Source organism: Propithecus coquereli, unplaced genomic scaffold (genome assembly GCF_000956105.1).
Source record: "Propithecus coquereli isolate 6110/MARCELLA unplaced genomic scaffold, Pcoq_1.0 Scaffold646, whole genome shotgun sequence".
In the NCBI taxonomy this organism is placed as follows: Eukaryota; Metazoa; Chordata; class Mammalia; order Primates; family Indriidae; genus Propithecus; species Propithecus coquereli.
Genome location: NW_012152463.1, coordinates 1 through 54,234, shown reverse-complemented (window position 1 = coordinate 54,234; position 54,234 = coordinate 1). Strand labels below are relative to the sequence as shown.

Below are 54,234 nucleotides of genomic sequence, written 5' to 3'. Positions count from 1 at the left end.
CCCACCAAGCTCTGCCCAAATCGCAGATTTACGAGCAAAATAAATGGGTGTTATTTTAAGCAAATATCTTTTAATGTGGTTTGTTATGCTGCAACCGACAACTGGAACGTAAGTGTTATTATCCTCCCAAATCACTTTAGGGCCTATCATGTACTGGATGCATTCATAAGATTATTTGATTTTAACAACTGTATAACAATTCTGTGAGGCAGGCATTATTATCTACACTTTCCCCGTGAGACACTAAGGCTCAGAAAGTTAAAACATCTTGTTTGAGGCCAGCCAGCTAGGAAGGATGACATAGGAATACTGACGCTCATGTTCATTGCTCCACGACGACCATCATCATCCTCATCGCTGCTGACACCGAGTGCTCAATCCTTCCAGAGTCCCGTCAGCCAGCCTCTCTGCAAGGCCCAGCCCCACCCCAAACACCACCAACCTCTGGATGTCTCCACACTCGTAGTTGTTGCCTTGAACCTGTTTTCCATTCTTGGTTTCCTATTAAATGGGTCTTCTCTCCCTACAGTGAGCACTTTACCCAGAAGAGTGCAACACGACAGTAACAACAAGAATGCTCACAGCTGACATTTGGGGGCATCGCAAGGCTTTCGAGGGAAGCTTTACCTGCATGGTCTTGTAACCACCCTAGGAAGGAAGCTCTACTGTTATGCCCATTTCACAGAGGAGAAACTGAGGCTTAAAAAGAGGTGATTTGCCCCAGGTAATGGTGCTAAAACAGGGAAAAGCTGGGATTTGGACACAGGCCATCTGGTCCTGGAGCTGGGCTCCCAAGTGAAAATACTCCAGTCCGTGCAGTGTGCGGCATCTATGGCCCAGCCCTACTTCCATGTTAAGTTCAGGAATTCTCTTCCCTCCCTCTGTCTTCTGGAAGCCTACCCATGTGTGTGCGGTGGGGGCGAGGGCAGGGGGAGTGAAGCAGAACACAACCACATCATCTCAGATCTGCAGTTTCAAACCATTCTCACATCTTTTTCCTCCTCACACCCCTCCGTGAGGTGACCACGGCTAATATTCCTTAACTCCCTTTTACAGAGGCCCAGACACAGCAAGCGACCTGACCAATGCCACACAGCGTCCGGCTCCAAGGCAGGGCTCTCTCCTCTGCCTACTGCTAAATCTGCTGTCTGTGCCTTCTCGCCACCGCCGCCGCAGTCACTGCTCTGCAGCCGGAGGACTCCCGGCCGCTGCTGCCTCTGTTGGACCATCTGATTGCCAGAGTGGGGGGCCCAGCAACCAGCGACCCCCCCTCCCTTGGTGGCGGGGGGCCGCCTGGGTCTCAGTGCCCCTGGGCGAGACGAGCTGGCTGTCCTTCGCGAAGAGGGGCCGCGCAGATGCGAGGGGAGGAAAGGAAAGGCCCAAACGGCATCTTTGGGGCGCCCCGGGCTCTGGGAAATGAAGGGTTAGCTGTCTTACACTTTTCTGGGGTGGGAGTAATTACCAGGTGGCCACGGAGCCAGCCCAGGGGGTGGCTGCTAAACCAAGCGGCGACCACAGGCGGAGAAACCCTAGCCGGGAGAGGGACTGGGACGCGCCGGCGCTCGCGGACAGACACCCGGCGGTCCTGGCGGCTGCGGCGACCGCCCGCCCGCGCCACACCCCGGCCGCCTGTGCCCCGCGCGCGCTCCCGCTCCCCCGCGCGCTCCCGCACTTGCCGCTCGCCCCGCGCGCACACGCGGCGGCCGCGTGCCCGGCCCCAGGTCGCGCGCTCGCGAGCAGGCTGCCAGAGCCCAGGACCCGGGGCGGCCCGCACGCGGCTTCCCCGGCCTGGCGCGTCTGCGACCCACGACCGCGGCGAGAGGAAGGGGCTTGGGCCCCCTCCTGCTGCCTGCGCGCGCGCGGCTGGCGGGGGTGGCCTGGGGACGCCCGCGGGTCCCTTCCTTCTCGGGAATCAGGGCCACGTTGGTCCCCGATTCCCCCCGCCCCACCACCCCCCGTCGGGCACACCCAGCCCTGCCTGTTCATGCCCAGCCTTTCCCTGACCACAGGCGCCTGCCAGGAAGGGCTGCGGTGGCTAAGCGGGTGCACGTGCTTGTCCTGGAGGTACAGCACCCTCCCCCGCCACCCCCGCAAACACCCCCACCATCCTGTCCTGGGGACAGGCTCTGGAGCACTGTGTGGGGCTCATGGTGGGCCTAGCTGTAAAAAGACAAGGGTCCTTCTCCGGCCACATCCACTCCCAGGGGCCCTGGCTGTCAGCAGCTCTCCCCACAACCTCAAGTTGAGAAGGAGGGGAAGAGTCCATGGAGTGGCCTTTCTGTCCCTTTCACTGCGGTGTCCCCAGCACGGGCACATCAGGAGCCCGGCAGTAAATGCAGTGTGGTGTTGCCACTCTGGGCCCCTCTCCACCTGCCCGGACCCCAGCCGGGCCAGCCCAGCCTGTGTGTGCACTTAGTTTTGCCACCTCCCGGGGCCCTGCCCTGCTGCGCCCCAGAGCCTGAGCTTGTCTGCAGCGGGAGTGGCCAGGGACAGCACAGAAGACCCACTGATTTTGTTGAGAATTCAAGGGGGCCTTGGTGCCCTCTGCCCCACGTGCTCACAACTAATCGTAGTAACAGTAGGTACCGCCTGCATTCATTGAGCACCACTGGGCCACACTGTTCTAAACACCTAACTCATTAACTCCTCTGATCCTCGGGCCCTACGAGGTAGGTGCTATTATTATTCCCATTTTATACGTAGGGGAATGGGGCGCAGAGAGGTCAAATAACTTGCCACGTAGGTAGTAAATAGAGACCTTGGGATTCAAATCCAGGCAGCTGGGTCCAGAGCCCTCATCGCCACCTGCATCCTGTCCCAAGTGGCCCTTAGCTGTTCCCTTGGCTCCTTCAGCTCTTTCACACCTGCATAGCTGGGCTCTTGCAGTCTCTCCACTCAGAAGACCTCCTGTCCCCCATCTCTTTCTTAAAGCCCCAGGTTTAAGAAAGAAAAGCCGCTTCCCCTACGGAGCCTTCTTGGTTGCCCCACGCAATGTGTGCTGAGCCCCCTCTGTGCTCCCTGGGCCCCCTTGCCAGCGTTCTTTGCCTACCGGGCTTGTTGGCACACAGCTGTCTCTCCGCATGGCTACTGCTCTCGGCCCAGTGCCCTATTCAGAGCAGGGCGCCCCCATTCCTGTTCGTGAGATGAATGTCTGGAACCGTCACTGCAGGAGTCTGCAGAAGCTTGGGCAGTGGGTTGTGAGGACAGATGGCTGGTGGTTAGGGATGGAGGACAGTTGGAATCGCAGGCAGGGGAGGTAGAGAGAGAGAGACCAACCATCTCACCTTCTGCTAGCCCCTCTGGGTGACCTGGCGTCTCAGCGAGTCTCTGGAAGGAAGTGGACGGTGGGTGAGAGGACAGAAGGTACCCTGGCGGGGATTTTGCTTTTCCTGCTGGACGCCAGCCCGGCAACCTCCCGACGGGCTCTTTCAGTGGCTGGATCAGCCTCCTCTGCTGGTCCTCGTTTTGAAATCCCTCCTTCAGGCAGAGTCTTGACAAATGAAGTATTCTGGATTAACTATTCATGCCATAAAAATGCACATCTGTTTCTAAAAGTTGCCAAACTGAATGTAGTTATTAAGAGTTCGGCTTTGAAAGCCAGAATGTTGGAGTTTGAATCCCAGCTCCACCACCTACGAGCAGGGTTGCCTTGGACAAGTTTGTTAGCCTCTCTGTGCCCACTTACTCATCTGTGAAATGGGGACACAACATCAAAAGGGGGCTAAGATGATTCCATTAGTTAAATCAAATAAAGCCCTTAGCTCAATGCCCAGCACATATTAGGGTTCAATAGATGTTTGCTGTATTATCATTGTTGTATTAATACATTCCAAATAGCCTGGAATATACAGCTCTCATCTTTTGAATGCTTACTGTGTCTTCGGTGTGTATGCATGATCTCCTTTCATCCCAACAACAAGTAGTTTTATTCTCCCCATTTCACAGATCAAGAAACTGAAGTTCTGTAAATTGCCCAAGGCCCCTCAATTCCCAGGTGACTGAGCCAGCACTTGATGGAGTTCTGACTCTGAAGCTGCTTCCTCCAACGAGCATGTCCTCTCCCTCTGGGAAAGAAGTGGGATGTTTTAAAGCTCATTATCAGTCGCTAGATCCAGGATTCGGACTCTCAGGAATACAGAGCATGCCTTGTGAGGTTTATCCCAGAGCGAACCCTGCCAGGACCACCACACTGCACAATTCTGGGGGTGGGGGGCACACATGCCGTGACCTGTCAGTTGGTGTCCCCTGGAGTTGGTGCAGAGTGGCAGCACTTGCCGGCCCTGTCTCCCGCCTTTCTTTTTCTATCCCACAGTCTCTGTTTACAGGTGCCCAGACATATCTACTACCTTTCACAGACTAAATACTGTTAAATTAAAACAAGCTCCCTGTTGACTCATGCCTAACTTTTTAGAGACAGACAGCAGGGCTCTTATTCCAGTGACTTAAAGATCTGGGACCGGTTGGTGGAATACAGATTTGGCATTTCTGGCCATGTTCTCCCTAAGAAAATGTTAGATTTAGAGAAGCATAGAAATTCATCACACTGCCCGCAAAGGCATCTTTTGGCTGGATTTGGCTGTGTTTCTTGGTGTCAAGATGTCCAGTCCTTGGCAGGGACAGCAGAATTTGTTGTTTTGTAAACAAAACCTGGCCTTATGAACAACAAGCAGCTCACTAAACTAAAATGAAGCATACGTTGTCTTCTCTCTTCGTAGAGAATGGGAAATTATGGCCCACGTTCTTGGAACGCTGATTTCAAATGCTGCACTAATCACTGTCTTTCTTGCCCACAGACATTAGCTCCCACATTGGGCTGGGTTCCAGAGACAGGGTCAGAAATTCTCTCCTCCCGGTGCAAGGGACGTCTGCATTCATTTCTTCCTTTCCAGTCTCTTGCGGGTTGGCTTGGCATCTTGTCTAAAGGCAGAGTCTTTATGCAGAGCATCAGGACGAGTCATTGGATTCTCCCAGTGTCAAACCCAGGGCGGCACACTGCAGGTGTCCGGAAAATAGCGGCCAAAGGAATGTGTGAAAGGGGTTACTGCGCCAGAAGCGTGCCGTGCACTTTTTATTTGCCCATCCACATCCAGTCCCTGCGCCCCTATTCTGAGGCTTCTTGCCCTGCGGCTTCTGCTGGGCGTGGCCAATGGGGGAGCACTAATCAGAGAGCAGAGGATAGGAGGAGAGTGGGGACCAGGCGGTATGTATCTCCTCTGCCCCAGTCACTGCAGGGTGTCTGCCTCCCTCGGCTGAAGGCGTCAACTCCCGTCAGAGCCCCTCCCCTGCACGGCTCTCCCTTTCCTCCTGCAGGCTTAGGGACAGTAACGGCTCCCAGGCGTGCCAGTCCCAGGGTGCTGCACCATCCTGTCAGTTCCTGTCCACACCTTTGTATCCATTACAAGCCTGAAAGCGCCATCTGCTTCCCGCTGAGACTCTGACATAGAAGCACGCGGCAGAGGCGCTGCGCGGCAAGCTCACACTGATGGGGCGATGTGTGCATATTTAGGGATGTGCACAGATGATCTACTTCAAAAACTTTCTGTTTTCGCAGTTCATCCTTCCAATGAGCACAGCTGGCCAGCCTCAGAGGCAATCTCTCTTTATCCCCCAAACTACAGAACGCGTCCCCACTTCCTCCCTCGGTTCCAGTGCCAGCTCCTCTCTGTCCCTGTGCAGCCCCAAGCCTCCTGCTGCCCATTCCCCCTGCCCTGTGTGTTGTCACCGTCACTGTGAGCTTCCTGGGGCAGAGCACCCAGCTCTGGTTCAGGTGGACAACTTTCCCTCTGAGAAACACGCGCCATCGCTGAGTCAAGTGCCTCTCAGGCAGAAAGGCTGGCTTTTCCGAGAATGATTGTTTCCGGCAACCACCACACTCCGGCAGGCTCAGGCCCGAGCTGGTCGGTCGGAGTTGCTCCTGCTCCCGCTCAGATAATCCGAGGGCTCTCAGACAAACCGTGACTAATGGGGACACCTGAAGGCAGGAAATCCTGAGGCCGGTGGGGAGTCAGCTCAAGCCCAGGTGACATGTGAGCACACGCTGGAGGGCCGCAAAGCCCGGTCACATCCCTGGCTGGACTTTGGACCCTGAGAGGAAGCCTTCAGGCTGGGCTTGCTCAGGCCCAGGCAGTTTGGCAGAGGGAGGAGTGTGGGGGACTTTGGCATCAGGACGCTGGGTTTGAATCCCAAACCTGTCGCTTTCTGGCTGTGAGGGCTCTGGCAAGTTAGGCAGCCTCCCTGAACCTCAGTTTCCTCTTCTTTAAAATGAGGTTAATAATGAAGATTGGTACAAGAATCACATATAAAGGTGCGCTCAAGAACTCTGGTTGACGCAGAGACCGGGAGCCCAGCCTGGCAGGTGTAAAAAGAACAGGTTATGCTGGGAAGGCACAAAAGGGGCTTTGCTGACTGGGGCTGTTCAGCCAGCCTTGGCCAGCCTCTGCCGTGGGTCTCTACTTATGGGGAATAGATCAAGCCTGGCTCCTCCACCTATTGGCTGTGTGACCTCAAGCAAGTTACATGACCTCTCTGTTCCTCAGTTTCCTTATCTGTAAAATGGGGATAACAGTACCTCCCAGGGTGGTTGTATTCAAGAGTTAATAAGTATAAAACTCCTAGATCTACACCTGGCCCTAGTGAGTGCTCAATAAATGTTAAGCCATCCCCTCTTCTCCCACTGCGTATGGAAGGCTTGTGTGTTCCACTCCAGTTTAAGTGTGCAGACCTCGTTGTGAGAGGGAGCTGGGTAAACGGTGACTGATTTGCTTTGCTTTGCCTCCCATGGGACTCATATTACTTGGGTGTATGGATGCCGGGGAGAATAGATAGGGATCTGAGTGGTATTGGCGCACAGGGACTTTTCCAGATTTAACTGCCTGGAGCCCCTAAAAAGAACCATTGGAAGCTCCCCTCCCGCCTTTCTGGGTAATGGCTCAGGTGCCTATAACGGGGTGTGGGTGCTAGGATGGTGAGAAAGGGCTAAAATGAGAGAGGATTGGCAAAGAATTTGTAACCTACATGGGGGCCTAACCTAGAACGTTCTCCCCGTGAGCTGGTCTTTGGACCTTGCTTGGCCTGCTCCCAGGCTGTCGGCACCTGTCTTGGGAGCAGTAATGGTGCCCAAGAAACAGTGTAGCCTACAGGTCAGGAAGGTACGACCTGGAGCCAGACTGCCTGGGTTCAAATCCCAGCTCTGCCACTTGCCAAGTTATTTCACCTCTCGGTTCTTCATCTGAAAATGAAAATTATAGCAATAGCGTCTACCTCAGAGTGTCGCACAATGTGCTTGGAACAGTAAATGTCAGCTATTATTAGCATACAAGGGACAGCTATTGTGGTAGGCGGAACGGTGGATTTTGAGATGTCATCACAAGGATGGAGGAGGGAGGCAGGAGGAGGAGAATTTCGAGTGATGCAGCGGCCCTTGTCGGCTTGGAAGGGGGAGGGGGCCGCGAGCCAGGAAATGCAGGCAGCCTCGGAAGCTGTCTCCCCAGAGCCTCTGCAGAGGACCTCGGCCCTGGTGACACCTTGATTCCAGCCCCAGGAGACCCATTTCTGGCCTTTGGCATTCTAAAACCACGTATCTGTGCTGTTCTGGATGCTAAGTGTGCGGTAATTTGCTCCACGGCAACAGGAAACTAGCTGCTGAGACTCAGCACAGCTGCAGCCTTGCAGGATGGACCGCGCTGAGTCACCCACAGCGCCTCTCGAGCACCTGTGGTTTTCGTGTCACCCACAGTCCTTGCCCTCTGGAGGTGCGGGGGACACAGCAGACCGTAGAACCGAATGTGCCCCAAACACGGGCATTGCCAGCGGTGGAACATCCAGAGGCCAGAGAGCTCAGCGTGGGTCACTGGGTTAAAATAGGCCTCCCGGAGAAGCGGGTCCCCGGGGACCCTCTGCAGGGCCGTGAAGGATGGAGGCGTGGGTTTGCGTGAGCGGGGAGGAGGGCAGGGAGAAGGAAAGGAGCGTTACTGGAAGGGGCCGGCAGGACCAAAGTCAAGGAAGCTCACTGTTATTCACTCATCACTCCTTCATCCGCTCACTCAACACCTGTGCTCCGGGCCCTGCTGCGGGTGAGGGTGCCTGGGGAGTGAGGTAAGCAAGACCTGGTGGTTGTTCTCATGAAGTTTATACTCTGGCGTGGAAGACAATACGCCAATACAATAAAACATGACAGATGTTACAGCAGAAGTACAGCTTTTTAAAGGGGCATAGCACAGTGGGCTTCCTGGAGGAAGTGACCCTTCAGTTGATACAGGATAAAGCATAGGTTTGTTTTATATCACTCCAGGCTCTATGCGGCGCTTTGCACTTGGCAGGTGCCGACTGGAGGAGTTCAGTGATCATTTTTTTATTCCCTGTCCAATTCCTTCCTAACTGGTCTTATTACACTAAGGAGAAAGCCTCAGTGGGTGCTAGCACGTCTTTAAGGCCACTCTAATTCCTGCTCATCTCCCTTTGTAACCTGAAGCACCGGCCTCAGGTGTGTTCTGCAGGCAACAGGTGCTGGTTAAAGTTCAATAGCACTGCTAGGCCTTCCTTGTTTTTATTTGCTTAACTACTTTCCTTCTGTGGCAGGGGGTACCGGTTTTCCATTTCTGGGAGTGGAATACAATTTACTTTTAAAAATATGGTCCGGTGCAGTGGCTGATGCCTGTAATCCTGACACTTCGGGAGGCCAAGGTGGGAGGATCACTTGAAGCCAGGAGTTGGAGACCAGCCTGAGCAAGAGCGAGACCCCGTCTCTATAAAAAGTAGAAAAATTGTCCGGGCGTGGTGGTGCGCGCCTGTAGTCCCAGCTACTCGGGAGACTGAGGCTGGAGGATGGCTTGAGCCCGGGAGTTTGAGGCTGCAGTGAGCTGTGATTGCACCACTGCATTCTACCTGGGGCAACAGAGTGGAACCCTGTCTCAATCAATCAATCAAAATAATGTATTTGTGCAATGGAACCAAGAACGGGGTTTTTCCTGTTGCCCTGGAATTGACCACTGGGTCTGGGTGAAGATAAAGAGGCACTAGGCCCTCCTCAGTGGTGGGGCGTGACCTGTCCTTCAGGACCTCACCAACACCAGCCGCCTCCCGCCCCATCCCCTCCCCACAGGCAGTACCGGGGAGGGGTGTGGGGACCGGGGCAGGCAAGAGCAGTTAAAAAACCATGGGAGTCTCTGGGAGCGGGAGTGGGGCTGCTGTCTTTCCAGGTGGTTCCCATCCTCTGTCCTCAGCCCGGAGCCCCAAGGGTCCATCTGAGGTAACAGAATTGTACCCCAGGGGCCTAGAACATGCTGAACTCTGACCAGGAAGTCCTTGAGGAGCACAGGAGGGAATCTGAAAATAGTGATGGTAGGACGTAAGTTTCAAGTCTCCATTCCCTGAACAGTGGTTCCTCAATAATCCAGTTTCCAAAGTAAAATGTTCAAAGAAAAACAATATGTTTGTAATAGAAATGGAACTTGAGTGCTGAGGTTTTTGAAGGGAAACCCAGGATAAACAGAGCAATGATAGCAGCTATGGTTGGAGGATAATGGGCAGGGAGGGGCAGTCAGGGAAGCCTTCCTGGAAGAGGTGATTCTAAACTGAAGCGCACAAGGAGACTAGGAGGTGTCCTGGGACTGCTCCCAGTGACTGGTGTGTATGGTGCTGTGCATACAGAAGGGGCCCTTTGATTGCTGATGGTGGGGGCTTAGGGATTCTCATCAGTCCAGGGGCGTATTGCTGGGCGCCAGGTGCCCCTTGGTTTCATTCTGATCACCCTGGGCAGGAAGGAGAAGCAGCGCAGACCTCCCACTGGTTACTCCTCTGAATTGCAGTCTGTCTCCTGTCCAGAGTGTAAGTTCTGTGGGCAGGGACCAGCTCTCCCCTGCTCAGGCCAAAGCCCAACAGAGGGCCCTTTTGCTGAATGAATGGATGGATGGACGGATGATGGAATGCGTGGAGGGATAAACTGAGACAGCTAAGCAAAATAACGCATGAGCAGTACCTGGTACCAGGCTGGCACTCCGTAAACACTAGGTTGCCCCTCCCTCCTCTGCCTGGGCCAGGGATGCCACTGAGCCCACGACCTCCAGCCTGGGACAGGGTCCTTGGCTCCTTCCCCGGTGCTCTGCCCTGTGCCAGAGCTGCAGCTATGACGGGTCAAGGCACGTCCCCAGGGCACCTGGACAGTGTTGGACTTTGGAGATCTACCCCCAACCCCCGCCAGGAACCCTCTGGCCTTCCGTCCCCCAAACGCCACTCTGGCAGACTCTCTGGGTGGCAGGTCCTGGGCCCCCAAAGCCTGACCAATTTGTATCCTAGAACGACAGGGACCTACCTCCTAACCCTTCTCCACTTCTCCCAAAGGCCTTTATTCCAGAGACTGGATTTTGAATTTTCCGCCCTAGAAGCTGTCCTGGAGCCGGAGCCCGGAGCCGGCCTTGCTGAAGGTCAGCGGTCCCGGCTGCACCCCGGCCGCCGGCACACTCACCTCTCGGGTCCTGGGCGCACGAAGCCGGGCTGAGGCTCTGCTGGGTCCGGGCCGGCGGGGAGGGAGCGGCCGCGGGGCGGGGCGGCGGCGCCGGTGGCCAGGGAGGCGGCGGAGGCTGGGGGCCACCGCGCGCGCGGATCGCGGGACATGGCGGCGGAGGGCGCAGGCTGGCTCTCCCCGACTCCGAAGGACCTGGGGAGGGTGCGGCTTCCAGAACGGCTCTTCAGGGCCCTTGCCCTCCACTGGGGAGGGGGGGAAGCTCGGAGGGGCCCAGAGGTTTCCTGCCCTGTCCCCTGCTGGCAGGGCTGGCTGAATCCCCTCCCCCATTTGTCTGCCCTCTCTTTGGGGGAGGGGAGAGGGGAAGCAGGTGACTGGTTTTGCCGCTGCCAGCTCTCAGACAGATGTGACACCATCCACTTAACCTCGGGGGGCTGGGCCCCAAAGCCGGATCTTGGAAAGGGGACGTTTCTGAGCCCTGCCGCCCTGCCAGGTGGAAACCACAGCCCCACCTCATGGGCTTGCCCCCTGGCCCTGGGGTCCGTCAGATTCCCCTGGCTGGCTCTGCTCTACTCCCTGGAGAAGGGCAAGGAGAGAGGGTGGGAGGAGAGAGACAAGCCTGGGATAGTTTTCCAACCTCCAGGCACACCTGTGTGCCCTGGTGGGCAAACCATGGCTCTCAAATCAGGCTCTCAGGAGGCTGAGTTTGGGGCCACCTGCTGGGCCTCCCTCACCACACTTTAGAATGAGGTCCCCTTGTCCAGCTCTCCCACCCTGGTGCCCCTCTCTTAGGCCACTCCTGGGGCTGGGAGGGCAGGAAACCACGAAGGAAACCGCCAGCGCTCACACGTCTGCACCTACCAAGGTCAATTAGGATGGTCAGCGCTACGAAGCTCCCAACTTCTCTCCCCGGTCCTCCTTCTTTGGCCACGTCTTCTCAACTGTTCTGTCCCCTCCTCTTTGGCCCAGCCCAAGCAGCTGTGCTCCCAGTGGTGTCCTGGAGCCTGACCTGTGCCGGCTTGTGAGAGCAGATCGATGAGTTTCCAGGAATTTTGCAAGCCAGTTGTTAAGCACTGGTATCATGAAAACTTAACTTACGTAAACCTACAACTAAATAATTTACATTAAAAACAAGGCCATAGGTACTCAAAACTCACCATTTCCTCATTATCGTACTATCGCCTATGCTCTCAGGTCATCTGCACCTGTGTATCCGCAGCGGTGACACTGTGTCATGGTGCCACTGCGCATCTCTCCCAGCTCCGTGCGTAGTGACGTGCTCGGTGCTGGCAGCTTGAAATTGGCCGCAGTGAGAGTAGTTCCACCTTATAAATTGGCAAATGTTACATATCAGGGCTTGGTTTATGTTTTCTTCATTGTCTAGAATCTCTAGACTTAATTGAGAGGGATAGAGAAAATGTCTTGGGTGAATATTACGGTATATACATTATATCTCATTTTTTAAAAAAAATGTGTCATGTCCGTAGCCATTACAATGAGAACAGCACGAAAAACTGAGGAAATATTCGGCCAGCACTCAGAAACTGCTACTTGATTAAGCAAAGTCACGTCGTTGGTGAACGAAGTGGAGGCTTGTTTCCCTTTCGTCTCACATGTTATCATAAAAGGAAACATGAGCCAGCATTTGTGTTGGAGCTACACTCACTGGTCAGGTGTATGCATAGGTTGGCTACAAATACACAAGTTTGGTAAAAAAAAAAAATCAGTGAAAGCTTTCTGTGAGAATCAATTGGCATTATGAATTCCACAACAAAAAGGGTATCATTTGTAAATCGTTATACATCCTTTATGTCTGTAAAATTTAGACACACACACTTCTCTCCTCCCCCTCCAGAGGTCGGTTGATAAACATTGGCTGGAGGCTCCCCGAGGGGCTGTCCTCTGCTCTGATTTTCTTAGTGTTCTCCTCAGGGTGAGCCCTCTTGTCCCACAGATGAGCCCAGATCTTTCTCTTGGCACGAGTATCCAGCTGCCACTGGGGTGTGTCCCAGACACCAGGTCGCACACCACATGGGAACAGAGGGTGGGGCCCTGGAACGGTCCACCACAGGACCCTTGGGACTGCCCAGGGGGGACTGTGGCTTGGGGCTGGCTGTGGCTGTGACACGTGGTCTCAGAGCTGAAACCCGCTGGTGGAGTAACAGGGCGTGGGGGAAGAGCAAGGGGAATGCCCAACATCCTCCGGATGCGGGACGGGCGTGGTGAGACGGGGCACAGGCAGGCCCAGCCTTGCCGGGGGAAGGGTGGGGGGTGAAAGCTGGGCAGTTTGAGGTGCCTTTGGGACATCCACCTTGGAAACTCAGACCTGGAGTGTGGAGGAGAGGCTGGGGCTAGAGATACAAATTGGGAGCCTTCTGGGGACAGGTTGTGACTAAAGTTCTGGATGTGTCCCCACTTGTCTAGGGCATAACGTGGTCAGATTGAGGAGAGCCCTGGAGAGAGGACCGAGTTGGCAAAGGGCTGGGTGTGGCTAGTACAGGACTCAGGGAGGGGAGGGTTCCCAAAAGGAAGGTCACTTGAGGTGAGTGCACCTACCAGAGAGGTGACAATGAGGCCTGAGAAGTGACCTTTGGATTACTGACATGGGCCATTGGTGACCTTGGCAGGAGCTCTCCTGCTGGACCAGCGCGACCAAAGGCCAGCTGGAGCCTAACTGGCCGAGGGTTGACCTAGGATAAGAAGTCCCTGGCAGAGAGAGGGAGCCAGATTCCAGCACATTCTCATGCTCAGGAGATGGCCTATGAAACACGGACATGGTGAGGAGGGGTCAAGCCCGAAGCTCAGGCTCCTATGACTGGGACAGACGGTCCCAAGCAGCAGGGGAGATGTGCTGGGGCTGTCAGGTGGGGTGGCTGTAGGCCTGACCCTCAGGAGGCTGGGCTAGAGGTCACGTCTAAGTGGGGTCAGTGTGCAGGGAGAGACAGAGGTCGGGGTCGGGCCCCAAAGGGTTTATGGAGGGAAAAGCAATGGCCGAGGTGGAACCCAGGCTGAGCACGCAGGCGGCTGTCCATGGGGAGGAACGAGTGAGGCACTGTCCAGTGCTGAGAGCCGTCCCCCAGGAAGAGTCACGGGACAGAGGCTGAGAGTTCCAGGGAGTGACTGGCCAGGTGTCAAGTTCTGCAAAGGCCACACAGTATGAAGACTGCAGGTGGCCGCCACTCGGTCCAGCCCAAAGCAGTGAGGATGGCAGTTCCCGCTGAGTGTCCAGATACAAGGACAGATTGCAGAGCCTCAGGAAGGAGGCAACAAGGCAAGAGTCTTAAAATAAGTTTGGTGGGGAAGGAAGGAGACATCGGGGCAGCAGCTGGACAGAACCACCACCAAAGACTTTGGTCCCATGTGGATATTTATTTGCCTGCCCTCTTTCCTCTCTTTCTCCTTCCATCCGTCGGATCTAAGCACCCCGCGTTTACTCGCCCAGTAGCCGGGGGCAAATCAGAAGGAACCCTCGAGCTGAGCCGCTGTCATGACATGAGGCGAATCGCTATCCAGACGGGATTCAGTCCTTGCTAACTTAAAATAAATGCAGGCCAGGCTTGGTGGCTCGCACCTGTAATCCCAACACTCTGGGAGGCTCTGGGAGGCCGAGCGGGGAGGATCGCTTGAGGTCAGGAGTTTGAGACCAGCCTGAACAAAAGCTAGACCCCGTCTCTAAAAAAAAATATAGAAAAATTGGCCAGGCGAGGTGGCATGTGCATATAGTCCCAGATACTCAGGAGGCTGAGGCAGGAGGCTGGCTGGAGCCCAGAAGTTTGAGGTTGCCGTGAGCTACGATGATGCGACTACACTCTAGCTGGGGTGACAGAGCAAGACTCTATCTCAAAAAAAGAGTAACTCTGAGGTGCAGAGCTGTTGTGTAGTAAGCAGGAAATCTCTGCACTCCCCATCTGTCCCAGGTCAGCTGTGTAACAGCTTCACAGACCTAGCCGCAAAGCAAGCGGTGGATTCCAATGGCTGAGGAAGAGCCTGGGGGTGGGGGTGGGGTGGCAGGGAGCCTCGAGTCCCCAGCAGCCCACCTAAGGCCACTATCAATGTGCGGTGAGGAAAACCAGGACTCGCTTCTCTTCCACTCCATTTTATTACAGTCCTGTCCTTGTGTGCCGGAACGGCTAATACACAACCCAAAACACCCCAAAAATGGATCTTGTTAACATTCAAAAGTCTCCCATTTCTTTCTCAGTACGTTAAATCCAAAGGAAAAAAAAAAATCTTAAAAAAAAAAATCAACAGGTTTAGTTCACCCCAGGAAAAGCACCTTTACAAGAATGTCAGGAATCTGACCGAACACAAAGCAGCAGGCGAGACTCCCGATGGAAAAGAACGACTCCCCACGGAACATAAATAGATCCCCCGAGTATACATATTTCACAAGAGTGTACACATATGTGTAATATATTAAAAGAAATTTGGTTTCTACCCCCAAAGTTATTCAGAAATAATAAATCAGCATCCCATCTGAGACGGGGGACGTCGGGGCCGCAGCCGGGCGCCCCCTCTGTGCACTATGCACGCTTACCGGGAGGAGGGTGGGCAGGGGCTTCTCTCTGCCCTGTCCCCCGGCCGGCCGGCGGGTCCAGTGTTTGTGGAATAGTGAGCCAGTGAATCTGGGAAGAAGGTGCCTGTGTGGCCCCCGGGCCCTCCGTGCAGAGCCCAGGAGCCAGCTGGAGGAGGGAGGCGGATGCCCAGGGCCAGCCTTGGCCCTGGGGTACAGGGAAGTGCTTGGGACCCCAGGAATGGAACAGCCACATTCCTGGCTTTTAACAGCAGGCCCGACCCTGGGGTCTGCCCACGGCCCTTAAGCTTTGTAGTTTGGCCGGTCTGGGCTTAACTAGGATCAAATGGCTTTTGGGAGGAGAGGGAGTGGGGTCTTCAGACCCACCGGGGCTTAGCCTTGTGAGCCTGTGTATGTGTGTGTGTGTGTGCGCGCATATGCTTTAATGGAGGTCAACAAGTTGCAAACGAGTGTTTCTGCTGGGGCACACTCGACTAGTGTCTGCGTTTGGGTAAGTCAGTTTTGTCATTGCATTCTAAGTGGTCCCCACGCCAAAGTGGATTTGTTCAACACACCAGCTGCTGGAAGCTGCGGATACAGAAGACACGTTACACACCTGGGAGTGTGATCATCTTAGGGCTTGGCACAGTGTTTTCATTAACAAAACAAAAAGGGAAATGCGTGGGAACCCCTTCCTCATTCCGAACCCTTTCCTGGCACCGCAGGCGCATGCAGAAGAGGCGGCGGAATCAGAGGGCGTGTCAGTAGTGTGAGGACTCGGGAGCTGCCGGTCCACAAGATGAGTCACACGCAGCCATACTCGTACCACACCGTCTGCTGGTCCCCACCCGGCTCCGGGGACGCCGGTGTGCTCTTTGAGCTGCTGCCCCGACTGCAGTCCTCGGGGCCCCGGCTGGCGTGGGGAGCCGAGTCGGGGGACCTTCCTGGGCTCTTGGCCGGGAGCCCCTCTATGTAGCTCTGTGCTGGGCCCCCGTCTCCCTCTGCGAGGCTGAGCCCTGCCCGGACAGGGGCGATGGTGGCCATCTCCCCAGAGTGTGGGGGCGTTTTGGACTTGGTCCTGGCAGCCGGGGCTGCAGCAGGTGAGAAGTGCTGGGAGCTGCTGCCACCGCCGCTGCTGACAGTAGCAATGGCGGGGACAGTGGCGGACTGCTGCAGGGGGACCAGCCTCTCCTCCTTCGGCGGAGCCAGCGAGAAGCGCCTCGTGTCCAGTGGCCGGCTGCGGGGGCCTGGCCCTTGCGAGGAGCTGCCAGCCTTTCCCACCAGTGGGGTCCGCTCCCGGGCCAGGCTATGGGAGCCGGGGGGCGTGGAGCTTTGCAGGGTGTGGCTGCTTATCTCTCTGCCCCCCGAGACCTCAGGAACCCCCGGCTTCTGAGGCAACTCCTGTTTGCAGGCCTCTGGCCCGCTGGCCCGGAGGAGGTCAGCCGAGGCCAGGCTGAAGGCCCGGCTCAGGGAAGCACTCCGGCCAGGGGGCGTGTGGGAAGCTGGGGACATGGTGGCTTGCCGGGGTCTGCCCAGAGACAGGCTCTGGGGAGGCTGGGCCTGTCTCGGGGGCACAGTGGGTGGGGTTTCGGCCTCAGCCGGTCTGAAGTTTGGCTTCACACACTGCCCTGGCTTCAGCAGCCTCCCCTCGGGGGTGCTGACGGCCATCTTGATGGGGGCCACGAGGCTGGTGGGCATCTTGGCCCCGTCTTTCCTGCTCGGTGGTCCTGGCTGGCCTCCGATGGCCGGGGGGTCACTGGCCTTTCGGAAGTAGTCACTGAGCAGGTCGTCCCGGCAGCTCGGAGTGTCCTATGGAGAAGAAGGGAAGAAGGGAGAGGAGGGAATGCGGGGGGCTGGGAGGTGGTCCTCGGAACTTCCTCTGACCCCAGACGTCCCTGTGTAGCCCACACGGCCAGGACTGGACTTTCTGTTCCCGCCTGGCCTAAGGTACACACGTCGCCCGCACTGCGCACACCAGCTCCAGTCAGGACGTGAGGGTGGCCAGGGCAGTACGTGAACCACCAGGAAAGATCCCGAGATGCCCCAAGGCAGCCCCCTAACCTCACGAACAAGGAAACAGATCCAAGAGGGAAGTGACTTCCCACCGAGCTGACAACTTCACAGGGAGGTCGGCTCTGGAAGCCCGACCACAACTGCCCGCTTCAATCTGCCTCTCTTTCCACCAAGCAGAGCAGGGGCTAGCAATCTGGCTGCCGGGAACCGGGCCTTCCTTCCCCCGTCACGCCAACGTGCTCAGAACATCCCAAGGACATCCCCTCGGGCCGCCGAGAGAAAGGGAAACGAGAGCAGCTCCTGAAAAGCCAGAACCCGCGCTGTGCCCAAACCTGTCTCCTGGTCCAAGAAAGGGAAGAGAGGCGGAATGGGCTGGGGGAGCTGGAGAGGTAGAGGGCCCAAGGTGGGGACGGCGGAAGGGAAGGGAAGCACACCGCACGGTCCAGCCCACCACCTGTCCCCATCAAGCTGCCACCTGATGAGCCCGCCCTGCCCAGGCAGCAGGCAGAGCCATGGAGGCAAACGTCTATGAGGCTGCTTGGGTAGCTGCGGCCTCCTGCAGGCCGGGGTTTCTCCCGAGGCTGATGGACACAGAAAGAGGAGGAAGGGAAGTGAGTTCACGTGGGACACGAGGGTCGAGGGTCCGTCTGGAGCTCAGCAGCCACCTGCACCTGCCAATAGCTCCTGCCCCGTGAAAACATGGAGGTGCTGCAACTCAGCGGGGATGCGACCCGCTGCTGTGTGCTAGTCTGACGCTCCAGATCTCGGTGGGCAAGAGCCTCGTGGGGTGCTGGCCACAACCTCTGCCAGCTCACTTCCCAGGCTTGGAGGAAAGCAGCCTCTGAGGTCTGGGGGCTAAGCAGCCAGCTGGTGGTGACCACCAGGGAGTTTTTTTTTTTTTTTTTTTTTTTTTTTTTGAGACAGAGTCTCACTCTTTTGCCCTGGCTAGAGTGAGTGCCGTGGTGTCAGCCTAGCTCACAGCAACCTCAAACTCCTGGGCTCAAGCGATCCTCCTGCCTCAGCCTCCTGGTAGCTGGGACTACAGGCATGCGCCACCATGCCTGGCTAATTTTTTCTATATATTTCTAGTTGTCCAATTAATTTCTTTCTAATTTTAGTAGAGACGGGGGTCTCGTTCTTGTTCAGGCTGGTTTTGAACTCCCGAGCTCAAGCAATCCGCCCGCCTCGGCCTCCCAGAGTGCTAGGATTACAGGCGTGAGCCACCGCGCCCGGCCCAGCGAGTGTTCTTGTTACCCTCCCACGTCCAAGCCAGCCTTGCACCTAGGCCCCTCCTCCCCTGCCCCATCCCTTTCCAGGACTCCCGTCCCAAGCCAGGGGGAGACTGACGGGCAGAGAGGGGAGACCCGCATCCACGCCTGGGCCACTCACGTGGGTGGGGGAGCTCCGGTTGCTCTCCTCTAGGAACTCCTCCAAGGTGACCATCTCACTGCTGGGGGAGGCAGAGCAGGGTCGCACCCCCGCCTGGGAAGGGGCTGCACCCCTCTTCTGGGCACCCTCCTGGGGGAGAGGCCCATTCCGGGGCGGGGGGTACTCATGGCGGCCAAGGGTGCTGCGTCCTGGGGTGCTGGTGTCCCGGGGCACAGTGGCCGGGTCCCTGCTGGGGATCAGGTCTTCGCTGCTGAAGCTCTCGGACCGTCCGTGGAGCTGGTCAGAGGAACCTGGGGTCAGGGCAGGTGACACAGAGGAGCACGTGTCAGTCTCAGCCGCACTCTCGCTGGCTTCCCTGGTGGGCTACCTCGGGCTCATGTACAACAGAGAGAAAACCCTGCCCCAAACCCTGGGCTCAGTTCTCTAACCACAGCGGAATGGAACTGCTGTTACTATCCCCACTCACAGATGAAGTGACTGAGACTCGGGGGACCTGCCCTCAGAGCCGGTCAGTGGGGAGAAGGGATTTGGACCCCCATCTATTGTAACTCCCAGGCCTGTGCTCAAAACCACACCGTGTGGCTTACGAACTCATCATAATGCATTTTAAAGTCTTATTAATTTAGGCATTTTTAAAATTATAAGAATACTCTGAGCCCAGAGCCAAACACCCAAATACATTTTTAAAAGTCCAGAGGAGAAGACTTGCCTTTCAGGTTAAGAGGTGAGCTGTTGCTGGATGTGTTTCTACTGCTCTCCAAACTGCTCGGCCGGGACACTGAAAGGAAACGGCGACATTTAACGCGCAGGACCACCCGCCAGGTGTAGCCCGGATTAAACCACCCAATCTGAGCAGAACCGTGTGCCAAAGCAATTCTGCACCAAGGCCACGGCCAACGCCCCTAGGAGGGAAGAACTCTGGGATTCTCCACATACTGTGATGAGAAGTTTAGCTTCACTAACAGAGTGCCAGGCACAGTATACCGCAGGCTACCAAGAAACAACTCTGGTTACCTATTTTTATTAGGTCTAGGGTTTTGCTGTTCAAAACGATCTTGCTAACAAAGGCAATCTCACCCAGAATTTCAGTATAAAGAACGGACCAAACAAAGGGGCTGTTCTGGGTAAACCAGAGGTTGGGGTGGGGAGGGGGCCCACTCCTACTACTGCCCAGAGCTTTCTGGAACACGTGAGACCAGCCCCTGCCGAGGCCACAGGAGCAGAGATGAGGGGCTGTTCGACCAGCTCGTGCACACGTGTATGTGTATGCAAGCATGTGCCTGCGCACGGGGAGGCGTCATGTGAGGGGATCCACGGGGCGTGGGTGCTGGGGACCCTGGGAGGAAGGGAGCACTCGCTTCTCCCGGCTCTTTGCTGTTCCTCAGCTCCTTCGCGTCACTTGCCTCAAAGGGAAAAATCAAGGTTTACGGTGCCAAGTGCCAGGGAACCCAGCCCTCCTGGCCACTGTGGGTGCTTGCCTGAGTGTGTGCCACGCTGCCTTGCTGCAGACTCATGGGAAGGCTGGCGCCACCCCTGCGAAGCGCAGGCCATCCCTTCCGGGGCCCGCAGGCCTCTCCTGGACGATCCTCCCAGCAGCCTGCCCCATAACAGTGTGTCTCCTGCTGGACTATGGATCCCCGGGGACAGGGACGGTGTTTCAGCCATCTCTGCGTCTCCCTAGCGCACAGCAGGTGCTGAGCTGAACAGCAGCCCTGAGAGCCTGCAGGTACACCAGGAGGTCCTCTGCCTGCCGTGACCCCCAGGAAAGCTTGCTTGGGTTTCCTGGGTCTGCAGGGTGCCTGGTTCCCACGTGCTGGGGAGCTCTGCAAACAGCAGGCATCTGGAAATGCTCGTTAGCACAGTGTCTGGGGATGAGCCAAAACGCACTTGGTGTTCATGAAAAGTGTGAAAACTGAGAGAAGGGAAAATTTGCAATAAACAAATGCACATCGCTCTTTAAAAAGGAAGTAAGTTTCAGTAGGAGGAAACGGTGACAGCAAACAGTGGGCTGCGAGAGCACCTTTGTTTATTCAAGTTCGGCGTCACAAACCGCTTTCCCTTCTCTCCTTGATAAGACAAACTCAGGAATCCGAACATTTGTGAAGAAAACCCCTTGGTCAGCAGACCGATCACAGCCGTAGCTACTCGGTGAGACCGTCTCGAGCAGAGGGGGCACATTCTTGCTGTTGTGTCATCCTGTGCTCTGCACGATGCACAGAGCTATGTGGGGCCCCCGTGTCCAACTGTCCGTATGAACTGTAGACGTCTACGTCTGTGTAAATGAGTGTCCACATCATGGAACATTTTAGACAATGGACAGAAGACAACGCCGGCTCCTGCACTTACCGCTTGAGAAGCAAGCAGGATTCAATGTAAACTTTGAGAGGTTTTTTTTTTTTCAGGATGATTTGCCCACCCTTCCAGGGTTGCTTTTCAAAAATTAAAACAAACCAAAGCAGGTTTTAATTTTTGAGAAGTCTGGTATCATTGACTGTTTCCATCTGCAGAAATGTACAATATGCTTAAATCAAATGACAAGCGCTTATAACAGCTTCTAAGACTAATCATAACTTACTACGGGCAACTGCAGCCCAAGTGAGGACAGTGAGAGACCTTCCTGCAACGAACGCTCCCTCGCCTGGGCCACCAGACCTTCTTGGCAAACCCGGAGGGGTGCTCGAAAGCAAAGGGTGGGGGGAGGGCAGGAGTGGTCAGAGCTTCCAAAATTGCAATGATTGGGAGGTATTGAGTTCCCCACCACTGGAGGTATGTAAGGGGAAACCACACGCTCAGGCCCCTGGGGAGGGCAAGGAAGAACGGGCCCCTCACTCTTCCCACCTTCACCGATTTTGTGCTGGGCTTCCACACAGGACTTAACTTGAAACAAATGTACGACTGATAAAATCCAGTCTGAGCACCCCACCACTCACCGTACTGCCTGTGGCTGCTGAACTCGAGCTCCAGGGACGGCTCACAGAGGTTGTCATCCGAATTACAGCCTGCAGTGAAACAAGGCCATGAGCCAGGGTTCCAGGACACGCACCGTCCACCGGGAAACCCCGGGCCAGCTCCTGGGGATGAGGGGGGGGACGTGGACAGTGCTTTTGGGACCTGCCTCTCACATCCCTCTGCACTTCTCCTGCTGGGACAACCCTAACACTCCAGACTCCCATCCCCTTTAACTTTAATCATCACGCTTCTGCCTGTGCAGTGACTGTGACCAAGACGGAGACTGATGGTGAATTCTGGCCTAAGGATGACATGAAAGGACTGAATATTTAGTGCCCTGGGAGCCTCTTCCAATCTCAAAGGCCAAAAGTGAAAGACTACTTAGGGGTCACATTGCCTTCAGGTGGCAGGAGGAAGGAAAAGAAAGCAACAGTGGTGGAATCCGAATCTACCATGAGGGGACAGGCTGATTCCCTGGAGACTAAACCCTGCACCCACCGCTCCCAACCAGAAGTAGACCCGGGAATCCCAGGGCCATCAATGAACCTGCCTTTCCCCGAGGACTAGAAAATGCTCGTGTCTCAAGCCTATAGGATTCTATCTCAGAGTAGACCCTGGGCCCCCTGGAAAATGACAGTGGGGTCTCCATGCTGAAGATAGTTTATAGCCCAGCTATGAGTTTCTGGAGCTCAAAGGTCCCCTGGGCAGGGACCCTGTGCTGCTTTGCTTTGTTTTGCTGGTCAAACCAAGGTTAGGCACACCCGGGGCTTCAAGAGTGGGTGGCGTTACTATGAAAAATAACCCCTTCTTGCTCTCGCAGACTTCCAAGGCCCAGAGGCAATCACTTTCAATCCCTTTTAAGCTGTTTCTTTGTATATTTTTGTATCTCTTAAATTATAAGCAGAATGTCCTTTTTCAGTTTTAAGCATTATCTTTTCCTTTCTGTGTGCATATTTTAAATTTCCAAATGCTTCCCCTTCCCACTGCTCCTTTTTATAGCACCCTGTTCTCGTTTCATGGGTGCGACAGTTTCTCTCATCTCTGACGAAATGAAGGACAGGCATCTCAAATGTTCTCATCTCTATGCCTAATGTCTGTGAACTCCAGTTGCCGTCTGCATCGGTCTTGATCTCTGGTGTTGGAGACTCTCCTGAGGTGTCTGGGAATCCTTGAACTTCCCTGGGTGTCACCTGGCAGGATCTGACTGAGCCACTCTGGGCATCTCTCAAGGTAACGTGATTACTCAGACTATTTTCTCGTGCGGAAAGGTGTGAACACGCACGGCTCTGGAGTGCCAGGAGACAGGGAGTTTGCGAACCCTTCACCGAATGCCCTTGTTTTCAGTACAGGACACCTGCCTCAACTGTGTCAGTGCACGTCCGGCTTAGAGTCTAAGTCATCCTCTCTAGAGAATGAACCTCCAAACTTCTGCCAAGGAGGGGTGCAGGCAGTTGCCTGGTTTTAGCCCAAACTCTGGTTCTCAGCCCTAGCTCCACCTCCCATCTGAAGCGACTTGGTGCCATCACTTCCTGAACGCGGGTGGTGGGTTCTGAAGCTTCTCCCATTACAACCAGGCCTCGCGATGGTAAGTTATATTTCCGAAGTCACTCGGCTGGGAAGTAGAGCCGAGGTTCGGACCTGTGTCTGACACCAAAGCCAGTAGACAGCATAACCACTCTGCTCACTACCCTCCTGGCGTGAGAGGGGCAGACCTCGCCCCCCTCCAGCCTCTGACAGCCTGGGGTCTTCAGGAAGGACATGGGCCCCGACGCTCTCCCTTCTGGAGGGGCCCAGGACTCACCTTTGGTGCGGCCTGGGTGCCGGGCGAGGGGGGTGGAGCTGGAAGGGACGGTGGTGGGGGCTGAGGCTGAGCAGGTCCGGGAGCCCAGCTCCGAGGGCCAGGACTTCACGGCCGGGTCAGTGGAAGCATCTGTGCGGTCAAGGCTGCCTCCACGCGGGGACCCTCGCTTTGGCTTTAGATCCCCAGGGCCTGGGGCGGAAGAGGACGTTGAGAAACAAGGCTGCCAAATCCTGTGCCCAGGCTGGGCGACCACACGAAGGCTCAGAAGCAGGGGCAGCAGGGCACGAGGACCACAGAGACAAAAGCTGAGCTGCCACAGCTCCTGGGCCAGGATTTAAATGGGGGGTGGGCGGGGAGGCTGACTCCAGGTTGGGTCAGGGGCCCCACGAGGCCACCTCTGGCTCTAATGATGGGTCATACCACCAGCCATGAAAGGCTGAGAGAAAACAAGGGGAGAGCTCGAGCAGATAAACAAACTGTTGATAAAAGTCCACCCAACATACTAGCTGTTGGGCACACTGCCTATGGAACAGTGTATAGGACACCAATCCCTGACCTATAAAGATCCTAACAGATGTCTGCCCAGGGCCACTCCAGCCTGTAGCCAAGGATCTGAAGGTTCTCCCCATTGGCTTTACTTAGGACTTCAAATAGATGTTTACTGCCGACCTCACAATATATAGTTTTTTAGAGAAGCCTTCATCTCTGCATGGTGAGACTGCGTACAAGATGACTTTCACCTCGTACCTTGTGCTCTTCTGCAATCTCTAGTTTTCCTACCATGAACATAAACTCTTGTCACTATTAAATAAAATCATAAATAAAAACATTAAAAAAAAAACAAACCCAAACTAGGATGGGCTGTTCAAATACAAGATAAAAATTAACATGGTTGGCGCTCCTAAGAGCTGGCAAAGCACTCTGCATGATGTCCCACTCCGCGCCCCAAGGGCCGTCCGTGGGCCCAGAGCCAGGACTCAGCTCCGCCACTCATCTGCCCCGTCTGCCCTCCCCAGTCTGGGCTCACTGCGCGGTATTAAGTGCCCAGACCTTACGATGTGAAATCTAGGGGATGTTTGGACTTTGAAAGATAGCCTTGATGAGAAGCAAGATTCAAGTCTGGTGGGATGGTCGGGAAGGTGAAGTTTACACGAGGGCCAGAGGGGAGGCAGAGATGAGCACACGGTTAGCACAAGCGGCAGACAGAGAGATGGCACCACCTCAGCGTGACGCGTGGAAGCCAGGGGCCTGGAGGACCCGGGACCGCGGCAGCCCACGGTTCCAGAGCGAGGTGATGAGATGGAGTCAGCAAAGTTGTTAACCAACTTTAACGTTTTTACAGTCGTGTGTTTATTCTTAAGGTTACCTTGTTCTTATGGTGATGTTCATTTTCCACTTATGGTCCTGATAATAATCTTTCCTTTTAAAATAAATGTAACTGCAAACTATGAATCAACTTAAGGGAAAATACGTAAGGTCGTGTGAGGCTATGGCAAAAATCGAGGAGATGGCACAGGAATGGCTGAAGACGGGAAATACTGCAGTAGGTCGTGGCCTTGTTGGCCAGGATTTTTCCCTGCTCTGGTCGTGACTTGTGTGCTGATGTTCTTTCTGTCCCCTACGGTTTTAGCTCCAGCATCCGGATGTCAAAAGAACCACAGCACAGTCATAAACCTTCATTCTGGGCTGAACTCAGGCTGGGCAAAATCAATCCAATTATTCAAAATGTCTGAACAGAGCAATCAATCCTTCAAAACACAGAACACATTCGAAAGGGCCTTCTTAGCAAAGCCAACAACTCAGTGCTCTGACAAAGGAAGAGGAGAAAAGGGCAGTGGTTTTAAATTTAGCTGTTTTAAAAATAAGTCTTAAAAAAGAAAACCTTCCTTGGCTGAGGCTGTATATTTTAGGAAGCACGGCAGCCACTGACCGGTTCTGCTGGACACACAGGCACGACATAAGCTTGCGGGTGCAAGAGAGGGGTGGAAGCACACGGCCACTTGACTTACTGAGTACCGGCATCCCGGCCCAATATCCTGAGGCTCCCCTAAAACTGTGCTGCACTGAAGAAACGGTCCAGGGAGTGTGACAACTCTCATCTTCTATTTTGAAATCAGAATCCACGCTGGCTACTTTAAGCTTGGAATTGGGGCAGGAGTAGGGTCCACTAGGGGCCATCTGGCCTTTAGGTATTGGCTTTTTTTGTTCGTTTGCTTATATGAATTTCAGAAATGAAGACGGATACATGGGATGCAGACACATGATAAAGGAAAGGGATTAGAAATCTCCAATGTCTGAGAAAGAGACAGGCTCGTTAGGAGAGGATGGGATGTCGGAGGAAGACCAGAACCGCAGGCGTTTAGAGAGAGCTGGGTGGGTCGTTGGAGACTTGTCTTTGTCCTTGCTTTTGCTTCTCAAAAAGGGACTCTTTTTGCGCTGGCACGCTAAATTGTTATCACCCGGATAACCCAAAAAGGAAGGAAGAAAAAAAAACAAATAAATGAACAGTAATTACAAATGAATCTAAATTAGATAAACGTACTTAGGAAATCAGAATCCTGTCTGGCCCAGGAAAGATGAAAACCATACCCGACAACGCAGATCAGAACCAGGGCTCGGTGAATCATTTATGATCTAGCTCAACTTGATTAATTTAGAGGCATCTTAACACCAGCGGTTTACTTATTCAGCACGTGAGGAGAATTATACACTGCCTAAGGAGCCAATGGCTTAGATGATTTTTCAATTTCAGTGTGTTAAATTATTAAATAAGATTGCTTATTAATTTAGGACCCGGCTTCTCTTACTCATCCATTTTAATGATGGGGTCCCTGACAACTCAGCCCACACGCTGCTCCTGCTCCCGAGACCTTGGAAACACTTAATGATACGTTTCTGGCCCACTGTAATGAAATAGTCTACTGAAGTATTCACTAATAATTTTTATATCTCTAAAATAATCTCTTTGGGCAGGATGAATTTTAAAATGATTAAAATATTTCATTTTCATACCAAAAAAACTCCTCAAGGCCAAGAAGAATCATTTCCTTTTACATCCCCTTTACATCCTTCACTCCAATCCTACAATGCTTTAAATTGCAGACTCTTAACAAAGCAGACAACTGGTCTAACTTCCTGAACACGTTTTATATTAACATTAACTGACCTAACCAATTTCTGATTTAGGATTAAAGTTGATACCAGAATTTCCGTTATTTCTCCCTCCACAGCACCACCTGGTGGCCGTGGCTCACACCACAGAATAAGGGACCCAGTTCATTGCTGGTGTCCCTCCTGTTCAGCATCTTCAGGGACCAAACAGCTGTAACTGGAGAACGTGTACATCGTAAGCTGCACGCAGTTAAGAGCTCGGGCTCCGGAGTCTGAGCAAACTGCCCTGGATCCCACCTGCTATGTCAGCAAGTGTTTAACACGCTGACAGCCACACTAAAAAAAAAGTTTTCCTTGGGGCCGTGGTGTTTTATTATGAAAACAGAATAAAAACTTCAAAAACAAAACGATCCTTTCTAATTTAATGAAAAATTCCTTATTTTTTATTGTTTTCTGTGCATGAGTTATGTGCAACTTGAAAACTAGTTCACACAGCTCCCGGGTGAAGAGACGTGAGTTGCATCCGGTTCATGAGCCCCCGGGTTCAAGACTAGCGTGAGTTAAATACAACTCACAGGGCAGTTAAGTCAAGCCTCACCTTCTCAACCCTAAAAGGGGACAGTAACCACGCCTACCTCACAAGACAGTTAGGATTAAATGAGACAGATAAAGCCCAGAAAGTAGTCAAAAGGGGGCTGAGCCCAGAGAGCGGTCAAGACATGGCGGCTGCTGCCGGAAACCGTCACTGGGCTGCCCCTTCACGGCTCAGCTCGACGGTCTGGACCCGCCAAGCATTGTTTTCCCTGTGAGATTCCCTAACTCAATTAGACTAATTATAGTTAATTAATTCAACTTACAGAGTAATACAAATTGCGATGGCAAACACCAAAAAATTAAACTAGTCTAAGCCAATGTGAAAACCTGAGGCAACAGAATCCCTCCAGATACAAAAAAAAGTTGAGTTTCATTATCATTCACTTGCACACGAGCCCTTTACCTAATGTCACCCCCGTAAAGAATGAGAGTGCAAGTGTTAGTCCCAGATGTGCATGTGCACGTGTCTTTTGTGCATCTGAAAGTGACACAAGAGGTACTTGTAAGCAATGAATGTGACCCCGGGGGAGGAGGGATTTTGCACACGTCACACTTGTCCTTGGTCCTCAGTGCCACACCCTCAGCCCTGAGAGCTCATGGGTCTCAGGCACAGGCTGGATCTTCAGAAAGTCCTGGTGTCCTGCATAAATATTTAAATTACTCAGAGTGCAGACGTGGAGTAAGTAATCCCCCCAAAATGATACTTAAAAGTAAACTTGAAAATTTAACAATGTTTAAGGTAGCTGCTGTGTTTACTCGGTTCTAAGACACATTTTTTTCTATACCTTAATATCTCCGAAATCAGAATGCAGCTTCGACGTCTTTCAGTCACCACTGGCTCACTGGCAATTGTGACAAAAATGTCTCTGTCATAAGCAATTTATCTTGCTCATATTTTTCTTTAATGTTTATGTGCAAAAATCTGTCAAGTCTTTTAGAAGAGCTCTTTCGACAAGAGCATAATAAAAATTCTAAGTGGCAGGCACTGCATCATTTGCCTGCCAGGGGTTTTTTTTTTTTCCTAGTGGTATATAAAGTAATTGTGCAGCTCTTCCAGCTTCTGAGATTTCAAAAAACACAGCACGTATGACCAGAAATCCTCTTATTTCAGAACCTCTGGCGAACTCTAAGTGGCAGCCCTAAGGGGAAAGGTACGCCGTGTCCTACGGCTGGCAGGATTGGAAGCCAGGATCAAACGGGAGAAGCAAACCTAACGCATCTTTCAAAGTGATGACAGATCAGAACCACCCGAGGGCTTTCTGAAGATCTTATATACGTGGAGAACACGTTAAATGCACCTGGGGTCCCCCCACAGAAATCGCTTCCTATACATCTCCCACATACGAGGGAGCCCGGAAACACACGCTACCACGCTTGTCTCTGTGGCACCTGCACGAATATCAGCTTCGGATAGTCAAATACCCACCCCAGCTTCCAGGAGAAATGATGCTTCTGTTCGAAAATAAAATAAGTGTTACGGGACAAAACGGTCACAGTCTTGACACGGATTTCTTGCTACTTGGTCCACAACACACCTAAGTAGAAGGTACATGCACGCGTACAATCCGTCTGGTGAACGGATCCTCTGGGACACCCCCTTGCTCACTCAGCCCGACCGCAGCGGGTCGGCCACTCTTACCTTTTCCCACAGGCCCGCTGTGGGCGTCGCGCTCTTCCGCACAGCTCGGGCCCGGTGGGGGGGTGTCGGGGTTCTCCGGCTGTGGTCTGAGAGGCTGAGAGGTCGATGGTGAGGTGGGGTCTGAGGACTCCAGCTGCCAGGGGGGGCTGTCTGTGGTCGACTTCAACCGTTCTCTGGAACCCTCTTTCTTTGGTTTGATGAGTTTGACTAACGCTTTGGCTCCAATCCAGTGGTTCTTCCTAGTTAGAAATAAATTTTCAGAAGGACACATCCAACCTCCCACGTCCCCCAGCGGGTGACCGGCTCCCTAACATGGGCTGGGATTTCCGTCACCAGCCCAGGAAGGCTAATTTGAGGTTCAGAATGATGGTGCCCCGATCTCATCGTATTTGGGATCAGGAGGCGGAATCGAATTTTCAGGCAGGGAGCCAGGAACAGTAGAAGCGGGTGCGTCGTGGCAGAAACCCACACTAGTCTCCTGGGACGAAGGATGTGGTGCCATGCTTAATGTACTCGGCAATTTTTTGGTCAAAAAGCCATTTTCAGGAATAGAGTCAGGAACCTCTTCATTTTTTGCTAAAGTTAACAGTAAGTGAAATAAGCTGGCATTCTTTGACTACTCCCCGGCACTGAGTATTCTGGGTGAGGGGGAAGACGGCAGTGGAGAGAAGGCTGTTTGAATTAAAATCAGTAAATTGAGAGGGTGAGTAACAAAGCCGCAGCTAGCTGGAACCTGACAGCATTCTGACGTAGCATGGAGACAGCCACGCCTGGTTCTCACCCCATCTCTGAAACCAAACAGCGTCCCGTTTATACGAATCCCTCCAGTTCCTCAATTTTGATACGTGTCAAATAGAAGATTGACACTGAGGTCCCGAAATTCTAGGGTTCTGTGATTTCAACAGAAGGACCTCGAGGGATCTGTGGTCATTTCGACTTCAAGGCTGTGCTGAGCTAGGACAACCCAAAGGCGTGACTCCTGGGGCTCTGGCCCCGGACAAGGGGCAGCACTGCCAGATGGAGCCGGCCCCCCAGCTCGGGGGCTGCTGCTCTCCGGAAAAGACACTGTGTTTGTGAAGCCTCCTTGAGGTTCTGTGAATCCAGAGGAATTTGCAGAAGGCCAAAAGGTTCCCACGTTTGAAGACCGTGGGGCCAGGCCGGGTGTCCTGCCCGTTTCCTTTCCAAAACAGGAACGTGGTTGTCCGTGCCATGTTAAGTCTTGAGCTAGAACCCTGCAAGGCGACCCTGCCATCCTGCTTTAATAGGTCCAGGACCACAGATGCTCTGCCCCCTTAAAAGGGCTCATGGCTAAATTAAGCCTGTGCACCACCAGGGTCACCTGGCATTTGGCACCCCTTTCAAAGGACAAGCTGGAGTACAGAGGCAGGGCTCAAAGGCAGTCTGAACCCCTTCTGATGTGGGAGAGATCTGTACACAGACGACTGCCATACGGTGGAAGGTGCAGGCCCTGCTCTCCATGGCTGAGTGTGCCCCCTACTCATGAAAAGAAGCCTTTCTGTTCTGTCTTTCTGTCACTGAACTTAAATCAACTCACTTCTTTGGAGCAGGATCATAGAACTTGTACTGATCCATGATTTTTTCTTCCAGTTTTTCCTTATGTCGTCGTAAGGCATTTAATTTGTCTCTGTGAACAGAAGGGAAAGAACACCTGTGAATCCAGTTTTAAATAGAACAAGTGAGTTTACTCATCTACCCAGCCTGGACCTGTAGTTTTCTGAGATTCGGATGTGAGGGTGCTCGTCACCACCGTGGTCACTGAGTGTGGAACACATGCATGGAAGCATCTGCCTGGGTCTAGGGAGCCCCACGACCTTGCGATTTATAAAGCACCAGGACCCAGCTGTAAGTGAGCTCAAGGCAGCAAACCTCTAACCATCTGAAAACTCAAGCTCAGAAGTCATAAGGATTCTCCAGCCAAGTCATCTAGGACATTGGACACTCCTGGGGTCAGGCAGAACCTACCTCCAGGAGCAGGGGTGGGGGTGGGTGCCTAACCACACTCCCTGGGCATGGGGGTCGAACATGTTAGTTCAGTGAAGTCAGACCTCTGATTTGAGCCCATTCCAACTCAGAAGCAAACTCAAAAGCTTTCAGGGGCCAAGCAGAGAAGATAATGAGCAAAACGGTGCTGGAGAGACCAGAGGGAGTGGAGGGGACCGCAGCAAGCTTCAGGAGCCAGCAGATCCCAGCCACGTGTGGACGGGCACAGGCCCAGTGGGACGGACCTCCTGAGAAGCCAGAAGCCCAGGCGATAAGACAAAATCTCCTGACTTCTAGGTGTTGGAAACCGGTTCACGTTTAAAAAAAAAACACAGCAAAGGACTGGAGAGATGCCTTTTGAACCCTGAGGAGCCACAAGGCACCCTGCTTACCGGAAGATTCTGTCCTTCCTAACATGAAGGGAGAGCTTTAGTTTGGGCTTGGCGAGTGGCGGGCTGTGTGTACTCTTGCCCGCTCCTGCCTCTCCACCTGTGTGGTCTCCGTAGCTCGGAGCCCTGGTTTCCCTGTTTGAAAATGAGGCCTTAGACGAGAGGCCCAAGTGTCCTTGTTCTCAAAGCTGCTGAGGTTCTGTCCAAACTGGAGGCTTTTTAGAGGGTTCACCGGGAGGTGAGCCCCTGTGGAAAGTGACCCCAGCCACGCTCTGCTCCCAGACCCCTCGACGCCGCCTGGGTCCTGGTGTTCTGTCCTCACAGCCACGCTGCTGGGCCTCACGCTTTCACGGCTGGGGTTGGCCACATAGACCCCCATGAACTCACGGGGCCCGGAGCAGGTTCCAGGAAAGTTGCCAACCCGCCAGCCTGGGGCAGACACTCTCTAATGCAAAACGTCATCCAATAATCCCCTGGGTACTGCTCCTGCTCCTTCCAGTCAGCACCTGCTCAGCCTCTGCTGGCGATTTTTATCGGCGGGATTACAGAGGGCCAACTTCAGGCAACCGTCATCTCTACCCTGCAATCGCAGCGCGGTTTTACACATAAACCGTCCTTCGGTAGGTGGTGAGCTGCCGCCAGACGAGCAGATGAAGGCAGGAAGAGATGAGGAGCGTCGTTTTACCAGGGGAGCAGGGACACCACATGGCATTCAGGTGCCCAAGTCCCTACAGAGACGTGTCCCAGCTTGCCCTCCGCACACTTGCGCCAGCACCCTCCAGCCACTCCTGAGCACACGGACGGACGGTCCAACCTCTTCTTTTTTTTTTTTTTTTTTTTTGAGACAGAGTCTCGCTCTGTTGCCCTGGCTAGAGTGAGTGCCATGGCGTCAGCCTAGCTCACAGCAACCTCAAACTCCTGGGCTCAAGGGATCCTCCTGCCTCAGTCTCCCAAATAGCTAGGACTACAGGCATGCGCCACCATGCCCGGCTAATTTTTTCTATATATATTTTTTTTAGTTGACCAGATAATTTCTTTCTATTTTTTTTTTTAGTAGAGATGGGGTCTCACTCTTGCTCAGGCTGGTTTCGAACTCCTGAGCTCAAACAATCTGCCCGCCTTGGCCTCCCAGAGTGCTAGGATTATAGCTGTGAGCCACCGCGCCCGGCCCACCCTGGATTCTTGAATCACAAGGTTTCTAGCTCCAGGGTTCTGCCTCTTATCCTCTTTTCTGGCAACTTCTAGGCCCTGCCAGACTAGCATCCCTTCCCAAACTTCCCAACATGTAGCAGCAGAACTCAACCCCCCCATCCCACGCCTCCGTGTAGCCCTTCATGTCTGGCTGGTGTCAGACAAGCTCTGCTCACATCCTATCACCGCTATGGTTCCCGGCTACCAGAGAACTGGTTCTGTGCACTCACAGGGCCTGTGGTTAAACTGGCACTTCACAAACACCAGCGGAGTGAGGACAAGCAGGGCACACCAAACCCTCTCCAGGGGAACATAGGCGAGGGGATGAAAGACAGGTTTATGGCTCTCATTCTTAGCCTTCAGTCTGAATTCTTTCCCTGAGATACTTCTTTTTGGTGCTGTCATATTTTTAAAAGCGAACTTAATTCCAAAAGCAGAAAAAGAAGCTTCTAGTAGCGGACAGTGCCTTTGAAAAAGCAAACCAAAGCCAATGACCACGACTTTCAGAAGTGGAGGACGTTCCAAGAAACCAAGGGAAGTCTGCCTTGGTGAGTGGTCTGTGCCCAGGACTGCTCCTTGCCCACCATGTCACAGGCCTTTGGTGTGGGGCAAGGGAAGCCAGGACTCCAGAGACTGAGGGTTCCCTGCTGTGACAGCTGGGGAGAGGGGCCCCTTACATGTACTGCTTCTGCTCCTCATGGTACTGCTCCTTGTTCTCCATGTTCTGCTCCAGAAGCATCTGGTTCTGCTGGCTCAGCAGCTGGATCTGGCTCAAGAGGTGATGATTTTCTTCCTCCAAGTTCCCCTTGAGCCGGGAGAGCAGCTAAAACACAGACCAACAGCATCTCAAACACCACTGGGAACCTACACAGCTTCCCAAGGAAGGAAGAGGCCAAGTGCACAAAGCTGTTCACGCCAGTATTATCTACACTAGTGAGAACTTGGAAAGCACAAAGTAGCTAGTAACGGGGGAATGACTGAGTTCCCTCCACAACTGCGCCGTCCAATCCAGGTGCCCCTGACGGCGTGCGGCTACTGAGCACTTAAAACGCAGTGAGTCCAGATGAGGCCGTACTGCAAGTGCAAAATGCACAGCAGATTTTGAAGGCCTAATGGGAACATAATTATACACAATTTATGTACACACAGGGAGAGGAACTAGAGGGAAAAAGGAGATGAGAATTATGACATTTTATTCACTAAAAATATTTTTATGATTGTCATCGTTACATTACTTGGGCAACGAGTAAAGTAAACATCATGATAAACATGCTCCTTTCCGCGGCGCAGAGAACTGCACTAGGCCTGGGAGGAAAGCACGTCACAAACGTGGCATCAGCCGTCTGCAGGATCAACACCAGCCCTGGAAAGACCCCGGTGTGGCCACAGGTCCCAGGGATCCAAGCGCCGCTGGGCACCCCCCTTCAGCCTGAGTCCACGACTGTGAGGGCCACATGCGTCCCAACGGCGAGGGGCAGCTGCTCTGTCACCTTAGCAGACGTCCAGCAACAAACACAGTCGTGACACACGGGCCTCCCAGAAAGAGGTGGGGGTGGAGAGGCGGAGAGCGCAGCTCAAAGCCAAGGCACACCCATCCTTCGCTCCCGTCACCTAGCTCGGCTCCGCGATGGGCTGACCTGTGTCCCCGAAATTCACATGCTGAAGCCCTAACCCCGGGTCCCTCAGAGTGCGACTGCATTTGGAGCCGGGGCCTATAAACAGGCGATTAACTTGAAATGGGGCCGCCATGAAGCTGGGCCCTGATCCGCCCAACTGGAGTCCTCTAGGAAGGACGTGTGGACACAGAGAGACACTGGCGATGAGCCCACAAAGGCCACGAGAGGACACAGTGAAAAGGTGGCCGTCTTTAAGCCCAGACTCCCATGAGGACTCAGCACAGCCTGGCTGGGCCCCAGGCTGTCACCCCAGGGCCTTGTCCCCAGTACCCTGAGGCTCCGCCCCGGCCGGGCCTCACCTCGCAGTGGTTGTCCAGCTTGGTCAGCGAGATGTCCATGCTCTGGTGCTGCTCCTTCAGCTCGTCGAACCGGGCCTGCCAGCGGTTCAGCTCCAGCTGCGCGTTGTTGAGCGAGGTTTTCAGCTCCTTGGTGTGGGCGTGCAGCTCCTCATACTCCCCCTTCAGCTGGTGGTGCAGGAAGCTGACCCTGGGGGCGGAGAGCCAAGGGCAAAGGGGCTAAAGAGGCTCGAGAGAGATAATGGCCGGGAGAGTGGAGCAGGCTGTGCAACCTTATACAAAAATCACAACCTCTCTGGGCCTCATTTTTTTTCACGTGTCAAATGAGGGGGTTGAACAAAATTGCTGGTTCTCAAATTGTGTTCTTTAGGGTTCCATGAGGTACCCCTGGTGCCAACACATTGGGCCTGGGGGAGACCGAGCAGGCAGGCTCAGACACCTGTGTCAACAGAGCGTCACTGCCACCGTCTCTTCTACGATATAGCTTTCGCATCTCTGCGTACTTGGATAAAGGGATTCTGCTATTAAAAAAATTTTTTTAAACACTGGACCAGAACATTTTTGTGCTAAAATTCTGTCTCTGCCCAGCTCTTCTTCCCAATTCCAAGCCCCTAATTTCAATTTCTGAAATAAATAAAATATGAGACAGTGGGTATCATGTAAACCTACCAAAATTATCATCATGATGATAACTTTTATCCAACTGGGGTTTCTCAGATTTTTATCAGAAAGCTCAAATGACCAGGGGCTTATGGACATGATTTGGACACACGTGCGTCTTACTCGGCCTGTATAATTCTATTTTTTAAAAACAAATTATTTTGCCAACATTTAAAAATTTGGAAGTTTCACATCAACATCCAAATACCCAAGTTCTCTTAAAAAAATATAAAACCAAAGGCTGACCTGGCAGCCCCGGGCCTGCCTCCAGCTGGCAGCCTTCACTGCAGCCGACTCTCGCCTGCCCTGTTACACGGCACGGGGTCTCCGTTTCACAGTCCGTGGTCTGTGGCTGGCACCGTTTCACCCACGTGCTTTACCTGCCTGGTCACTGAGGCATCTGAGTTCAGAACCTCCCGTGTACAGCGACATGAGGACGTGGGAGGAAGAAGAGCTTTATACGGTTAAGCCTTTGGAGTGAGAGGAGACCTGGATTCTCTCCTGACTCTGCCATTAACTGGAAACACTGACCCTGAAAAAGTTATTTAATCTCTCTGAACCTGTTTCCTCAACTGAAAAAAAACAAAAAAAGAAAGAAAAAAAGAGGAAAAAAAGGGGGGGAGGATAATAATAGTACTGTCAATTCTATTATTGACAGTTGTCATGTTCTATAAAGTTGTTGCAAACACTGAATTAGTGAATACAGAACCATCATGCCTTAGGGAAACCACAGGGATAGGTTCTTGGGAGCCTCTGGTCGACTGATCAGTACGTAACCTTGCTCATGTGCGTTTCTGTTTAAAGACACCCCATGTAACATACACCTGACAGCACTATAACTCATGCCTGAACAAAGCTTATCTAACACATGTGTTTTCTCTGAAAGGCATATCATAGCCTTCTAATGCTTAGGAACACTAGACAGCACTTACGTACTACGCTTGGGGGCTGTTTTAAACAGCAAAAGCACAAAATATGAAAACGAGGCACTGAAGAGATTTTGAAAAGGACGTTTGTTTGCAGCAGGAGAACGGAAACAAGGCAGAGCATCGCCCTGCTCGACCTCAGCTGGGAGCACGCACATCTGGAGACGGATACTTCACTGCTCTGTGCACGTCCACGAAAGCCCCGTGAGTACTAATCTCGGTGTTACAAGTAAACTTTAGCAAGCAGGTAATTCGCAGATGCAGATCTGTGAATTGGGAGGATCGGCTGTACCTTCCTCATGAGAATGTTGTGGGCTGACGTCAAATAATAGGCACATCTGTGCCTGACAACTGTCAGCGTGAGGGCGGGAGGTGAGAACCATCAAACTCAGACAACGCACTGTCCTCACATCCCAGCAACCAGCTCGAGTTACCCTTTACTTTGTTACCTACCCAGCTATTAACACGACGAGGTTTGTAAAGGACACGGCAGCCAGGAATCACTTGACCTTCTCTTAGTGGCTGCTAAGTGAGACTGGTCTGCACAGGATCCTGGCACCAAATGCCGCTGCACTCGGGGCTGGGCAGGGTCACCGTGGCGCCGGCACCTACCTGTCTAGTTCCCCCCGCAGCCTCTGGTTCTCGCCCGCGGCGATGGCGTTCGTCCTCTGCTCCTGCTGCAGAGCCTCCCGCTCGGCGGTCAAGACCTTCTCCAGCTCCTCCAGCTCCGCCTTGTGCTTCAGCATGTCGCCGTGCCTGCCGGAGGGAAACACACCCGCTGGGAGTCCGGCCTGGGCCTTCTTTTCCTACAGGTAACTCACGCCCCACAAGACCTGGATGACGCCTCTGAGAAAGTGGTCCCTCTGGAGGCTTCTCTGCAGAAGGGACAGGGACAGGGTAGAGCACAGGTGGAGAGAGGCTGGATGGCAGAGAAGCAGGGAGCCGCTGCTGGAGTGTGTCCGGGCCAGCACCTGGCCCTGGGGCTGAGGATCCTCCTGCTCTGGTCTGATCCGTCTCGACAGTCCCCTTGATGCCCTGTCACAAAGCATCTTCCTTCAGCCACCTGGCAACGCAATGACTACATTTTCTGAACTCCATGCCCTTCTCTTTTAGGGAATTATAAATAAGCTACTAGGTGGTTCACTAAACACAAACAGATCTAAGAGAAACCACAACATAAACAGCCGAATTCCACTCGCTTAACAGATAATCCCTCACCCCTCCCCTGGGAGCTGGTGTCTGCTTGTTCTCAGCTGCCCTTCCCGAGGGACAGAGGCTTGCCCAGGAGCTGCCAGCGGCTAGCAGCTGTCACACACACACATGCATGTGCACACACAGTGCACTTCTCAGGGCCCCTCCACGCAGCCCTCACCTTCTCCTACGGCTTCTACCCTCCCCTCCCGGCTTCAACTTTCTCCTCCAGACTCGATCTCTGCAGGCTGCACGGCCGGCGCTGGAGGGCAGCAGAGCACAAGGTCGGAGTCTGACAAGCCCAGGCCCTTCCTCCTCCCGCTGTGCTGGAGCCTTCTGTGTTCACGGATGACGCGGGATCTCCTCCCAGTCCGAGGGGTGCACGCAGACTGCAAGTGGTGAGGGGTCTGAGGCACAGCCCTGGACCTGCCCTGTTCAGGCCAATCCCTCTCGAGAGGCCCCCTTCCTTTCTGAGCGTTTCACACTCAGGACAGGCTGACAGAGACCGGCCAGTGCTCCAGGGAAGCCAGCCTTTATCTCCAGAACCCCGTCCCCCACAGCCCCCATCTCAGCCGTCCTTCTACCATCTGCCTGAGCCCAGACTCGTGGGGAACCAAACTTGGAAACCTGCTTAGGCAGCTGCTAAAAGACACATGTCTGTGTGGCCTTTCGCCATCACCATGGCGAAGCACACGGCTTGGGGCTCTGCCCGGCTTTCAGAGTGATGACCTTTCTCATCCGGGCTAATGATTCTGGAAAAAATCCTTCAAGTTCGACAAACAAGGACCACATTAAGTCTCCCCATCTCCTGCTCCTTTGCTGTGACATCTTAGAGACGCACACTGTCCAGGTGCATCTCTAACCAGTGGTAACTACCCAACTCTAAGGCAGAAACTTCACTAGTCTTCTTGCTCACCACCGAATCCCCGGCACAAAGAGTAATGCACAGGGAGTATCTGTTAGAGGAACAAACAGGTGAGCTTGCCCGATTTAAGTGTCAAATGAAGAGAATAAAGAGCTGTCACCCCTGTGCTCCAAACGCCTGCACCATTAAACCCGCAGCCCTGCTGCAGACAGACCAAGGGGCCTCCAGTCATCTGTCCAGCCAGCAAGAAGTACTGAGTAACCACTCCATGCTGCATTGAGCAAGGAACCGCAGGGAAAATACCACCAGTGAAAACCTTAACGGATGTTAAGAATACACTAAGACACTGTCATGATATAACAGGCCCCTAAGAGTAAGATGCTTCCTTAAGTGCCTGCTGAGAGGTGGGCATCATGCTAGCATCAGATTCCTGTGAATGCTTTTTGCTCCACTTCATTAGTCAACTGAGTGCACCGCCACCATGTCTAGACACAGCACCGTGTATACAGCAGATACGCAATAAATGCAGCATGAATACGGGACGGGTGGAGAAGGGAGAGATGGAAGGAGCAGAGTCTTACAGGCGCAGATGCCTCAGCAGCCCCTGAAGGACAGATCTGGATGGGACAGGGGCTGGAGGACCCCAGACAGGGGCAAAAAGGAAGCATGTGGCGGGTGAGTAAATGAATGTCACCACCACCCACATACCCGTGAGCATCGTAAGTGCCATGCGAGGATTTTCTGGCTCCCTGCAGTGGAAACGTCCTGCTTGCTCCCACCTTGAACCAACGTTTGTGTCATCATCTCAATGAGGCCAGATCAGCGGAAGTGCCGTCAGCAGGGCCATTCACACGCACCAGAAGTGGATCTCCGCCCTCTGCTCTACTCCAGGTATTCGAGAGTCTCTCTTCAGACCCGCCTCTCTCTTAGGCGTGTTAGAGTCAGGCGCATGTCACATCCCCCCTCAGACTGGGGAGCAGCATCCTGTCCTCGCCCTCCCTGGATCCTGCCACACCTACCCAGGTGCCTGGGACCATCCGTGGTTTGCACAAGGCAGGAGCTCAGCTGACGTCGCTGAATTAATAAATACAACACCCAAGCCTGAGCTGTCAAGAATGCAAAGTTAAGATTTGTGCATTTTACCTTAAACAAACAACAAAAAAAAGGAGAGTGGGTGTGGAGAGTGGAGAGTAGGAGGCGTAGATGAAACAAGAGCGGAAGGACACAGATGACTGTGGGTGCTGGGGGATGGGTTCACAGGGGTTTCACTACACTACTCTGCTTACTTTCTATATATTCAAAATTTCCCATAATTAAAGCTTAAAAATTTAAAAAAAGCAAGCAAGCCACGCTCTGATACAGAAGAGGCGGCCAGGGAAGCTAGACGAGCACATCCCTGTGAACTGGTGGCCACAGAGAATCTCCTCCTTATTTCTGCTTTGGGGGGGAAGGGAAAGAAGGAGAGAATTCCTAAGAGGACAGGGCCCCCAAGGCCACGAGGGGCTTCCCCAGCAGGGAGGAGCCATGGCACTTCTTCCCTGCTCAGTCTCCAGCTGCACAAACTTCAAGTTGCTGAAGGTGGTGTTTTATTTCCTTCCCTTTGGGAAAGCTCAGGTGCCCCAACAACGGGAAGCAGTGGGCCAAGAGGAAATGCAGCGGGGGTGGGGAAGCCCCAGTCTTTTGCAGATCCGCTGCAGGCCCTGCCTACTCCAGGCCCGCCCACCTCGCCAAGCCCCGCCTCTCCCTCCCCAGGCCTCACCTCTCCCCCAGCTCCTTGTGTTCCAGCTCCAGGTTCCGGTGCAGCGTCTTCAGGCAGCTGTGCTGGCGGATGAGGGCCTCGTACTCGGCCGACTGCCGCTCGTGCAGTGTGCCCAGGTGCTCGTGGTCCTGGAGCAGGGCCTCGTAGGCCGCCGTCAGCTGCTCCTGCTGCTTCTGCAGGTTCTCGTTCTCATTCTCCTTGGCCGTCTGCTGGTTCTGCAGCAGCGTGTACTGTGCGGTGAGCGCGGCGCTCTGGGAGCTCAGAGTGGAGTTCTCCACCTGCAAGAGGGAGACGGCCGCGGGCCTCACCGTGTGCAGACCCACAGGAGCCCAGGCCCCCACAGGTGGTGAGCAGGGCCAGGGAGCAGGTCAAGCACTCCAGGCAGACGGGAAAATAACCGGGACCTCCAGGCAGGCAAGACCCAGGAGGGCCGAGGACAGCTGTACCAGAACTGAAGGACCTGCCTTGGGAAGGGGTGGACTATCAGACCGTGCTGCGGTCCTGAGTCGCTTTACAGATGTGAGCTTTCGGGGTAAACTATCACATGTCCTTTCTCTAGGTTACCTCCTAGTGTGCCCTCTTTGACTGTATTTAAAAGCCTATTTTTCTAGAACAAGTAGACAGAACATCTGTGAGGATACAGACCGCCTGAAGAACACTATCAACCAACGTAAGTCATATTTACAGAACACTCCATCCAACAACATCCAAAATCACCAGAAAATGGAAGAGAAGGGAATACTTCCCACATCATTCTACGAAGCCAGAATTACCATGACATTAAAACCAGGCAAGGAATTTACAAGAAGGAATAAACCAACAAATCAGTATCTTATTTTCTTGTTTTAACGATCAATGCCAACCTCTTTGCCAAATAGTTTCCTGTTCATCATCCCTGTCCTGTAAGTTACATATCTTCAAACTCTTCTCAGAAACTGCGTTAATAAAGGACAAATTCATCTTCCCACAATCTACTCATTGTAAACAGGAACAGCATCTGTCCTGGGTGGCACAGACGCTGGCTCTGCTGGCCGCTCCCAACGGTCCGGGAGCCACTTCAGAGCCCACTGCCCTCTGGGATTAAAAATTCACATGTGCTTAAAAAAAGGCTCTGCCAGGTTCTAATGTAAAGAAACCTGGTTAATTCTGTTCTGTTCTGTTCTATTTGATCCCCAAGCTCTTTTCCAAGTCGTTTCTAATTACATTTCAAGGAACAGACTTTGGGAAACATGGACAAGAATGCAAGGGAAGGCAGAGAAATGATGTTTTTCACCTGTGCAGCAATAGGTTCCATCACTGAAGATGGCTTGTAAACCATCACCACCTTCTCAGATCACTGTTTATAAGCCTATTATAATAAGAACAAAACAAAGCCCCCAACTTCCCCCATACATTGTCTTGCTGCTGCTTAGGAGTCCTGGTGCCTCGCTAGTCTCTCAGAGCCACAGATAAACATCCGCACGGGGCTCTGACCTGCTGGCCCCAGCCACGCGCTCACCTGCAGCTTGGCTGTCTGTGTCTGCAGCGTGGTGTTGTGCTCCTGCAGGAAGGCGCTCTGTTTCTGCAGCGTCAGGATCTGACTGCTGAAGGCCACATTCTGGGTCTCCAAGTGCTGTAGCTGTTCCTTGAGCAGCTGCTTCTCGGCTTGCAGAGCCGCGTTCTAGAAGATGGGGAAGCGTGAGCCAATCAAACCGGCTGGGAAGATGCTAACTGGTCATAGGTCCTTGGCTTGTAACAAACCCCCAAGAGTCGACACTTTGGGGGCCAAAGCCAAGGTCCATCAGGTGAAGGAAATACCATTTTCTCTCAACAGAATTTTTTAAAAAAAGACCACACAACATGGGGGACAGTGCATTGCACCTGAGTACATGAGTGAGGCCGAGGCACGCTGGAGTTAAAGCCACTTCTTCCTTTCTCTCTTTAATGCCTTTGTTTTCTGCTGAACACCTGAGAGTGCATTTCAGTGAGCCAAATCCATCTTCCCTTGACAACAACCCCAAGTCTCTCATAGGACAGAAAGGCAAAGCCTTAGTCTATAGCTTCGCCCTACTTAGGAGTGACAGCAGGTAGAATAAGGAGCTTCGTGTTACAAGAGACTAATAAAGACCACGTAAAGTATGCCAAAAACTGGGCTAGGGGTCAGGACCCTTGGGCCATAGTCTTGTACTATCCCTTATCAGCACAAGCCTTTGGGTCAAGTCTCTTAAATTCTAATCTGTCAAATAATGAAAGTCATCCCTAAGGACTTCGTAAAGTCACTGTTGAGAATCAGATAAAACCAGAGGTATAGACGTGCATTAGCAAACTTTTTCTGGAAGGAACAGACAGTAAACACTTTTGGGTTTTGCCAGCCATGTGGTCTCTGCCTCAACCACCTAACACTGTCCCATGGGCAGGAGGACAGCAACGCACCGCGGGAGATGGAGAGTTTGCCCCTGGTGTGAGAAACACCAAAGGCACCACAAGTGAGGAGGAGCCTGTCGGACCTTCCGGGACAACTCAAAAAGTATCCAGCTAGATCTGGACCAATTGCAACAGACTCTGACGTCCCGTGTTCTTCATAGTAACGATGCGCTGTCAATGGGACCAGCCATAGGTCTCTCCCTGAGCCACTGCGGCCGGGGCAGCCCACTCACGTTCCTCTCCAGCTCGATGGCCCGGTCCTTCACTCGGAGCAGCTCCATCGTGGCTTCCTTGTGGCTGGGCCCCCAGGTCTCCTTCCCCTGGCTGCCGGCGACCGTCTTCCCCACGGGGTGTTTGAAAGAGTTCTGCAGGAGCTTCCCCTCTTCCTGGCTCTGCCTGAGGGTCTCACACTCCTTCTTCAGCTGCAGGGCACGGCAACAAGAAAGCAGACTTCAGGCACAGGAAGCCTGGCTCCGGGCCCCACCTCAGTGGCTTGAGGGCGGCCCCATGCCAGCCACTCCCCTGCCCTCGTGTGTGATATGCCAGGCACGCTCTTTTTGCTTTTGAGGGGAGGGCACATAAGCTCTGTCCTCCATGTTTCCCCTTTACTTTCAGAGATGACAGGCAGGGCAGGGGCCTGCGACCCACTCCTGCCACATCCCGACTTCAGCCACGTGACTGTGGCAAGTCTTCTTGCCCTCCTGGGCCTCAACTGTCCACTCCATAAAACGGAGGTGAGTCTGAGAATAGGGACCAGGTGATCATGTATGTTCTAAAGCCTCTGCCAGCGCTAGAACTGCTTTGCTCCAGATTCCTACTCATTCCTCCAGCCAAGAAATGTGGCCCACATTCAAAAAGGAGGAATGGAAGAGTATGTGTGTAAGGAGGGAGTGTGTGCACACATAGAGAGCACGTATGTGTATGTGTGGAGTGTGTATGTGTGTGGAGAGCAAGTGTGTATGTGTGAAGAGCATGTGCATATGTATGCGTGGAGAACACATGCATAGATGTGTGGCAAGCACACATCTATATTCATGTGAAAAGTGTATGCACGTATGTGGAGAGCACATGTGCATGCGTGTACCAGGAGCAGACGTGCGCATCTTCATCAGCACTGGGCACTGTCTACCCCACCTGCAGGCTGCCGCTCGGTGCCTGTGGCTTGGTTTTGCATGGGGCTCTCAAGGGGTGTCCCCAGACCCCACCTGGCAGACTCGGTGCCGCTCTGAGCCGCTGCCTCCTCCCCCCGCGGGCCTCTGGCTCTCCCTTTGGCTTTGTCCTGTCCTGACGCACGTGATTCTGATGGCGGTTCATCCCTGCCCCAGGAATCTGCCACACAGACCAGGGGCTGGAAAGGGCGAGGCAGAGACCCGACAGCTCGGGCCCAACACGCAACTCCACGGCGGCAGCTCTTACCGTCTGGAGCTCGTTCTGTAACTGGTGGTTCAGGCTCACTTTCTCTTCCATCTGCGCTTCCAAGAACACAATCTTTTCTTCTTTCATGGCCAGTGTTGTTTTCAGTGCTGATTCATTTCTGCCCTCCAAAATCTTGTACTTTCTGAAAAACGTAAAGGTGTAACAGTATCGTTTATCTGCCTCTTCACCGGCGAGCTCCCAATCTCCTAACTGCCAACACATCTCTCCTTCCATAAAGCCGGTTTTCTTCACCACGCTGCAGTCAAGAAATCGGGAGCCCAAACCCAGCTGTCCAGCACCCTCTCCACGGCTCCCTGAGTAGACACACCTGTGATACCTTCAAACATGACACCATGGCTATAGTTTTACAGTCACTGTCTTGGGGATATTATCATATTATGGCCATTTTACAGATGGGGAAACTGAGTCTCAGAAAGGTTAAACAATTTGCCCAAGGCCACAGTGCTAGCTAAGTGGTAAGTCCACGGCCTTTCCACTAAAAAGGTATCCCATTCTCAGGCATGTGCATTTTGTTGGTTACAAGTCCCAGAAAAGTCCAAGATGCTAAATGTCCTTGAAAAATGAGGCCATTTAAGAAAGCATTGCAGAGAGAAGCTGCAATCGTCAAACTTTTTAAAAAATCAAGAAGCCTTTTTATCAGACAGAAATCTATTTCCACACCTGCCTGAGAGCCTCAGGGAACAAGACGTGGAATATAAGGGACATCGGCTTAAGGAACCATGTGAGGACAGCACCCTGAGTTGTGGAGAGTAAGCGGAGGTCTCAGGCTGAGGCCTGGAGACCATGCAGCGGCGGGAAGAGCTCCCGTGGCAGAGGGGACGCCCTCACGTGTCACCGTTGCTGTTGTCGTCCTGCAGCAGCAGCTCCTTGCTGAGGCCGACCTTCTCCAGCTCCTGGCCCAGTTTGTCCAGCTCACCGCTCAGCTGCTGGCTCTTCAACTTCTCCAGCACCAGGTCCTGCAACGACAGTGAGGCAGGCGTGTGGGACGGGAGCGCAGCAGAAAGATGGCAGAGAGGCCGGTGCCAGCCTGGCTCAGGGCTGAGCAACCGTCTTCCCAGGCCATGGCTCACCACTGCCTCGTGGGGAACCCTGAGCCTCTGGGATGCTCTTCCTGCAGAAAGGGAGCGAGCACGCTTTCCAGCCCTCCTGACACTGCAAACGACCAGACCACGTGCCACTGTTGGGGATGGGGCTAAGGGGCTGCTCCCCTAAGATGTGTCTGGAATGCCACTTTTGCTGACCTCTGACTAGCACGTTTGGTTTCTGACAGTACGACTGCCTTTCTATGGAGCAACAAGTAATGAAATGCTCGCTGCAGACAGGCTGAAACAGACGGAAAAGAAGTATAAAGAGGGCAAAGATGTTATTTCAAACTCTGGCTTTGGTCTCCTTTTCAGAACCTGGGTGTGGAACTCACATGAGTGGTTCCCCTCCTCCATCCCACTCTCCTTCAGCCCCTCTTTGCGGCTCTCCAGCCAGTGACCACTCTCCGCCCGGTGTCACAGGTACTCACATGCATGCTCATCCCTCGTGCCGAATCGTGAGACCCGCAGTGGCAGTGTGACGGAGGCAGTGATGCTCACCACCTGCTCCCCCAAATTTCCCAGCCACCCTGCGTCAGCTGAAGCCAGGTGACCAGTCCCAGCCAAGGGGCTGTGGGTGGGAGTGACGTGGGGCACTTGCTGGCTAAAGCACGGAAGAGTGTGTGTGTGACATTCGGCTGCCTTTCACCTGCCACAGCCACCTGAGCCTGGTGCTGAGCTGGCGGAGTTGTGAGATCAAACAGCCTGGACTGCCGATGGCAGCATGGAGGACAGACCCCGCGGAGAGTCCCCGGGCCTCCGGTGAGTGAGAGGTGAGCCTTTGCTGCTCTCAGCCTTGGGATCCTAGGGTTGTTGGTTACCGCAGCACGACCCAACCCCAGGCTCACAGAGACGGGGCTATGACGTGTATTCATAGCTGGGATCTCTCCCCCGTGGCTCACTGACTTGCTTGTGCTCTGCATTCACCAAAGCTGATTTGGCGCACAGCACCACACACTGGGTGTGGCTGCGTTTCTGAGCTCTGCCCACAAAGTGCCATCTTCCACGCAGAGGGGCCAGAGGAGGACTCTGCCAGGGGGTGGCCGGGCCACAAGATGGCGGAAGCTGGGCACTGGAACATGGCCTTAAGCACAGCGACTGAGGGACCCGCTTCGGCCACGTGGGCTTCTCTCAGTGTGGGACGGCCCCCAGACTAAATTCCTGCATGTGTGAGACTAAACTTGCGCCAGGCCGCTCAGATGCTCAAGTCATCTCCTAGAGCAGCCGTTCACCCTAATGTACAGCACGAATGCTCGGGTGACCCGCGCAAAGGATGCCAGGGCAAAGTAGGAGAGTTTTAAATCCGTCAAGAGATCCTGTAATTCCATTTCTAGGAACATATTCTAAGAAAATAGTGTGATAGATTCATGATAGTGTATGTGTATGCAAGGACATCCAGTGTTATTTAATAGTGGAAAATACTGGAAAGCACCTAAATGTCCAAAAAATAATCACAGTAAACCTACAGGATCCAGTATCTTGAATCCATTGAGTAATTGTGGCTTTAAAACCTATTTAATAAGACATAATAAATAAAAAAACAGAACAGCTCCCCTGTGTACACAGCATATGGAGCGTGTGTCTGCTGACACACACGGGGAAACAATGGAATGAAACACCGGAGCGATTCTCTCTGGGCAGCAGGATTGGAATGCGTCGTTTACCCTGGGCTCTCAGACCTTAACGCGGAGGCATTTGAGGAACACAGAGTCCCACTTCTACCCTGGAACCCTGCCTGCCGCCATCCCCACTCACAGGGGCCGCCTGTGCCCGCTCACCTCCCGCAGGGTGGTCAGCGTCCTCGTGTGCACGATGACCTGCTTGGTGAGGTCCCTGTTGTCCTTCTCCAGCTCCTTCAGCTTGCCGGCCGCGTCCCTGCAGCGGGCCAGCTCGCGGTCCAGCGCGCGGCTCTCCTTCTCGGCGGCGGACAGCTTGGCGGTGCTGTCGTCCAAGACGGCGTCCTTCAGCTCCACCTGCTGCCACAGCCGCTTGGCCTCCTTCTCCAGCAGCTTCTTGTCCTTCTCGAGCTGGGCCACCTCCTGCTCCAGGGCCTTCTTGTCCCTCTCGGCCCGCTCCAGCTGCACGCCGGCCAGCCGGAGGGCCTCCAGGTCCCGGCGCAGGGCCTGGTGCTCGGCCTCCAGCTCGCCCAGCTCGCTCTCCAGGGCCTGCGACCTGCGGCCGCTGCTCTCCAGGCTCTGCTGCAGCCGCAGGTTCTCGGCGCTCACGCTCTGGTAGCTGAGCTCCAGGCGCTCCGACTTCTTGCCCAGTGCCTTCAGTAGCTCCACGTTCTTCCTCAGCTCCTCCTTCTCGCGCTCCAGCTGCTGGTTCTCCCTCTCGATCTGCGCCATCTTGGCGCTGGTAAAGCGCATGGCCTCCACCATCTTGCGCAGCTCCAGGTTCTCTGCGTCCAGCTGTTTGTTGTCGCGCTCCAGGTCCTCGAGCTGCACCGACACGTTCTGCAAGGTGTCCAGAGACTTCCTCAGCGTCCGGTTCTCCAGCTGCAGGCCCTGGCTCTCGTGCTCCAGGGCCGTGGCTTTCTCGGTGGCCGTCTCCAGGGAGGTCACCTTGCTGGCCAGCTGCGCGTTCTCCTCCTGCAGCCGCTGCAGCTCCCCCTCCAGCTTCTCTGCCCGCTGCCCCTTCTCCCTGGCCTGCTCCAAGTCCTTGTGCAGCTGCTGCTTCTCGAACTCCAGCTGGCTGAGTTTGCTGCTGGCCTCTGTCACCGTCTGGTGGAGGGCTTTGTTCTCCTTCTCCACGTCTTTCACGCGGGCCTCGCTGCTGACCTGTGACCTCTCCCGCAGCGACCACACCGCTCGGTTGAGGTGGTCCTTTTCTTGCTCAAGGTCCTTGATCTATGGGAAAACACAACAGGCAAAACCCAGGCTGCTGTGAGAACCTATTACAGTGATGCGGTTCACACCAGGGGCTGGAAAGCAGAGGCCTTGAAGGACCGACCATCCTACCTGTGCCCAAATGCTATGACGCTCCCCAGAGGCCTGACGTAGACTCAGGTGAGCAGGCGCAGACAAAATTGCTTAAGACAGTTCAACTCAAAATACGCTCAGAGCAACCAGGATGGCTTTAAAATGTAACCTACATCTCTCTCCCTCACTTGAAAGTTTCAGCGATTTCCCTTGTACTTTTGGTCATGGGACCAGGACCCTGATGACTGGGCCCTGCCCACCTCTGTGGCCTCCTCTTAGGCCACTCCCAGCCCCTTCCTCCCACAGACACTTTGCACATGCTGTTCCCTCTGCCTGGAGTGCTTTCCCTAGGACTCCAGCCCCACCAGCTGCTTCTCATCCTCAGGGTGGGGTCCACAAAGAAGCCTTGCGTGACAGCTCTGAGGTGGCCCTGCACCCCAGTATTCTCTCCCTCAGCAGCACACACCTGAGATCGCCTCACCTGTTACCTTTGCCTTCCCAGCTGAGCTACACCTGGGCAGGGCCCCGCCTGTTCACTACGTGCAGGGCCATCCCAACTCTCTTCTCCCGTTCACTCCTCTACCTCAGAGGCTGAAAAACTAAACTCTCAGTACTCCCTCCTCCCCTGCAGACAGAGGCAGTCACGCGTTAGCTGGCTAAGGCGACGTGTCCAGAGGGTCCTCAGGAGGACCTCCCTGTGCACCTCCCTCCTACCTGTACCTTGGGGTGTGCGGCAGCCACTGCTAAGGCCGGCAGGGCAGTAAGCGAGAGGCCTGGTTCCCGACGGCATCACTGAGCCACTGCATAGCCCTGGGCTGCCTACCCTGGGACTTCTTGGAGGGTGGCAAATAAAATCATGTAGGTTTGTCAGGGTTCTTGGGACACTATGGACATGCACAGGCGGATCGTTCTTTGTCATGGAGAACTGCGTTATGCATTGTGAACATCTGGCAGAATCCTTGGCCTCTACCCACTCCCTGCCAGGAGCACCAACGCTCTTCTCCCCCAGGTCGTGACAACCAAAAATGTCTTCAGATTTTGCCAAACGTCCCCTGGGGGACGAAACCCAGCCACCTTTCCCCACTGCCATTTGAGAAGTGCTGGTTTAAGCTGCAGCCAAGCGAGGTGACTGATAGCCCGCGCACCCGTGACGCATTTCCAGGACTGGCCAAGATCCTCAGCTCCCCTCTCCCAGGCAAGGCTCCGGGGGAGGCCCTAGCTGTGGGGACACCCACCTGCTGGGCCCTGTTGGCCTTCAGGGCCTCCATGTCGCTCTGTAGCTGCTCCTTCTCTTTGATCAGCTCCTCGCTGAGGGTCTCCAAATCCTGGTTGCTCTGCTTCTCTCTCTCCAGCTGGGTCTGTAGCTTCTCGATCTGCAGAGCCCACAGACCCAGCCCGGGGCAGAAGTCAGTCTCGCCAGGTGAACCACGTTTTGGAACAAAACCAAACCCTCTCAGCCCCACAGAACACTTTAAGGAGACTTTACTCAAGGAAATCTCCCAGCGTGGTTCTGTGGACCTCCTGGCCCTTGACCTTCTCTCCTAGAGAGGAGGCCATCAGGCACGGATCTGTCCCCAGCCTCCCTCTGCCTCTTCCAGCCTCCTGTGCTCCACTGCCCAGGTCCGCCGACGCTGGGCACCCGACGGTACCTCACTCACCCATCACCCTGTTCTCCTCCCTGAGACTCCCTCCTTGCCTTAGTAGGTGACGTCACCCAGCTGCTCGAGTGGTCCTCCTTCCTCTTCCACCTCCATGCAAGTTTGTCACCATGGCCCCGTCCTTCCTATCCATTCTGTACCCGCTAACACCCCACTGCCTCTGCTCCAGGCCCCGCCACATTCCCTCCTGCCTGGACAGCTGCCCAGGGATCCCCCCGACACCAGGCTCCTCTGCTAGAATCCACCTGTGCCCCACCCTCCCAAAGAACAGGGCCTGAGAATCTGCATTCGACGTAACCCTAGCGACCCTGGGCTGCTGGTTTGGGAACACTGCTCTAAAACTATGGTTCTCAAGGAGGACGATCTGGGGAGCTCTGGGAAACTGACCCTCAGGCCGAAGTTAAATCAGAACCTCTGGGGATAGATCCAGAGATGCCCAGGCGACCCTGGTGATTAGTCCGGACTGAGACGCTGCTCTAAATCAGCTTGCCGGGGTGGGGCCTGCACGGAGAGGTTTGCAGAGATCCTCGGGTGACACTAAGGCTCACCGTCTAAGGTAACTCAGCCTCGCTTCTCTCGTGAGGGGCCGCCAGCTCTCCTGCCGCCCAGGTCTGTGCAGTCTCGACCCTCCACAGGAGGGTGCAGGCGTAGAGTCCACCAGCGGGCACGGGTGGGCCCGGCAGGGCTCAGACCCCGTTCCCTGCCCCAACCTGGGGAACCCCAGGACAAGAGTGCCTCACCCCTCCAGGCTGCCTGTGGGTCCTTCTCAAAAGTGAGACTCTGTTTATCTTTCCCGTTTCCCAGCAGAAGGCCTGGGGCCCAGTGGGAGCCGGAGCTCGCCTCCAAGGAGCCCGCCTGGAGAGCACGGGTCAAATGCAGGAAGCAGCAGTGGTGCCCACTCTCGCTCCCAGGGGGGCCTGCCCCGTAGCCCCCAACCCCGCCCCGGGCTAGGCTGGCGCAGGGTCTGGCTGTCTCGTCTCCCCACTTGCTGCTAATTCTTGGCCCCTCACCCCTGCTGCCCCTTCCTTTCCAACCTTTACGTTTCTGACCATTGCTGCTTCTGGTCTAAAGATGTGGTTTCCCGGATCCCACCCACCACTGCCGGACCTCATGTTTCTCCTTCTGTGGTGCTGTGCCCCACACTCCTGTCCACCCCCAGAGGAGCCGGCGCCCCTGAGGAGCTGACCGTGCAGAGACGTGAGCTGGCTGCAGGCCTTCTGGCCCCAAGGGGGTTTCCCGTCCCTCCCGAAGCCCCTGGCTTGGGCTACGGGCTCCTGTGGTTCGCCTCTGGGTTCGCAGGGCCCCGGGGCTGCTATGTCTCCAGATGGGCTGCTCCTGACTCCTTGTGATAGGCCCCCAAAGGGTTGCCCCTCTTCCCCTGAAAATGAGGATTCTTTCCTTCTCGACTCAAAGATGGCACTCTTATGAAATCAACACAAAATTCCAGACACAGGAGGGAGACAGCTTCTCTAGGACCCATGGAGGTGCCACAAGTTAGATGAAAGATGTTTTAACTTCGGGGAACTATGATTTCCACTGGTGTCTCAGACCTAAGCCAGCTCACAGCCTGGGCTACGCTCAGGGTGAGGTGGGAGAGCTGGGCTGGCTCCCGGGGTCCCCTGTGGGGCTCAGCGGGGCCTGGTGGGCTCACTTATGGACTGAGAGATGCTAGCCAGGTGGCTGAGGCTGGGGAGAAGAGCTCAGGATGGGCTGAGCTGGCCGAGGGGCAAAGCGGCCGGAGTGCGCCCCTCCGCTGGTGCTAAAGTGTTCCTCCATCAATACCGGGAGCACCGCTGTGTCTTACCGTCCCCGACCTGGGCCAGGTGTCAGGACAATAAGACAGTGCAACATGTACAGAGGGTGAAAGAACCACCCTGCTGGGTCGGGCCGGATTCCAGCCAGGCCCAGGGTGGGCTGAGCAGGACAGGGAGGAGGCAGGACAGCTCTTGCCTGGGAATGGTGGCCCCTCCCTTCCGGCCCTCCCAACCCCCAGCCACCAGGGAGTCTGCGCCAAGACTTGGCCTCCCAAGGGCCACACCAGGAGAGGGCTGGTGTCAGGCCAGAGAGGCAGGAGGGTGGGACCCGAGGGACGGGGGCGTAAGGAGTCGTGCTGGGTGGGCAGAGGAGGGGCCACAGCAGACGGGCTGGGGTGGCAACAGGCCTGAGAGCCACCCTTGCAGCCTGCTGGGAGGGGACCCACAACGGCCCTGGGCCAGCGAGATTACACTGCAGGCTTTCCGGGGCAGAGCTGAGAGGACCTGCAGAGTTGGAAATTCTCATCTTCCTAAAGGTCAATTCTGTTTTACCGTGGCCAGGGGTGGACTGCCATGTATGAAGTCATTTCCTGTGCCGGGCCCACGTGAACCTAAGACCGTCCAGGCACTTTCCCCACGCTGCCCCGCATCAGAAGATGTGGCCTGAGATGGGGGTGTTTTGTGCTGTCCTACAAAGAGACGACAAACCACTTGGCAGCTCAAACCCTGCAAGGTACACAGTGCTTCAAAGGGACCAGAGTGAACAGCACGCACAGCAGGGGATGTCCCAAGAGGTGAGGGAACAGCAGAGCAGGCCCAAGGGGACCCAGGAATCCTGCCTGCAGCCCACACTCCTCCCGCAGCCTGTGATGCCTCAGGTTATGCCGCTGCCAGGACTCGGGGCAGGTTGGGAGACACCTGCAAGTGCCAGTCGGACATGGTGCTCAGCCAGCAAGAGGGTCTCGCCTCCTCCCTTGGCTGGAATCTGCCAGCTGGCGTGTCCAGAGCCCACCATGCACCTGTGCCACCCTCGGTGTGGACCAGGTGGATCTGATGTCCTCTGATCCTATAGGCAACCCCCAGCCTCCCAACGGCCTGAGACCGAATCGGCCGCCTGAACGGGGATCCTCTAACTGCAGAACAGGACCGGCCTGTAAACGTGTCTGCTCTCCCGGCCGTCTAGGTTCCACTGTGCGACCAGGGAGACCCAGCAGCTGTCCTTAAAAGCAAATGCAGTTCGGCTGGCTCTTCTTCCCTGTCCCGTAAACCAATAGGAGGGACTGAGCATGGACTTCCTCGTTTTACCACCAGCAAGACCCTAAAATGCTCCTCAACGGTCTCACACACACACACACAGCTCCGCATCTGGAATTCGGAACCTCACATTACTGTTTCTGCTCCCTTCCCTACTTCACGCCTGTTAGCAGCACACGGCTGTCTTCACTGAGCGCTTACTCTGTGCAGACCCCTTACTAGCTCCCGCCACCCTCACATGCCCGTTAGGTGATGTGACACAAGAGGAAATGCCTATGTGGTCTCTGCCCACGTTCCTGGCACGAGCTCCTAAAACCCTTGGAATCTCCAAAGTGACAAGTGTCTTTCATGTATGCTAGTGAGATGTCCAGGGCTGGGGGTTTCTTGGCCGGCTTCGGGTTGTTGGTTGTTTGCCGGGGGACCCACCCCTTTGTTTGGGGGTTTGGACTTTTCGGCCCCCCCCCTTCGGGGGGGGCCGGGGGGGTTGGCGTTGGGTTTGGCCCTTACTGGCCGTTGTTTTTTCACCCTTGCTTTTTTTTCCACCCCAAAGGGCAAGGTCAGAGAGCTTCCAGGTTGGTGACCACGTGGAGGCGCTGGGAGGGGGAGACCCAGAGTGGGTGTGGGAGCTCCCCAGGCCTGCACTTCTATCCTACCTGGCTGCTCCCGAGCTGTGCCCTTTACAATAAGTGAATACACTAAGCCGTCCTAGCAAATGGTGGACCCCAAGGAGGGCAGTCTGGGAACCTCTGATTTAGTCAGTTGGAAGCACAGGTGACAAGCCGGACTTGGACCAGCATCTGAAGTGGGGGGCAGTCCTACAGGACTGAGCCCTCAACCTGTGGGGTCTGCGCCAACTCCAGGTAGACAGCGTCAGAAGCGAGTAAGACTGGAGGACACCAAGTTGGTGTCCACCGAGAACCGGAGAATTGCTTGGTGGGGAAAAGCCACACATCTGGCGTCAGAAGTGAAGCACTGAGAGCAGCGACGTAGAAGAGAAAAAGGTTTTCTGTCTACAGGTAGGTAGGCAGGTATCCCTCCAACCCCACTTCACAAGAGACAACAAGACACACAGAAGTCACATGTCCAGCAGAGCAGGGACAGCCATGCTGCCTCTGACACTCTGTCTACAGGTAGGTAGGTAGGTAGGTAGGTAGGCAGCCCACCAACCCCATGTCACAGGAGACACGATACATAGAAGTCACATGTCCAGCGGATCAGGGACAGCCATGCTGCCTCCGATACTCCTCAGGTGTCACCGTGTCCCTCCGTTGTAATTGTGCCTGCACCTGGATGCTGCACTGTCCCAGTGGCGTGCCCTCCCCGACGCCCGAGTGCCCTGCCTGGCCACCTTCCTGCCTGTCTGTTCCAGACGAGGACTGTGGTGGGAGGGCGGGCGTCCCAGATCTCTGTGCCTCCGCAGCCCCAAGCGGGCCCAGGTTACCTTCTTACTGAGCTGCTGGTTCTCCTTCTCCAGCTCCCCGCACTTGAGGCTGCTCTCTTCCAGCGACAGGGACGCGTCCCGCAGCCCCTGGATGGTGCTCTGCAGGCTCTGGTTCTCCTTCTCCAGCTTGAGGATGCGGCTGGAGGCGCACTCGTTCAGCTCGAACACGAACGACTTCCTGGAGGCTGGAGCACAGAGGCCGGTCAGAGCCCAGTGTCCCAGGGGCCTTGGCTTCCACTCTGCCCCTGCGCCCAGGATTTAAGGGGCCTGGGAGGGGCTCCCCCCGGGTCAGCTAGGCCCCCCTGTGCCCCTCCACTCCCACCTCACGTGGTACTGCTGCTGTCAGTGCCCAAGGGTCCCTCTGCGGCACAGCTGGGGGCTGTTGGGGGCAACCCAGAGCTCAGGAAGAAGCAGGCTCCAGCTGAGGTGCCAGTGCAAGAGTTCAAGGCTGGAGGACTTACGGGAACCACTTGTTTACCGGGCTGCCAACCTGTCTAACTCAAGGATCTCAGAGGCTAACAGGTGACGTTTGCTGTGCTTGCTCAGAGTAGTGGGTGTCTGGGCTGCTTGGCAGGGAGGGACCTGACCAGTCACGTCAGCTGCAGGTGACAGGAAGCTATGCTAGGACACATGCCTAGCACTTGCCAGCCTGAATGAGAGCCTTTGCACAGAGATACCTGTTTGTGATTTCATAATAAAAGTGACCCAGGATATGCAAATTGCTTAAAGGATGCTAAATAAAATGAAAAATCAGCTCTAGATAGTAAAAGGCAGGTATCTGTTCTGCTTTGAAGCAGCTCTGATGCAGATGGAGAAGGGAGCAGGGTCCCCAGCGACGGGGATGGGAGTTCCCGGCCCCCTC

General features: G+C 54.5%; 1 protein-coding gene across 1 annotated transcript; it reads right to left on the bottom strand.

Moving 5' to 3' along the window:
- Nucleotides 1–15,693: 15,693 nt before the first annotated feature.
- Nucleotides 15,694–53,557, bottom strand: LOC105822924 (protein Daple-like; the record flags this gene model as incomplete). The annotated part of the gene is made up of 18 exons (XM_012660000.1): nt 15,694–16,781; nt 18,375–18,664; nt 19,084–19,152; nt 21,305–21,373; nt 23,125–23,313; nt 28,469–28,707; nt 30,024–30,113; nt 32,727–32,872; nt 34,025–34,211; nt 36,220–36,363; nt 39,423–39,700; nt 40,921–41,082; nt 42,059–42,247; nt 43,242–43,383; nt 44,091–44,218; nt 46,123–47,193; nt 48,501–48,638; nt 53,373–53,557. Coding segments are annotated over 18 exons (4,721 nt in total), but the record flags the coding sequence as incomplete, so codon positions are not given.
- Between the last annotated feature and the right edge of the window lie 677 nt (nt 53,558–54,234).